Below are 51,548 nucleotides of genomic sequence, written 5' to 3'. Positions count from 1 at the left end.
GGCATGTGATGGATTTGATTTCTTGTTTTGATAGTTTGGGTTTTAAGTATTTCTTGTTTACAGAATTAATTTTGAATTTATTTCTTCCTTTATAATTGATTCTCATGCTGATGAGAAGTTACTCCTAGAAACACGTGTACAGCATATCGAAATTTACAATATATACTATTTGGTATTTTAATTGTATTTAAGCACCAACCCACATAGAATATAGTGATTCATTGTGTAGAAAAAACCATTAAACAAATATTGCTTTTTTCAGTCTAGATATGCTATATTTTTCATCATGATAATTATTTCTGTATTCAGATATGCACTCTTGAGAAAGTCATGCATTAATCTCCCAATAGAATCAACTAAATTAAACAAAATCAAGAACAATAACTCTTGCAAAATATCAATTTCATGACAATATATATATATGTTTTTTGTATCTCAAAAGCACAACAGCTGAACTGTTTCTTAAGTACATTTAATGCTTATATAATTTAAAACAATTATGTCTATGTTTAAATTTTTTATGTTAAATTAACTGACAGTATCATTAGTAGCACCAAACGAAAAAAAAGTTGAGTTACGTCTCATTTATGATGTTTTAACTAACTGCATTTGTTCAGTTCTGTCGATGGATATCATACTTTGTATAACGTCATTTTGTCATTAGAACTTTGCTGCAGTATTGCATCACCATCTCTAAAATGATAGAAAAAGCAATTAAAATTGTGAAAGTTGCTTTATGATTGAATAAAAACATTTTATTATACAAAAACTCACATTTGACAAAACGAGGATGAGATCTACCTTGCAAAATAAACGTTACGCACATAAGTACGAACATTATTCAATGATTTTCAGTACAGTTATATTCCTATGTTTACCTTGACAAGTATGAATTGTTGTTAAGAAATTAAAATAAATCATACAGATAACAGTTTCAGATCTTGGTCATTAATGAACAACGATAATGCAGAATGTCCTAGACCCCAGAAGGTCGAAACAAGTGCATATACAGAAATTGGAGGAAATGTGGAGCAGCTGAATATAACACCTAGTCAAATATATGGTGATGACAGCGTAAATGACGACCAGTCTCTGGAAAATGGTATTCCTGATGGTCATACTCAGCCAATGTCAGATCCGGTGAACGCACAACCAACACTCCAGCGAAAGATTTCTGGACTTTCAGAAACAGGTAGTCTGGTAGCTGAGGCAGGACCTAATGATGCAAACATTGAGATGCAATACATATTGATGTCGTCAGGGTCGTCATCAAGTAGTTTCAGCAGGTCAATTAGTGGAACAGAGAGATATTGTAAGTAATATATATTAAAAATTTCATCGTATAAAACTCGTAGGGATGTTTAGAGAACAGATGATTGGTAATAAAAAATAAGCCTAATCAAGAACTGTCTTTTGACAGGCAACTCAACAAATACAGAATATTTAAACTTAAATAGTTTTCCTTTTCTCTTTCGTCTACCCCGGACTTAGCGTTTTATGAGCAACTCGGCGGGTGTTTCTAGAAAACCTACCGGTGCACCTGTTCCATGCTCCCAGTTTTTAGTGGAATCCGAGTTGCTTATTTGTTTTTGTTATTTTGTATGTTTAATTTTAATTACTTTATGTTCTTTGTTGGTTGTTGTATGTCTGTTTTCCATATCTGGTTTTGTCTCTAGATTGCATTTGTTTGATTACCGCTATTACCTTGATTCCCTTGATTACACTTTAATAAATAAGGCTATGGAGAAATATTAATGAAAAGTGCATGTATATGAAAACTATCAAACTATTTGCTCCAAATTTCCATTGCAACGAATATCGAATATTATTTGTAATACTTAATACCAGTTTTCTGTAAGGACCGACGTCAGCTCGCCATGCACCATTATATTCCCAAAATTGCCTCTTTATTCTGAATGCTGCTTACCGCTGATGAACAAAAGTGACATTTTTTCCAATGATAAATTGTTGGTAGTCATAGCAACAGCCTCACTAATTTGCATTTTTGAAAGTTTTGTCAAAACAATTCATCAATTTGAAATATACCGTTGTACATGAAATTGGAACGGGGTCTTAATCTCAAATGGCGAACAATTAAATAGTATATATTATTGTATCTTTTAACCGCCCAATATTTTGTCTTGTTAGTGTTTTATACGATCCAATTGACAAATAACTTTTTTTAAGAGGCAAAGTTTGACAATGATATAAAAAAATGCAGGAATTTTTATTTGATAAACTGAGCGACTCTATTTTCTTAAAGCATCTCAATAAAAAAATGTTTTATAAAAAGGAAACTGTCGATTGCAGGTGCCTCATGTCGAATGCTAATGCAAACAATGAAATGTGATGCTACAAAACAGTTTTGGAGAGATATAGCCGAAGAAGGGCCTGACTGCGGCAAACAATGTCATTTTAAGGTTTGTGTGTTTTAATCACTTCTTTACACATGTGAATGAAAAAAATGATCGGCGATCGATCGAATAGAACCCTTAAGGTCAAAGTAAATGCAAAAATTTGTTTTTCTGTACCTGCACAATATATCACTTTAAGGAGAAAGACCTACGGTAAGGGACATAACTCTTGAAATCAGTTATATATTTGTATTATATTCAATTTCACAAAAGCCAATCAAACTTTCATAGGCTATTAACTGGCTATTTAAAACTCACCATCTCCCAAAACGCTTGTAGGCCGCCCTGGCACACTGGCACAACAATTTCATAGTCAGTGGTGGTTAGTTCTAAACTAATAACAATTATTAACATAATTTTTAGTTCTTTGGCAAATTCATGGAGAGACTGAAAGACAAGTTTACTGAAGAAGAGGGCTTAAAGAGTAAAGAAACTATCAATTTCCTGAAAAGGTTGTTCTGTGTTGACCTCAAAGGTAGATACATTGTATAAAGAAATATCAAGCACTTAAAAAAATGTGAGGTACATACTGATAATGATGTCCTTCCGTCTGTTCTTATGTCTATCCGTCACACTCTTGTATCTTCAACACTTCTGAACTGTTGTATTGATGTTCATGGAACTTTCAAAAAGGAATAATTTCTACTTATTTGGGTTTTAATTTGAATGAAATCAGGGTTGCCTTAAGGGTAGCATGGTCATTTCCATTAGGTCAGGTGGATAGTGGAGAAACCATTTCTGATCTGCAATTTCCCTATGGACATTTAAGAATAATTTAAAAAAAAATTCTTTTGGACCTAGATAAGTGACTCAGTACTCATTTTGTATCGACTACTCCATTTTAACGCCTTGACGGATTGTATGGCAGTTTCAGAAAAAAATATCAGTTATGATGTGTGCATATGATTTTTATTTTTACTTCGATTAATATGGAGTGTCATTAACTTTACAAGTACTCTGCCGTTTCCTCAAATTCTGTATCGACAGCTTCTCTTATTAAAAGAATACGACGATGTACATGCTAAAGCTTTTTCCAAATCTTTCAAAACCGGGTGTTATTGGATATATATTACATTGCATTACTTTCAAGGACGCATTATTAGAATCAATAATAATTATTCACATTTTCTTGGAAATTACACAGCATTTTATTGTTATTACGGCACATTTGTTTTAACAAAACAAAGAAAAAACCGCAAATAATATTTTGTTTGACAGAAAGTGATATTTTGACGTTTTATATTACTTTTAAAGTCCATCAAACAACCTTCCGTAAAAAATAGAAACCATTATAACAGAAATCTATATTAAGTAGAGTCTTCAAAACAATTTATACAGTTTATTGACAACAAATTACGTTCCATATCGAGTATGAGCGAAACATGGTAGTGATATCCACTTATACAACTGATAAAAGAACACACATCCCTTTATTGCTTCAAACTTGATTCATAGATGAAACAGCTGGGGTACAGCTAGCAAAAGGGAAAAGACTGACAGAATTATTTGGGCCTATTAAAGAAGAAGATAACAAATGCGTTTTTGTTAATCAGGTGAGTATTAAGTTTATTCTGGACATCCGGAGTCTTCAGGGAGAGGCTAGTGGATATTCTTTGATATCGGGAATAAATTGTTTTGTCCTTGGTCAGTTGGTATCCCGAGACATCAGGGGTAGATTAAGTAGTGCCCAATTTATATCAGAGAGTGGTAAAGTGGATATTAAGGATGGATAAAGGTGGCATCTAAGGGGATTAGGGATAGATTATGTTGGTGTCCAAGAACGTCAAGAAGGGGTTAAGTTGATATTGCAGAACTTTAGAGATGTATGAAGTGGGTATCCTGTGACGTCATTGATAGGTAAAGCGGGTGTCCTATCACGTAAGCGATATGCAAAACGCGACGTCAGGTAAAAGTCAGTGAGTGTCTCAGGACATTAGGGAAAGGCTAGGTGCTCTCCAGGTACACCATGGACAGGTTTGATGGTAGTTTTGCAGACAAATGTTATGTCAATTGATATATAGTATTTGTAAATTAAATGTCTCAATCTAAATTTTTCATCTTTCTTTATATTTATCGTGGTGTTACAAATTTATGATGTTTTGAAAGAAAAAAAAATCATTTAAAAAATGTTTTTCTTCATTATTTTAGCTCCACCAACTAATCAAAAGGTCTTGTAAAAAAAGAAATAGCCACAGAAATATAAAAACCAGGTGTGCTTAGTTTTTTATTACTTTAATTATTTAATTAATAATTTAACTGGAGAAGAAAATTGACGAATTTATTTTGAAAGTTGCAGTTTATCTGATGTACATTAAATAAACAATCTCGAACCTGTGAAATAAGAATAGACTGTCAAGAACAGAACATTGGGGAAAGTGATGGTGGTTTGCTTTAGTTTCAATCCTTGTTTGAATGAGCATCTGCACAATAAATAATAATAATATTCAAAAAAAAAAAAAAAAAAAAAAAAAAAAAAAAAAATACTGCTTTTTTTCTTTTTAACATTGCTAATTCAACTAAATCATAACTTATTCTATACATTATTAAATCTTCAAGCTCATTTATGATTTAAAAATAAAATCCACTTGATGACAAATTGTTTCAGTTAAATTTGAAGTTCTTCATATTAAATTAAGACTTGAAGACTTTTACACAGAACTGTTAATTATTCAATTAATTTTAGGTATAAATATATTTAAACCTTTAATCATGCTTTTGTTTTTTTAATTATTTTTAAATTTTCATCCCAATTTGTTTTGTGTGTGTCAACATGTAATTAAACATTACATGAAAGAACCAATGAAAAATTAGGTCAAATAGTAACCAAGGGAACTAAGATTCTAGGTGGAAATCAAAAGAATGTAGTCCAGGGACAAAGATCAGACATAGAAAGCGGACACACACGGCAAAATTCCGGTGATCGATTTTGTTATCCAAATTTTGACATATGCTTTCGGAGAATGACAGCCTATCGTGCCTATGCTTAACTTTATTCATTTTGTACTTGACTTGATTATGGGTCGGATTAGTGTAATTTTGTTGCTAGCCTAATTTTGATTAATTAATATGGTTTTGATGGTAAAGAAGCATATTTTAACATGTTTGATTCACAGACTCGCATTTTCCCGAGGATTTAAGCTTCATGCATATATCAAGACAGCGTGTATGCAATAATTAGCTTTGAAAATGCTGGAATGCTTGTCATTTTGTTGTATTCTAATTACTTTGAACAGCTGGTTTGTTGGAGAAATGTCTCGTGATGACACTGAACAGTTTTTGTTGGCTGACAATTGCAGAAACAATACTTACCTTATTAGGTAGGTGTAAATGTTAAAAATAGTAAAAAATCAGAACCCATGTTCTACTTACATGATTAAATACTATTATACATATAAACTGAGGTTAAGTAAGACAAGATATCACACAAAATACTAAAGCACTTGCAATATGAACCCCCACAAAACGGGAGTTACATAAGGTGCCCCGGAAGGGTTAGCACGCCCTTTAACAGTGGCATATATAATCTACATACAATTAAAATGACACATCTGTCATGGCGGTGTTACAATGAGGTCCCATTAAAAAACTAATCAAAGGCAAATATCTGATACAAATCCAGATCAATACATACATAGATAAAGGTAAACGCATCTTTGTAGAACTTTGAGCCTTTTGAATGGTAGTGAACACTGATGTACCAATTAATTTGAATAAATATTTGCTGTGATAGAACAAAAACTCTTCGCTTACCTTACCAGTGCACATGGTCCATACTCCCGTTTTAATGGAGTCCATGTTGATTATATACCTTTTTTCTTGTTCTTTGTTGTGTTCTTTTTAATCTGCCATGTCTAGTCTTTGTATTTGGATTATATATTTTCGGTTAACATTTGGATTTTAGTTCATTTATTTCTCTTTCTGGTTTCTTATACATTTAGAATAAGTGGAACCGATGGAGGAGATGGAGATTTTGTTCTCTCTGTAAAACACAATGGTCATTGTCATCACATTAAGATACAGGTAAATATTGACATCATAATCATTTTCATTGTTGAAGGATTGCTTTTTTATTTTTTTAACAGATTATTCGAAATAACCAACAGTGTGGAGTTTTACGCTCCATGAACCGTGAAGCTTTTAAATCATTGTAGAAGTTTAAATTCTTATTCATTTTTTTTAAATGTTGATCCTTATTAAAATACCTGCTTATATTATTCAGTTAAATTTCAGATACCTCTTAGAGCTTTCGAGTTATTAGAGGCTAAAATAGTTACACCCCGAGAAAATTAAATTTTATTTTTGGTCCGATTTTGATTATTCGAATTGATTTCTTATATCTCATAACCTCCCCAGCATTCCATAAATCAAATTTCAAATATCTCTTACGGTTCTTCAGTTATTAGGCGCCAAAGGGACCAATTCCCAAGATATCGACTTTTTTCACTTTTGGTCGGATTTCGAAATATAAAATTAAGTTTCAAATTTTGTGCTTTATTGTTTTCAAACCAGTTGTGCCCATACTAAACAGTAAATCCCTCTGCTTGAGTGCGTCAAAAACATTATTGTGTCCACACTAGCCCAAGTCAACATAGTTCGACATTCTGCGATCGTATCATGCTGTCCTCGGCGAAGCTTTTAATTATTCATTAGTGTAGGTTACAAAAATGTCTAATCCCCCCTTTCTGTGGTTGTAGGAATCAATATTGTTTTTGTTGACTTAGATGTCCAAACAAACTAAACATAATGACTTACATAAACAGCCTAAAATGTTGAGACCATGCAACGTAAATTTTACTCCGGAATTTATAACCAAATGATAAAATTTTACTTTGATAGTGATTTTTGCAGGGTAATCCAGAGAAAGCACTTGCTGAAACACCTTACTACGCCCATCTTACGTTTGCCGGGCAGGAGTTTGCCTCCTTACCGGACGTTGTCGATTATATTGTCAGCAAGCGTGATATTGATCTTGATATTGAAGATGAAGAATTAGAAGAATGTAAATTCGTCACGTGTTTACGTGTATTTCCTAACTCGCCACTTAACCATGTTATGTCTGGATATGAGAAGACAAAAGGAAAACGATAGGACTGTAGCTTGAAGCATTTTTGAAGAAATTTCAGCCTTTGTAAGAATCAGGCAAAATATTCTATAACTTGCATGGCACAAACCGATATGAAAATATAACATCACTTAAGGGAGTAGTTTTCATTTCGAATGACCAATATTTCGTCTTTGAATTACTTGATATATTTAAAAAGTTTTCATTTAAATTTGAGCAAATTGGGGTTAAGGTTAAAGTTCCATTACCTTTCAAAGAGATGGGTTGATATCATATCATGTTAAAACAGATATTTTCATCGATGTGTCAGTCTGTTCGAAGGTGGAAGGAGGGGGAGTGTCATTTTTGTCAAGTAAGACGTTCAAAACAGCCCCCTCGTAGATGCTCCAATATGCAAACATTGTACCTGCTTACATTTACATTTTCTATGGTTCATTGTTCCCTAATCGTTTTTTTGCACTTATTCTCAATCTTGTTTGGTGTTTGTATCAATGATTACAGAACGAATCCTAATCATTTTTCAATACATTTGTGTAATACAAAAGAGAAAAAAATATACGTTGTCAGTGAACCATTTCTTTTATTTTAGAAGAGTTAGATTTTGATCTTTGATTTTTTAAGTGCATTGAAGAAGACAGAATATAATTGTATCAAAGTCACTATTTGTCACGTGTGATTGGTTTAAACGTCAAAGAGCAAATGTACTAAATGTGGAATTGTTTAAAACCATTAAATGAAGTAGGATTAATTCAAACGTACTTTTTTGTCGTTGTAAAAATTACAATTTTCTATACCGAAGAGTAATCAAGGAAACCAAGATTCTATTGGAAATCAAAAGAATGTAATCAAGGGATAAAGATCAGACAAGGAAAATGGACACACAACAAAGAAACATAAAAAAAAACAAAATAATACATACAAAGTAGCACAAGTAAATGAGCAACCACTAAAAACTGGGAGCACAGACCAGGTGCACCGGTAGGGTAAGCGTCCTAAAAACATTCAAGTCCAGGGTAGACAAAAGAAGAAAGGAAAAACTTGGACATGTTGAACAAGAGTAATCAAGGGAACCAAGCTTATAGCGGTAATCAAAAGAATGTAATCCAGGGGACAACGACCAGACATGGAAAACGACATACACAACAAAGATCATAAAGTAACTAAAATCATGCACACAAAGTAACAAAAGCAAATGAGCAACTCGGACTCCACTAAAAACTGGGAGCATGGACCAGGTGCACAGGTAGGGTAAGCGTCCTCTGCTTTTCTAGAAACACCCGCCGACTTGTTCATAAAAGTTATGTCCGGGGTAGATAAGAGAGGAAAGGAAAACTATGACACGTTAAACAAATCAGTTTTCATAGCGAAGATGGATACATCGTAGCGATCCACGAATTCATGATAATGACCATAAAACTTCTGTGGTGTTGACTTCAATCTTGAAGCAAAATAACCCTGTCCCAGAAGCATATTTGTTTGAATCTAGCGCGATACAAAAAGTCTGCGTAGTTTTGGTCAGCTCTGGCATAATGTACGAGTTGAGATACGAACACTCCATATGCAGGTGCTGAAGGGATGTTGCCACAGATGAAAGGAAAGTTGACAATTTTGAATGAAAACTCATCACGTTTGTCGTAAAGTTTGGTCAATAGTTTTCCTTTACCATCGATTTCTAAGTGTAGGTCAAGATATGAGACTTATTCTTTATCCCAAGTTCTTTGGAGTAGATGCGATGTATCAAATACCCAAAATTAGGATTGTTTAACGATAATACGTCATCTATATAGCGGAAACTGAGATTAAAGGATCTGGCTAAACGATTTTCCTTCTTTTGGAACAGATCAGCTATAAAGTCAGCCTAATAAGAGTGAAGGAATAGGTCAGCAAGTAGTGGAGCACAATATGTTCCTATTTGAATGCAAACCGTAGGTTAAAAACATGTCCACAACAATGGAGAAATCTGTTGTCGAAATTTGAAATAACAAAATACTAATGCCGGTCATTTCAGTATATTTACGATGTCTCTTTTTAACATTTTTTTTTACATATTACTGTAAGTAATACATATATGAAAAGTAAAAGGATGAATAACAGTCAATAGTCATCCGCGATGCTGTCAATATTGCGCATTTTCTTGTCATTTTTGCCAACATTCCTACAAGACAGATCTCATCTATAATTTACCCAACAAGAAAAACAATATGAATACTTCTGTCGTAAGTGATGTTTTATAAATGAAAGTTCAAGATTTGGTCAGATTTTTCATCTCTGCGCTTCAGTCATCTCGACATACCAAAAAGTCGCTACGATCAGTACAAATGTAGTTCGTGAGAAAAATGTTACGAAAAGTTTGGTATCAGACGGAATGACGGATAGAGCTAAAATATATACCCACCTTTTTCTTAGAAGCAAGGGATAATAAATTTTTAATGGATCTTCCAAAGTACAAGGAGATAATAAACTTATTATCCTTATACCTGAAAACTCTCAAACTCTTCATTTTCTACACTATTCACTGTTGTCTGTTTGGATATTTTGAAAAGACACGATAGACATGCAGCTAGAAGAAAAAAAGAAATTTCATATTCATGTTGTTTATGACTCTATGAATGTTTATCATATTCATGTTGTTTATGACTCTATGAATGTTTATCATATTCATGTTGTTTTTGACTCTATTTATGTTTATACGATTGGGTTTAATAGATTATTAAAAGAAAACATTTATTCAATACACAAATGCCCATATTAGCATTATATTGTTTCAAAAATTGCAGCACTTGGTTGGTACATTTTTTCGCATCAGTTGTTTTTTTTTCTACAACATTACATTTACATTATATTCCGATTTCCTAATACATCAAAATGGCTCATCAACTTACTTGGTGTTCGCATATAGGTGACGTTTTTTTTTTAATTTGTTTTGCCTCTAATGTGCATGTACAATATAATTGTATTTGTTGCATTTAATTTCACTGATTTAAATGAGATTTTGATCAGAAATAGGATCCAGAAAATCACAGTGGGGGGGAGGGGGGGGGAGGGGAGGCACCAGAGTTGCAAAGCTTTGCATACCTCAAGGTGGTGGTTTTACAGCAAAGGGCAAAAAACACTATTTTCACACCTCAACCCCTTGCATCCACCTGTGCACAATTGCTTTTAAATTGTAATTCAATGATTGACTTTGAGAAATTTCAGATCAAATATTGAAATTAGATAACTTACTGACTGAAATTTAAACATGTTGGTCAACCAAAATTGTTGTTAAAGATGTGAAGATTGTAACATGTTTGTGTATTGGAATTAATTAAAATATAAACTCATAATGTATATACTTACGTTTCCCAGTAGGCAATATCAGTCCATATCCTTGGTGTATTCTCTGTACATCATTAAACGTCAGTAAATAATTTGGTTTGTATACATGAACACCCCCCCCAAAAAAAAACAAAACAAAAAAAAAAAAAAAACAAAAAAAAACAAAAAAAACAAAAATAAAAAAAAAAAAGATCTATTACATGCCATTGTATTAGCACTTACCAACCTCGGGATTTGACATGTTTTTCTTCTCTTTAAGTTTTTTAAGTTGTAATGGGAATAACAAATACAAAGTTCAAGTTGTTTTGACAGTAATAATCCAGAAGGTCATGATTGGTTGATTGTGATTTGATCAAAGCATTGAATGAAAAAATCACTAAAATTATCATGATATGGACAATTCATCAATATCATTAAAGGATATATCTGCAAGATGTATCTGATTTCTCTTTCACAATAACACACATACAGGGGAGATAAATCTTATACAAATTGAGGCTGCCAGTAGAACATCTATCAATTTTCCGAAGTCTATATTTTTTTCATTTAAAGTTCATAATTAAACCACCATATCTGTATCATATGTAATTTTACGGGTGCATTTCCTTGCATATATTATTTGAATTTGCAATGAAATCTAGTGTATTACAGAGAAAATAGAGGTAATTGGTTATCATGAAAATACTGAAATCATGTCATTTTTTTCTTGATATTATCTATTCAATATATAAGATCTTTATTATGTAGAAGTCTTATCAAAATCTAGGATTATGGCTTTCCATGATATTTGTATGCTTACAGAGAATGGCTCTTAAGTTAAAGAAATATGGCGCTACAATACTATATCCTGCTAAAACATCAAGTAACAAAATATATTAGCCACATGTTCACGGTTGTGCCTAGGTCAGATGGGAAAGTAGGGTTTTAGTGAAATCAAGAATAACCAAATATTGCCATGGTAATAAAACAATGACTGATTTGACAAAACAATATTGTTATCCTGAAATACGATGCTATCTGATTAATTACATTGAATGAATTGTATAGTGCTTAAAGTGGTTTAGGTAATATCAGACAAATTCACCATTAGCCCAGATCGAAAACCAGTATAACCAGAAGAAAAGAGGAAGATTGTGCGTTTTTCGAATGATCACTTTGCGGATCTATTTATCCAACTTCCGTTTTCTTTAGCTTGTTTGCTGTATTCGTCTTTAATTTCAAAGGTTGGGCATATATAAATGCGTTACATTAACAAATAAAACACATTTTTATAGGTTTGTTTACTACTCCGAACAACGGAAGTCTGTAGTAAATGTGCAAATATTTATTCCTAAAAAATATAATTTTTATTTGCTTAGATACGTTTGTGAAATTGATTGACACTATAATAATCAGTCCTGAATAAACTATAAATAATAACATAATACCTTTTAAAAGGGTATTGCATGTGTGGAATGACTGAAGCACATTACAAAATGCATTTGATAAATCTAAATAAGTATAAAATTAATAGAATAATACATAAATTTTATACAAAGAGATATAGTATTTATCCAATAAGATATACCTAATTCTTCAGATGAATATTAAATAAACCGACAGAAATGTAGTACAACTGTAAAATATGACATAATATAATAAAATATTGCCCTCACCAATGTCCGATACATTATTTAGCAATTTCATATTCTGATATGGCAGAATTTAGTGGTGATTTGGTAAACACACGGAAGCAGTTCACTGATGTACAACAACCAGTTTCGCCGTTGTTGTCGGTAACATCAATTTCTATGGTTCGACCCTTCGTGTATTTGAAAAGTTGTACAAGAGACGGGAAACTTTTGGATCCGAAATGTAATCTGGCATCGTAGGGTTTAGTAGCTAGTGCTTCTTTTGGGTTACCCTGCAATAAGCATGATTCTAAAGATAAATGATTTTATTTTGGAAGTGAAGCCCCTTATAATTGGTGGATATTTTGTTGTTTATAGAATGTAATTTTACAATGTTTACACTTAGTTTCTTCTAAAATAATGAGTAATGATTGTTTTTGTATATTGTTTGTCGTGTCGATGTGACTGTTGATTTACCGCTTATGACGCAATAGCATGCATATTAAATCACAACAGGTGTACTCACGCCGAAGTGGAAGATGGAGTTTTAGCGCGATGTTAAACCTAGATTTAACCAACCATTTCGTTTGAAATGCCTGTTTCAAGTCAGGACCATTGCGGTACCACATGCTTCGGTAGTGTAATACCTATTTTGCCAGATTTGTTTTGGACTTGACATGATTACAGTTCAGAATAGTGTTCGGTAATTTTGTTGTTACCCTTATAAAATTTGGACGTCAAAACTCTGGTTTACTGTTTTACTCATTAAAATATTAAATTATAAGAAATTAATATAATAATGAAACACTAATAAATCAGCCGTCCTTTCATCTCAGCTGACACATTTCAAGCGCTACGACGTTTTATATATATATACATGAATTTATCCGCATTTGATTTCTTATGAAAAATGAGTATGACTGGCTGACAGGATTTTAAAACAAAGTTTGCTCATGCCTGTAGCAAATTAAGACAATTGCAATGGTTTCAAACTTTTCGGTTTTAACTTTGATACTGCCATTTATTGCCAAGAGCTTATCAGTTAAGTGATATTTTTATAACCCTTCATTATGTCATGATAATTTGTAACATCAAGAATTTTATATATACGATAATACGATGAAATCAAATGATGAAACATTAAAGGTGCACATTACAAACCTCTATTTTTAGATGATGGCAGTGGCTATTGTGTCTGACTGACAGAACGAAATCTCCTTTACCTCCATCCGACTCACTAATTCTGGAAAATATCAAGTTCTGACGTAAGGCTAAAAAGGTTTCTGCAGCGCTGAATCACGAAATTTATGGCAGGGGTTAAATGGGACTTCTAGAATAAAGGAGTCTAGGCTTTAATTTGCTCAGATTTTCACAAATGTTACACGAAACTAACAAATTTGTCAATTCGCAGGTGTTAATTAGAAAAATAAGAACAAACTTGCATGACCCCAAACATATACAACACTAGAAATTTTGCATTAACATGACGTTTTCAAAAAACAATAAATATATATTGTTTGAAGAGGGCAACTACATTCTGCTTAATTTTTAAAGGCATGTATTCCTATCCAAAACGAAATAAGAAGCAAAAACTTGTTGAATTGATGAAACATCTTTTTATTTAGTTTTGACGAAAAACACTTTGTTTTTGTAGTTCGAATAATTTGTTAAACATATCAATGTGGAAATCGACATTTTTTTCGTAATTGCATTAATTTATTGTTTTGTAGAGCCTTAAAAAAATATATTTATTTTTACAATTTTCACTTAAAATTATGAGCGTTCAATATACCCACCTCACAAGGAAAGTATTGACCCGACAATCATCGGCTAACAACCATTGTTCCGCCTCATCACGTGACATTTCACCAACAAACCAACTGCAAATAAAATGTAGGAGTCATTTTACCAAACAGTCATTTAAACATTGTCTTGACAGTGTTTGGTTGAGTAAATGTTGATGATACTGACTTAATTATATTTCGCTGAGTACATCCAAACATTCTGTCTTGTTTTTACCTCATATTTTTTCGACTAAAAAGCCGTCAGTAGCAACCGATTTCGTTTTGATACGACGAATCAAAGGGTAAACTTAAAAAAAAATATGGGGTGATAGTCTGCATGTTGTGTAAAAACCCTTGAATTTTTACAAAAAAGAGTAAATGCAAGGTAGGGCAAGACCCAGTCATGCGCGGATCCAAGGACTGGCGTACCGGACGTATGCCACCCTCTAAATCGGTAAGAAAAAATTTTTCACCACAAGTTTCACCCCATAATATTTTATTGCCTTGCTTTGTACGGCATTAAATTCAATTAACGCCCCCCAACTTAGATCCTGGATCCGCCCCTGACCCTCTTCATGAATTATCAGGATAGCGGCTGAAGTAGTTGCAGCAATAGCCGCTACACCTTTGCCATAAGGGTTGTCACTTTCCATTATGAATAAATGTAAAACATTTGTTGTCCCTTGTTTATTATCGAACCTTGTATAAACTCAGTTAAACTTTATAAACACACGGTTGTTTTGTTCTGTAGTACGAAAAAAATGAATTCTGCAAAAAAATGAAGATTAAAACCTTAAACGAACATTGCAACCGAATAAATCATTATCCCTGCCACTTATATTTTATATATCATATTTTACATTATTTGCCGATTTGTGCTTATTTCGTCATCTTCCAGACAAAGCAGTTTATATTAAATTGGAGTTGAAGACTATGTTTAAAATTTCAATGTACATTCATATCTTATCTAATATTCTCATGGAAAGATATTTTTAATACATTTTTATATTTTAATCCATTAAAAAACTTTTATTAATCGTTGAAAAAATGGATGATACAAAATGACCTTCTTCATTATATTCTGATCATAACTACACGTCACAATAATTACTTTCCTTGTGTTTTCTATGATAGCTGTTTGATAAACGTGTTATGATAAAATCTTGTGTTCAGTATAGCAAAAATGAACTCGTTCATATTATAATGATAAGCCATATCGGACTCGCAATAAACGATACAAGTTTACGGTACCGCAATGACTGCCGCAATATTATCTGCGTATTACACAAATACATTACATTTCCTTTTTAATACTGACCTTACTTTAATCATCTTTTCACTCTCTGTAATGGAAGATTTTATCACCTGATGTAACTGAAATAATGAATAAAAAATACAGCCATTTAATGGTATAAACTTTCTACTTACACCATTCACCCCATCACCAATGCCCTTTTGAAAATTTCCTATCCCAATATTACACCCATTGTATTTTTTTTATTTATCAGACATCTAAATTGTCGAATTAATTAATTTATTTTTAAATTCTTCAACAATTAAACTTTTATTTTGAATTCAATTTGATATTTTTTACATCAATAAATACTTCCAAAACTGATTTCCCCTTCGTCCCAGTAAATATCCCTACCCCATCCACTATACCAATCCCCATCACAATTCCCCAGATACCCCATTCCTTATTCACAATGGTTTTCCCTGTACAAGTACTGTATCGAATTAAAGAAATAGCTCACATACATTTGACGAACTAAGATCAAACAATCTATGAAAAGTAAGATATGGACGAAAAATGCTTATTCGTCTATTATAAATTGCGCTCAAAAATAAAAACAAATAATCATATTTTTTTAATTCATTTGTTTGAATGTTTAAAAAATGTTTAGAAAAGCAGAGGACGCTTACCCTACCGGTGCACCAGTTTTTAGTGGAGTCCGAGTTGCTCATTTACTTTTGTTACTGTGTATGCATGATTTTAGTTACTTTATGTTCTTTGTTGTGTATGTCTGTTTTCCATATCTGGTCTTCGGTCCTGGATTACATTCTTTTGATTACCGCTATAACCTTGGTTCCCTTGATTACTCTTTAAAAGACTGATTTATCAACAAGTACTAATAAAGTAACTGAATACTTGACAATTACAATAACAGTAATCCGATTGTTTTATTGAATTGTGCTTCAATTAATAACGATGATATAAATTTAAAAAAAAGATTACATAAAACGAGAGTAAGATAATAAGGATAATGATGATAAAAATGATTATAAAGAAGATGAAAATTTGTTAACAATAATATTCATTATTCTGTTAAAGGTACGTATGAAATTAATTACATTAGAATTATATTGGTTATTCTGAAACACCGCTAATTTTGTTTCTACTGTAATATCAAAACAAATACCTGATCGATTAATACACAATGATTTTCTTCCGTTCTGATTGGGCCAAATAATCTTGTCAGCCTTGTAAAGTTTGTTAACTTAATTCCAGCAGTTTCATCTGAGAGAAAAAGAATATTTCTGATGTTATTCAAATACTGCCGATCATATTGTTATACAAAAACGTCAATAGAGGCATTACTCAAATGCGTCAAAATCACAATGCATGACCTACTCGTGCACACATGAAGTAGAGACAATTTACATACACAATTAAGCAAACCGAATACAAAAAGATGGCACATAAAAACTTAAAATGAGGTAAAAAAAAAACGTAACACCAAAAAATAAAGCATAAGCAATGTGAACTCCCGCAAAAAAAAAGGATGACATCAGGTGCTAGCATATACTGCTGCGCCAGTGGCACCCGCCATATTGAAAATGAGTTTAATATGTTTATAATCTTGAAAGGATTCACATTTATTTAAAATTTTTACTTCAGTTAACTGTAATTTATGAAATCAAGCGAGTCGTGCATTTCTGTCTTAGTTATTTGAATCGCGAAAATAAATGAACAAAATAACTCTTTAATGATATTAAAATTCATCTGTAAAAATTGGAGATGAAGTTTATTTAACCATAGAGAACCTTTTGTGTCGATGTCCAGCAGGCGTTTAAGCAAGTTGACGACAGTTTTCTTCCGTAACCCGTCTTCATTTGGAAAGTTGTCTCTCAATCTTTTCATGAACGTTTCAAAGAACTGTTAAAAGACAAAACAAAATTACGTACTTGTATTTATTTGCTGCACATTTCAAACTAAATTACATTTTGCAGAGACGTATTGATATTCAAGATTTATTTCACATGTTTAACAATAATCGTTACAAGATTATTGAAATAGAATACTCACCTGCTATACGCTGACAAATATTTTTTTCTTTCTTATTCGTTTAGAATTTAAGATGGGATAAACTAATTTCATATAATGATTCGATTTTGTGTCTGTTCAAAATTTTGATCTCTTTCGCCATTTTATTGTCCAATTTACTATCTAATGCAATAATCGAGTGAGTGTCATTTCTAAAAGGAAAAACCAACTCAATTCCTAAACATCATCATGTATGTGCCTAAATATCTCTATTTTTTTTACATGTACCTTAAAATGACATTTTTCATTTTCAATTGGTCCTTCCTCATTCATCTCTATCCAAAACTGCTTAGTGTCATCGCATTCAATGTCCTTCATTACACGGCAACAAGAACTACCTAAGCGATGAAAGAGGATCTGAATATAATACTCATGAATATTGCTAAGATATTGACGTACTTAATATTTTCACTTTATAATTAAAATGTATACTTTTAGTATAGGATCGTTTTACCCCATAAGATTTTTATCAAAATCCTTGTCAAAATTATCTTTGACAAAGTTTTTAGAATATGTAAACCTTCATCTAAAACTTTGACCAAAAATTTAGACTGACAGTATTCTACCTTCAAACTGATTTAGACGGACTTTGATTGAAATTGACTTATCAAAAGGAATTTTTTTAAATGTTATAAAAATAAATAGCAGTTGCTTAATTAATTTCCTGTTAATAGATATTATCTAGTTAACTGTTTCGTGTGAACAGGCAGAGTTAACAAAGTTTTCTTTTACGTAAACTTTCATAAAAAATTGGCCAAAAGCTTGTAACGTGTAAATGGGCCTTAAAGTCATTTTTAATATACCAAAATTGTTTACACAGAATACTTAATCATAAAAAAACAAGGACGAAATCTTGAGGAAAGAAAATCGATTTGTTTTGTTAATTTAACTGCTTTCTGATCGTTAACGACTTGTTTTCAATTTCTATACTGAAACAAACGTTTTTTTCATATCTAACATTGAATTTTATTATATATTTGTTTTAATTTCTTATTTCGTTAATGTCCTTATTGATTTTGTATTTCCGTCCTTAGAATGCCCTTTAAAATAATTAATACTACATCATAAAACAGTCGATGATACGGAAATAATATAAACAAAATCTTCGGAATTCAAGAGAAAATATCGCAGAGAGCTCAATCCAACGAGCGTTTATGAAACTTTTTCATTGGAAAGTGTCGATTATCTTAACTGTAGCCAATGTACAAAATTATTACACATTAGAAACAGCGTTTAATTGACTCAGTTGACGATAAAATATAATAATAGCCTATACTTGCATAATTGTTCTGTTCCACATATCAACCAGCTTGAACTCCTACTCAGATCTGCCATAACAAAGTTCTCACTTGACTGAGGTGACATGAACAACTCTAAGGAGGTATTTTTGGACTCCATTTCACCTAATAAGATACCACTTTATGCATGAATTCAAAGTTCCCTGTGAAATATTAAATTGGTGTTAGATTTGGCCTTAGCCTGTGTTTGATCGGCTATGGTTTTCTTTTGTTCACAAAACGTATTTCTGTTGTAAATAATAATCGATTTGTTTGTCATTTTCTTTCGTCATTAACATGTTCACTCAGTTCACCATTTCCTTAACATGGACATGACCCCCTATTCCGGTAATTTCTGATTTTTCAGTCTTCGTTCGTCAATTAGTTCTGTATTAATAAATGAACAAACCAAAATTATTTAGTTGATGACGAAGTGAATGTGAAGACATCACTGTGTACCTATGGACCTGTTGACGTACACTAAGACAACAAACTGCTAACCATCTTAACAGTGACCTGGACTGTTCCACATATCAACTGTTAATCGAAAAAGTATATGTGGTTTCTACTGCTTGAAATCTGACAACACTGTCACAACAGGTAGGTAAGATCAATTTTGATCAGCTTGCATGTTCTCGCAGTATTATAGTTTTCATATTTTGTCATGTCTTTCCTACAAATACATGCTAGTTGTATGTAGGTTTACATGAAATATCTTTACACTTCAAAGTTCGTTCTTCAATTATCCTTTTATTTGCTTTGTAAGGTTGTATTTTTTGCCTAGTACACAATGCATTGTGCTGGTTGTAAAGTGTTACTCTGTATAAGTGGTTCAAGACTGCCAAGTACATGTAGTTTTGGTACATTGTTAATAACACCAACAAAAAAAATCACACATTATTATGACAATAACCTGCATCCTAATTCCAAGCTATTTTATAAAGACATTTTTTTCCCTATTTATCATACGTGTATCCACAATCTTTACCAGTTTTGGGTTTTGGGACAACACACCCGAAAGTCGTTTGGACTTTTATTAGTTATGCACATTATACAGTTGATTTTGTTCTCCAAATTTAATGTATAGGACCTAACATTGAACATGATATTGCTGTATTTTAAAATCATTATGGCTAATCGTAAGATAATAATCACGTAATAAGGCAACATGCTATTTAATGTTGCATAGAATTATTTCAACCATCAGCAACTACGGCTTCTAGATGACTTGTACTTCGTATTTGTGAAAGATAACTACACCACCTTTGTTGCTTGATATATTACTGCTCTAGTATTTTAAAGAGTACATGTCATTGGTTTTGACCGACTTGTCCCCTGAATGTGCCTTGTGTTCCTCCAATTTATCTCTTTTCATGGGGGTATTGAACCAGTTCGGTCCTGTTTAGGTTGGCATGTTTATGTTTTTTTTATAATTTTCAAAACTTAAAATTATTCTTTAGGAATAGAAAAGTTGAATGAGTTGTAAATCGATGTCAGAATATATTAAATAATTTGATTCACGAAAAGTTACCTGTTTAACATGTAATAATGATAAAACCCACTATGATAGGCTTATTTATTCATAAATATTTCCTGTTACATGCTCAAAAACGTAACCCTAAGGCGTGCCATGCATATGATTTTTAATAACATATGTTATACCCCTTCTCACATAATATATATATGGGAAATATAACCATTAGCTAATATTTTGTTTCAGGAAAATGTTTAGGAGTTGAACATTTTCAATATGGCAAATTACAAAAAACAAAAGGAAGAAACATATACCCATCATTACAAATATGTATATATGTGTCAATTATCTTCATGGAGTTTGACTTAACAAAAATGAATGACTTTGAATCACCCAGGACACTGAATGACCTTATGCAAACATGTAAATGATATTATACAGTACTTGAATATGAAGTTGATCTGCACTCTGTACAATAAAGTAATATGTCCAAAAATTGGAGAATTTCAATTTTCAATGTTTAGAATTTTCTTCATCACTGTTTTTGAAACATAAAGTAAGTATTTACAAAACAATGAAAATATATTTGTACTATATATATTTCCCATCATTACAAACAAAGGCAACAATAAATCTGTGGATAGATTAGAGTGCAGCTCTTGTGAATGGTATGAGTTTCCCATTTACACAATATCACCCTGAAAGTCCGGGATAAATTTCTCTTTGTATTCTTTTTCATGATTATACAATGCTTTTTGAAATATTTTTGACTGGTCATAAGTCATTCAAATTATTATGGACCATTGAACTGCATATCAATAATAATAATAAAAAAAAAGAAAAGAAAAAACAAAAAAACAATAAAAAAAAAACAAAAACAAAATAAAACGAAACAAACAAATAAACGAACAAAAATAAAACAAAAGAAAACAAATAAAAATGATATAGATATTAAATAACAAAAAAGAGATATAAATAATAATAATAATAAAAAAAAAAAAAACCAAACAAAACAAAACCAAACCAAAAAGAAATCAAGACAAAAATATTCACCAACAAAAAACCAAAACAAAACAATAAGAAAAGATTAGAAAAAAGTAAACCAATTGATATCAGACTTAAATAATAAGACATACATGCATGAAAAAAAAATCCTCGTTAATCGATATATACCTTTTGCAATACACATTCCAAGGCCTATTTCTTATCCACATTTCAATATAAAAATATAGGAAGTAGATATAGTTAAAGTACGATATGTTACTTAAATAAACCATCAACTTACCTATTTAGATCTTAAAAGATATTATGAAAATGAGAGCATGAATAGGATGTCAATTTGATGGGAAATACCGAAGTGTCGAGATCTTATTTCCTCAATATGAACTACAAAGCACGTGAATAAACTTTAAATCGACTTTAAACAAGGTATATTTTACTGACCTTCCTAACAACAGATAAGGGTCAATTCAATGAACAATCGAATCATCCGATTTTCTCCATCTCATTGTGTTTTCAAAAGGGGACAAAATAAAGATAACTGAGGTACTATTCGAGAAACTTTATATGCTACACTTCATGTATTTCAAACCACATAAACTTAGGTAACCGAGTATTCTCAATATTAAAAAAAACTGTCAAAATTTTATCTTAATACTGATGTAGACAAGGTTTTCCTGTTAAACAGAAAGAAAAACAAATTGAAAAAAGTTCATTGGATTTTCCAATTTCAAAATCTGTTGATTATTACTAGCCAAAAAGGTAGAATAGAACTTTTTTGTTTTTTATTTAATTCTATGGACAATGTTTTTTGACAACAGAAACATATTGCAAAAACATATTCCATACTTAGCATATATTTCGTTGTAGATATATTTTGTGAAGGTTATGTTCCTTTTTTATTAGTTTGCAAATTTGACATTATATTTTCAACACTTTACAGTCATAAGTATGCATCACTAGGACTTTTTATCTACCGCAATGTCATTCTATAAATATAGTTTGTATCACAGTGAAAAAAATGTGGGCTGCAATCCTTTTGATATTTATTTGTAAATGTGAAAATATTTTTCATTGAGAAAGAAATGATGTTAGCATTTCGCCTTCTCATACCCAGACATAACAGAGTTCAGCGGCGACTTTGGAAATACCCGTAGACACGTGACAGATTTACATTCTTCTAATTCATTTTCATAATCCAAGTCAATTGTTCGCATGTTCACAATATATTCCACCACATCTGGCAAGGAAGCAAATTCATTTCCGTTAAAATTAAGATGAGCGTGATAAGGTGTTTCGGCTACTGCTTGTTGTGGGTTACCCTGAAAAAGGCAGATTAGACAATACTTTGAATAGCACAAAGATTTATTTAACTGAAGTTAGTGCCTTTTCCCTGCCCTATTATTGACAAAACAAAGCAAAACGAAACAAAAAAGAAACAATTCAAAAGTATACAAAAACAATAAAAAAGGGACAAAACAATACAATTAAAAAAAAACAAACCAAAAAAAAAGCTCCCAAACCTACGAAAACAACAACCCCTCCCCCCAAAAACTCCAATAAAGACCAATCCTTGACAAAAACTTGTCGACACACACAGTGAATAAACGAAATAAAAAGTTCTGGCAAAAACCCTTACAATATATGGGAACTGTAGTATCAAATTATATACACAAAATAAATTCAACGTGTCATAGTTTTTCTTTCCTCTTTCGTCTACTCCGGACTTTTTATGAGCAACTCCGCGGGTGTTTCTAGAATTGTAGAGGGCGCTTACCCTACCGGTGCAGATGGTCAGCGCTGCAAGTTTTTAGTGGATTCCGAGTTGCTCATTTAGTTGTGTTGCTTTGTACGTATTATTTTAAGTTTTTTATTGTGTGTTGTATTTGTCTGATTTCCATTTCTGGGATTTGCCCGTTGATATCATTTTTTTTTATTTCCGCTAAAATCTTGGTTCCCTTGATTGCTCTCTCAATCATCGTCGATAAAACAATACCGGAAATCAAAATAATTAACAAAATATTAGATATTTATAAATTACCAGTCGATAAAAGACTCACTAAAAAGAAGACTAAATAACTGGTTATGTTAACGTAATTTTTACGCTGTTGCCAACGTATTTTGCGAGTTCTGTCGTATAAATATTTCCGCACGTACAAACTAAATTTGCTTGGTGTTCGGAATCATTTTCACTTATATTATTATTTTTCGCACATTTTATACACCGAAAAATGTCAACCACAAAAACATCGTTAAATCAATATGTTTATAGTACCCGTATCTTTAGGTGATGGCAGTGACCATTGTGTCTCACAGAAAGAGCAAAATCTCCCTCTCCACCATCGGTTCCACTGATTCTAGAAAACAAGTCCGTGAGTATGTTAAATGTAATCGAAGGAATAAACTTTGTTTATGAAGAGCATCACTAAATGAACGAAACCAGTAAATCTACAATTTCAATGAGTTGTCGAGTTCATTCATAAATAATATTGTGTTTTTCAAACTACTCTTCCTAAATCAGGTTTATTTTAGTAAAATCATAAATACCACTCATATTAGTACTTCAAATTCAAGTATTTTGCACAGATGTTTATTAAAAATTATTATTCCACGCACGTTTTAAATAACAACCGTTCAAAGCAAATGATTAAAAGGGTTAACAAATAAATTCTACGTAACAACAGATCCTGGATTTACCGGCATTATATCAACTGATCTATTTCAAAATAGTCTTATCCTTTTTATGAATTTGTAAATTTAAAGTGCTTAGTTCAAAAACCTTATCTAACATGACGAAACCTACCTCGTCTTTATATTTGTCTGACTATCTCTTTTCTTAGATGACCTTTTGATCAATTGATAAAGCTAAAATAGAATGCATCTTATATTTTTTTTTTGTATTTTGTTTTGTTTTGTAGCGGGCGTGTTTGTAATATAGTGATTATGTAACAAAAAGCGTTATCCTTGTACATAAACTGATACACAAAAAGTATTGATTCATTCACTGCAGCGCAAATGTGAATATTTTTTTTAATCAAGGAAGACACCAATTATATTGAATTAAAGAATTTATAAGTAATTAAAAAAGTAAAAAATGCGCACTTTCAGTTATACGAAGCTCCTTTTTGCCCTAAATTATTCAATGATGAAAGTACGATATGTTATACATCAACCAGGATTAATCTATTCTTTATATCTAAGCTAATTTTAGAATTGCAGAAAAGAGAAATTTTCACATCACTCGACAGATATTCTCATTTATTATATAGCAATATATTTTCTCAAAAGAAAACAAGGTTAAGTTAACGTGCAATTATTTTCTTCATAGCACTAATTGCATTGTAGCTTCAAAACCCTGATATCATTAACTAATTAAACACAAATGAAATACGTTTGAAGTATCTGTTGCACAAGTAAAGGATTATTGCATGAATATTAGGAAATATTCTCCCTCGTACAATATAAACTACTCCTATATACAATTTATATTGTGCAATATAAAAGTTTACTGAGGACAATATTTGAAAAGAAATCATGCTATTTCCGTATATCATATATTTAGATTAAAATATAACTTTTGTATATGAATTATTAGTGTTTGATTAACCCTATATCGTCTACCCTATATCACATACACTATATCACACCTCTAGACCTATATCACACACCCTATCACACCCCTTAACCTATGTCGCATACCTCAAATCGCACCTCTTCTCAGACCATACTTGAAGTATGGTTAAAATATATGATATAATGAACATGACATGTTAAAATATGCATCACATGCTGTATCAACCTATAGCATCCCGTAGGTCGGTGGCCCTTTGGGTGATATAGGAGTCTCAGGTTGATACAGCATGCGATACAGAATTTGACATGTGATATTCAGTATAAAACATAATTATATAAACAAAAATTAAAAAATCCTACGGTACAAACCTGCTTGATAAGAACACATGAATTGTTTTCTGCTTTAATAGGCCCAAAAAACTGTGTCAGTCTTATTACATTTGTCAGCTTAACTCCTGCAGTAACATCTATAAATAATAATTTCGGAAATTTAAAAAAAAAATAAAAATCACTCGAGTTATAAAGTCATTTCAAACAAAGCATACTCAAGAAATCGACGCATAAAAAGCAAAAAAGTTAACTATACTATTCTTTTTGTGCACCTGGTCCATGCTCCCAGTTTTTAGTGGAGTCCGAGTTGCTCATTTGCTTTTGTTACTTTGTATGTATGATTTTAGTTAATTTATGTTCTTTGTTGTGTATGTCTATTTTCCATATCTGGTCTTCGGCCCTGGATTACATTATTTTGATTACCGCTATAACCTTAATTCCCTTGATTACTCTTTGGGGAGTGTTGTGGCAGTAAGTGTCTTATTAGTGTCATCATTTTCTACGTCTATTCCTGGTAATAAACATTTTCTACGTCTATTCCTGGTAATAAACATTTTCTACGTCTATTCCTGGTAATAAACATTGGATTAAATGTGTTTTGCAGATAACGGCCAACATATTTGGGTTTTGTCTGTTGGTACTACAACATAATTGTCAAGTTTAGTAGTTTAGTTCTGCCACACCAGGGTCTATGAAAACAGATGTAGCATTGACATTTATTGCCCATTTTAAAATTCATACGTTTCAACATTAAAGACCCCACAGTATTTGTTCACTGATAGTGAATCAATGTTTTCCTCTTCTCGTTTTAGCCATTTTTCATAGTCCTGCATAGCATCCATAATAATTTTAAAGTTAGAATTCTAATTGATGGAGCCTCGTTCACGGTACTTGGGTACTTTAGTAAGGTCCTTACGGAGAAATTCGTTTTCTGTGATTTTTTAATCTCCCGTAATGACGTGAACAGAAGGAACATATTTGAAAGGAGTGTTTCTGGAAAAAAAGTTTAGCAGTTTAGATTGAAGTCTTCAATCTCGAGGTTCTGCAACAGCATTTTATAATTGAACATTTTGGATGCAAAAGTTGATGTAAAGGAACATGAAATGATCGGTATTGATTTGGCTGTGAAAACCGGGGGATTTTTGTTCGCGGCAGATATATATTTTCTTTTCGATTATTTGCAGCATTTTACATTGATAAATACATATCGATAATGCTTGTCACAGCGTACTTACCCTGAGAAAAAAAATAACAGGTAAGTTGGTCGCAGAGGAATACGTTACATCACAGTGAAGTACACTGTACATTGTAATATATGTCAGCCGGTCAGGTCTGTAATTCAAATGAAATCAAATTGAAAACAAATCATATGAGTAAAGAACAATTAAAAATTTTGGTAAAATTTGTTATGATAAACGGTTTTTAGCTCACCTTGCCTAAAAGGCGATGTGAGCTTTTGTGATCACTTGGCGCCAGTTGGTGTAAATTTTCAGAAAAAAATGTTGACCTTTCTTGGAGTTACAGCGCTTGAAAATGTCAATTTATGACGTTTTCTTGATAATAAATATAAATTGATGAAACATTCATTATTTCAATGTTTGGTGTTGGTGCAAATTTCAGAAAAATCTCTTGACAGTTTTTGGGAATTATGACCACAGAAAGTTTCAAATTGACCATTTCACATGTTTTTGCCTGTTGTTAACAAAACAGAAGCAGATTTGATACGTGTTATTTATGTAAATTTAATACATATATGTAAAATTATGTAAAGATCTATGATTGGTGCAAATTTTGGAAAAAGATCTTGATAGCATTGTTCAGTCTGAGATATAAGTAAGCCAAAATGTCCGAAATGTCTTTAAGTCGAATTGTTTGGTGTCGATAAGCTGATTATGACATTTTTATAAACATTTGGGTGCCATGTTTTAACCATCCGTACCTTGAAAAACGCTGAGAATCGATTTGTATTTACTCATCGAAGCAGGCAAATGTTTCCTAGACTTGTGTGATGTTAATTGAATTTACGAGTATGAAGCAGTCATGATGCTGTTTTAAGCTCCCGGTTTTACATGCACAAACGGGATATTGATGGTTTTTCTGGCCAAAAGTATGCTGAATCAAGCTGATAATACAAACATTTACGATCCCCTCAGGAGCGTATTACTCACATACATTGTCGAAAACTTCGTGTAACCTGCCTTACAAACATCCATTCATAGACAAAAAATCAGTTGATGTGAATTGAACCGTATCACAACGCTTTTTCATGAATCCGGCAAAATAAGCCATTTAAATATTCTTTTAATGGTGAAATTGACTTCTTTGCTACTTTTATATATAAGTATAACAAGAAGAATGTTGATTAATTACCAATAGCCAGAATATTAGATCTCACTAACCACTTCCGGGTCAAATGGTCACCCCCCCTATGTAGTACCAAAAACACACTGAACCTAGACATATGCATTGTAAGTGCATTATTTGTGTGTATTATGATTAAAAGTAGTCAAAATAAAGCTGAGATTGTGTACTTATATATGTAATATACAATACTACAAAAGTGTATGAATATTGTTTACATGTATGATTAATTTGCCTCCATGCTGTCAGTTAGCAGAACAGGTAAAAATGTGGATTTTCAGTATTATTTATTCAAGTAAATTTTGTGAACAATTTCTACAATCATCGTACCATTAGCATAATGATTTTGGAAGCCTCATTTTTCAAGCTTTGCAACGGTATGCAACTTTAAGATGTCATTTGTCCTGGGAATTCACAGTGAAACTTTGAAAATTACTTTTTTAACATGTAAAGTAATGGAATCGTTAGAAGTGGTTAGTGAGACCTGGGGCAATTTGTTTTTAATACCGGCTTTCTCATGGGGTATCCCAGGCTTATTCTAACGGGCTCGTACTAAAACCAGTATAAAAAATCAATTGCCTTATATTCGGCATAGCTTTTGTAGACCTAGATGACCACGTGTTCGAAAATTGGAGCGATTGGGACAATGTGACAATGTTTTATCGTCTTTAAAGTTTTAAATTAAAATGCATCAATAGTATATAGTAGCGTTGTTTGATATTTTCATTATCAAATTCGAAAATAACTTATAAATTATAAGGACCAGTCTTTAACAGAAGATCAATCCAATATTGATAGAAATGTGTCTCAAAAAACTAATATAAACAAATATATTTGAAATGACTGCCTTTCCCGATGACAAAATATTGATAGAAATGTGTCTAAAAAAAGATTAAAAAACGTATATTTGAAACCACGTGTCTCATCCGATTACAAACGGTTATAGTTTAATTTTTTATCCTTTTACAACTAAACGAATCAAAGTACAGATAATCAATTGAATCAATTTGTTATACAATATCGTGGTTAAATCAAATAATTTACCTAATATCGGGGAATTTACTACAGAGAAAGGATATGAAACAACTTGGGAATTTGTCCTAACTTCTTTTTAGATGTTAAAAAAAAATGTTCTAGTAAGCATATCAATACTAGGTAGACATACGTAGACGACTTAAATCTTTTGCAAGATGGTTTTTACAATGATATATCTAGGAATATTCCCATATAATGATCGATGCATTGAGTATAAGTTGAGTGTCATTTCAATTTTCTGGCTTGGACGCTTATCTTACCCGTACACATGATTCATGCTCTAGTTTTTAGTGGAGTCCGAGTTGTTCATTTACTTTTGTTACTTCATATGTGTTATTTTGGTTATTTTATGTCCTTTGTTGCCTTGTGTCTGTTTTCCATATCTGGTCTTTGTCCCTGGACAACATTCTTTGATTCCGCTAGAATCTTGGTTCCCATGAATACTCTTTTAAATATCTTACAGTTTTTTAGACATATTTTATCAGGGTATAGCTTCATTTACGAAGGAAACAAACAAGTGTCGATAATTGATAAAATCATACCCTTTACACAATTTTGAATATTCATGATCAAATAAGTTCAAATTAATAAGCATGTGAATTTTTATTGCTAAATACAATTGATTCTTCTTCTTCTTTTAAAGTCATCTCGTGTATTTTTTTTTTACATTACCGAAGCGATGGTCGCGTTAATGCATGCTCGCCTCGAGTGTGGAGGTAATGAATTCCTGTCCCCGACCGAGTCTGACCAAGTTATTAACTCACCTGGTCGTAGGCCAGCTATTGCCATCACTTGGCATAAGTCGTCGGCGTTAAAAATTTTTCAAAACTCTTCTCCTCTGACATTACATGACCAATTAAAACCAAACTTAGTATGAATGTTTCTTGGTGTGTCTGCCCTGCATAGATCTGTTGTGGGAATTATTGACCTGTCAAAAAACATGGCCACTGTTACTAAAAATAGAACATAGGGTCAGTCGGTAGTTTTTCGCATATATCTCCAAAACCGTTAGGTTTAGCCAAATTCTTTCAACTACGGAAATAATCCTTATCATAAGGCCTACAAAAGTCTTCAGGGATCAGTCAGACGACTACTTGTAAGAATTATTGCTCTTGAAAAGGCGAAAATGATGTTTTTTTACTACAGTTTTCAGCCAATATCCTGAAATCTATTATAAAGAAGAACTAAACTTTTAATTGATAAAATGATCCTTATGATAAGTCCTACCATAGTCTTCTTGTATCAAAATTGTTGGACAACTCCTCGTTAAATGTATTGCCCTTAAAAGGCAAACAATTAAGCAAGTGAGAGATTCAGGCTTCTGTGAGCCTCTTGTAAGTAGTCACTATCTATCTAATAAGCAAGCAGCAAATAAAAGATAGAGTGAAGAGACAAAAAGTTGGAATCAGAATATTGTGTCGGAATAGGTGATATTTCTACCTTTCAGTGGTGGTAACAATTCAGAGTTAGTACATAACAGGTTCTGTTCGATTAATCAACAAAACTACAATCAATCAATCAATCAATCAATCAATCAATCAACCAATCAATCAATCAATCAATCAATCAATCAATCACTTTTCTTAGAATGTGAATTCCGTTTACATGAAGTTAAAAAAGATAACAAACGTGGCTAGTAGTTCTTCGAAAAAAGGTATAGCCGATGAAAGACGTTTAAAAGTTTTATCGTTTTGATGTCTCCATAGATGGTCTCCTTCCTTTCATACAAAAACCTCTTGGACTTCATCACATTAGAACCAAAGTTTATTCTATACCTCTCACTCTAATACACTCCCTTTACAAAACAAGTCTTGACACTCCTGTTTCTGACCCCACCTCATCATTATACAGACTTGTTGCCATCATTTTGGATATTGGTTTCCACAGACTGTTTAAACCAGTTTGTGTGAAAAATCAAGATGAAGAAAAACGATCATTTTCCCATTACCGTTTGTCAACAAATGTATAGATGCAATTAATTTGGCTAACATCCTCCATCATAAAAACGTTACCAACAAAATCCCCCCATATTTCAAAGACAAATCCATACCAATTATTTCATATTCCTATACTTCACCCATTGCATCCAAAATTTTCAATTATAAAAGGCTATTGCAGAACCTCGAGATTGAGGACTTCAAGGCTAAACCACCTGACTGTTCTTTCAACAAACGGTCGGCATTCTAATGGGAACAAATTGTGCTCCTTTACTTGCTGACCTATTTCTTCACTCTTATGAGGCTGACTTTATAACTGATTTGATCAGAGAAAAAGAATATCGTTTGGCTAGATCCTTCAATATCAGTTTCCGCTATATAGATGACGTATTATCCTAAACAATCCTAATTTCGGGGATTTGATACATCGCATCTACCCAAAAGAACTTGAGATAAAGGATACTACAGACACTGTGAAGTCAGCCTCATATCTTGACCTACACTTAGAAATCGATGGTAAAGGAAAACTATTGACCAAACTTTACGACAAACGTGATGACTTTTCATTCAGATATGTCAACTTCCCTTTCATCTGTGGCAACATTCCTTCGGCTCCTGCGTATGGAGTGTTCATATCACAACTCATACGTTATGCCGGAGCATGCCGAAAAACGCAGACTTTTTGTATCGCGCTAGAACTCTAACAAATAGGCGTCGGGAAAAAGAGTTGTGTTGTTACAAGATTGAAGTCATCACTACAGAAGTTTTATGGTCGTCATCATGAACTCGTGGATCGTTATGATGTATCCATCAGCACCATGAAAACTGATTAAATCAACGGGTCATAGTTTACATTTCCTCGTTTGCCTACCCCGGACTGGAATTTTTATGAGCAACTCGGCGGATGTTTCTAGAAAAGCAGAGGACGCTTACCCTACCGGTGCACCTGGTCCATGCTCCCAGTTTTTAATGGAGTTACTCTTGTTACTTTGTATGTATGATTTTAGTTACGTTATGTTCTTTGTTGTGCATGGCTGTTTTCCATGTCTGGTCTTTGTCCCTGGATTGCATTCTTTTGATTACCGCTTTAACCTTGGTTCCCTTGATTACTCTTCCACTCGTTTTTTTATGATATCGCCAGTTCTAAAAGACAGAAAATATATATTTACGTAAAAGTGACAATAATGTTGCACGATGGTGTGACCCAATTAAAATTTCAAAATCACACTCAGATATAGCAATGAGAGTTACATACATACATGCATGTTGTTTATTGATAGTAATGACGATTTGACTGGACAAAACTATTAGTAACCTTTAACATTCAGGAGCCTTTTGCAATGTCCATGACATTGATTAATATTATTAACAAACAAATAATACAATTTTGTCTGATGAAATTGTTACAATATCACAATAAAAAGTTATCTTATAACATGCATTCCAAGTGAAAAATAAAAATAAAACGCACTCGTTATTTGGAGGATCGACAGAAAACATTGCATATAGGCAACTTAAGACTTAACGTTAAATAAAGATTAACATGATTATTACACAAAATACTATATTCCCTTACTATTATGAAAGTCCCCGTATAGGAATTAAGTCACCCCTAAAACACATTGGTCTGACCCAACCAGTCGCCATTCTCTCTTCTAGATGTATTTTGCAGAGAGGCATTAACAAACAGTTTTCAGAGTCAGTCCTTGTAAGAATCAGGCAGTGGGTGAAACATGGTATGAAAAAACCTACCATTTTGAAAGTTTGATTTGACTATATGCACCATCAAAATCAAGGGACAAAATTTTCCGTATCAAGTTGGTAAATTAAGTTATAATTTCATTGAAATGCACTGAAAATGAACATTTCAATGGCAGACAACTTTGTCAAAAAATTCATTTTTCTAACATTCTGTTGATACAAATCTGAGCAAATCCAGCGATGCAGAGATCAAACAATAGCCTTTTCAAATAGAGAAAGCATGCTTGAGTGAAATTATATTGTCAGGTTGGTGGGGTTTTGACATGCACGATTCTGATTTTTCTTTATTTTGCCTGATTCTTACAAATACTTAAATGTAAGTCTTTGATATTACCCGACCGGGGACCGAATCCACGATCTCCCACAATCGAGGCAAGCATGCAAGCACGAGTCTACGATATGGTAAGAGAGATAACACAAAATGGACTATTGTAACACATTTTATTTAATAAAGAAAACATTGAAGTACTGTAAACACTATCTGTAAAACACCTAATAATTCAATGCCAAGGAATATAATTTGATTAACAAAGACATCCTTGGTACAAATACTACTTCTGAATATATAATCAAATAAGTGATGTATATGCACCGTTATATTAAAATGGCAAGACCAGACGAAACCTGTATGATTTTTGAAACAATGAGCTGTTGTTATTTCTCCTTTCCACGAACCACCTTGTTCTACTACAATTAAAGCGCTTATTTAAGAACGGCATTTTTTCAATATTGTTCAATGCAAGCAGGAAGAAATAGCAAATAGCAAAATTTACCAATGATGAAGATGAAAGAGGAAAATATAATTTTTTTTCAATGAAAGACCAGAGAAAAAAAGCAAAATGAAATATAAAGTGACAGATAAACAAATAATATAAAAAAATTATGAACCATACAAATAATAAAATAATTTGACTGTTCTGTGTACGAAAATACACTTTACATGAGATCTGAATTAGAACAAAAATCGTACAGTTACGAGTAACATTGGAGAAAACACTAAAAGCGCAAAAAAAAAAAGAAAAATACTTTTTAGGTTTACAGCCCTTTTCGTTTAAAAAAAAGCACAAACATTACCGTTTACATGGATGTTAACATTAAAAAGCACCTTTATCTAATTTGAGGTAAAGAAAAATGAAAAATAAAACATGCCCTTTTTCCCTGAATTATTTTCACAAAAATGACCAGAGAGTCAAGAATAAAATTAAATCAAAATTATGCAGTGGTAAGAGTGAAACAAAAGCAAGGAATTTCTTACTATGTAAGAATAGAAGTTTAATTGTTATCAGTATGTCAGTATGATGAAATGGTCCTAAATCTGAACAGAAACATATAAACACAACAAACTGCAAAGCACCAACCATTTAAAGCAAAACATTTTTGAACCAAAAAACCCTGTAAAACTGTTTCTACAAAAAAGAAAAGGGCGCTAATGATATTAAGTACCTGGCAGTCCAGTTAAGAAAAGTATAACAACACCCCGACACATGTTCGTATATATTAAATTAATATGAACGTATAAAAAATGATACGGAGATGGCGAAAATGCTTGGCGAAGCACCACTTTCGGATTATAGTCAACCATGCCACAAAGAAAACTTTAATTACAAACTGTCGACTTAGTAATAATTTATAAAATATGATGTATAAATCAATGGATTCAAAAGTCACTTTATACAATACATATGCAAGATGAAAATAAACTTATTTTCTCCAAAATTTTCGTGGTTCGCCGGTTTAAGATAGTAGATGAATTTGTTACATGGGGTTGTGGGTACAAAAAGGAAAATATGAGCCGAGAATTTAAGATTCATACTAATAAAATAATACGAATAATAAGGAAAATGATAAACATCTAAATGAGTATGGAATTCGCTAGGTAAGGGTAAACATTAAAGAATACATGTAATACAACACAATTGCCCTTTTCTACCAAGCTAGTATTTTCAATGAGTATATTCCGAATAAAACAAATAAATTTTATTTCTATACTGACTCAAATAATACTGATTAATTGATGAGATTCAAAATTTGTAAAAACATATCAACGAAATAACCAAACTTCCGGTATACATGTTTTATTTCCCTTTAATGTAATTGTTTTCCTATAGCAGACGATATGGTTTGCCCGGAAGCAAATTGCTTCAATCATTTTGGTTATCTTTATCTTAACGTGCATGCTTTTTAAAAACGAGTGTTTTAAAAATCCGTATTTAATACGATAAAAATGTATAGAAAATTCGTGTAAAATAACTGAACTGCTTTTAGAAAACAACACTTTGAAATGGGATATAGGCTATACACAATGGAACAAAAATATTACAATAACAATTATGCATGCATATTTAAAATAACTGTCATTTAGTCTTTTCATAACCAGACATAACAACATTTAGAGGTGACTTCAGAAAAACTCTTAGACACGTGACACGTTTACAGTTTTGAGATGCCTCGCTTGCGTCATCAACCTCGATATCAATTATTTGTTTTCGCGAAACGTAATCAACACAATCTACCAAAGATGCAAATTCCTTTCCAGCAAATTTCAAATGAGCATTGTATGGAACATCTTTTAAAGCTTCATCGGGATTTCCCTGTAAATGTTAAACAATATTTCGTGTTAAAGGGTATACATAATTATGTATCTTAAAAATACATTTTTCACTTGAAAGTGTATCAGCTACATTGCAATTTCTTTAGGAACAATAGCATATAAAATAATACAGGACAAAATGAAACAAAATATTTTTTATTTCCAAAGTAAACAGGTACCAGGAAAAACACTTACCTTTATTTTGAGATGGTGACAGTGATCCTCATGCCTGACAGACAGAACAAAATCTCCCTCATCACCATCTGTACCACTGATTCTGGAATAAAGTTAAAAAAAACTATAGCAGGAATTCGAACCTCAATGGATCGTGGTCCCACTGACGCATTTTTATTGGAAGACGTTTTAATTGTTCCTTATGCACACATAACATAGTCTTAATTTGAAAACAATCTGTATAATCCGAGTTATTGTTCAAACAAACAAAATCAAACAAGAATAAATAAATCAAAGCGAAACGAATAGTAATAATAATGATAACAAAAAAAAAATAAAAACAAACAAACAAACAAACAAACCAAAAAAAAACAACAACAACAACAAAAAAAAAACAACAACAAAAAAAAGTAAGAAAAAAAAAGACCCCTTCCCCCAAAAAAATGCCCCAAATAAAACAATCATCCAAAAAAAAAAAAAAAAAAAAAAACAACAATCCCAGAAAAAAAGAACCTAAGAACAAAATACAGCTTTTGGTTTCGGTACTTTTTGCGTACTGTTAAAGATGTTGAAGCACGAATAAATGTGGTACGAAATAACATATAGCTGATCTAAAGATTAAAATTTATCTTGACATCAATCATCAGATGGCTAGTTACAAAACAAAATTAAAACATTTGGATATAGGTCAAAAGAAAAAAAGAACAAAACAGTTAACATTATGTTTCGGTAATACACCAAAGCACAATTCGTGGAAAATACATATAAATTTAGATAAGGATCAAAATAATTTTGAGTCTTTTTCTATATACAAGATCATTTTCGCAGTGGACTGAAAAAAACATTAAAAGTAGTACCTGCATAATAGATATTTAAAATGATATAACGCAAAGCACTTTTTGAAATAGAAAAAAACTGAAATCGGCGAATAAATGTTCACTTGACGGAAGAAAATTTATAACATAATTCTTTACCTCAATATTTTCTTATTGAGTGAACATATCTTTATCTTCGTCCCGAGATATGGTCGAGTTTCTTTAATTTTTCTCTTTCAAGAAAACACTAGATTCCTAACTTACTTTCTATGAGCATGATATTGTGGTTATGTCTTGTTCTTTGTTGTGTGGGGTAATTTTTCTTGTCTAGTTGTTATCCTTGGATTATGTTGTTTTTGATTACCTTTCGAATTCTAGTTCGATGGTTGTCCTATTCAATTAATTTTATATTACATATTATCTTACGTATTTCTCAAACATATAACCCGGTCAGAGAAACAAAACAGCCACGCATAGAAACAAAACACCAAAAAAAACCCCAAAAAACAAACAAACAAAAAAAAAAAAAAACAAAAAAAATAACAAAACAAAACAAACAAACAAACAACAAAAACAACAAAACAAAACAAAACACCAACAAAAACAAGTAAAATCATCTACCAACCTAACTAGATAAGTTTTATCTTTACAATCTTGAGCCAATAACATTGAATCGGCATCATCACGTGACATTTCCCCTACAAACCAACTGTAATATAAAGATAGTTCCACAATGATATTTATAATAACCCATCTTGGTATGTTAGAAAACATATCTTGTGTAACGTTTCATGTACATAAATCAGGGTAATGCATTTTACTAACCTGATGAAAGTGGAGAATAGTTATTAAAACAGTCGAACAGATATACACGAAAATATACCCATATCGTAGTAGCCTTAACCATATTCGGTCTTCCAGTATATTAAAAGACAAAGACTATTCGCAGTATAAGAGCCATCATGGGGTATCACGGATAGATTCTTTAACCCGGATCCAAACAGCTGTGCATTAGTGTGATTAATGATAAGACTTCTGAAGTTGTAGTCGCTTTTAACCTATTGCTCATCTGCACATCTTTTTTCATTCGGATTTATTTGATCAACCACACTTACCTTGATTTTATCCTCTTGTCTTTTTCTCTGTTCTTTGAGGACTTCCTGATTAACTGGTGAAGCTAAAAAAATACACCCCAATATAACTATATAACTAAAATGCACTTCAGATGAACTTAGTTAGAATGAACATTTATGATACATTCCAATAGTGAAAAACAGTTAGGAAGAAGTATCTACACTGAAGAAACAAGAGTGAGTGTAAATCCGTGGACGTAACAACTTGGGGTACATTCAAACAGACACTAAACGAAAAAAAAAAGAAAAAAAAAAAAAAAAAAAAAAAAAAAAAAAAAAAACAACAACAACAGAAAAGAAGTCAAAAACACACACATAAAGAGATATCCCAACAAATATCCCGAAAAGCAGAATCCCACTAAAATCAGAGAATTCATTGTTCTAGCTATTCATGGTAAATAAAGTCAGTTGAAAGAGGAAGAACGAAGATGGCCTTCACCGTGCTCATATTGGAAATAAACACTTCATTTCACTTCAAGTTAATCTGGACATAGAGACGTTTTTTGAATGGGGAATTTAATTTTGGACAATATTTCCATATCTGCAAAGCCTTTGTGGAATCAGCTAAATTCTGTATATACACCTGGTGAAATGGTCGCAGTTCTGGGAAAATCCATGCGCTGGAGCAGCTGGAATATCACAGCATAGGAAAGGATACAATGGGGGATTTTTAAACGAAATCTTCGTGTTTGTGATAGAGCTCAATGTCAAGACAAGAGAAAGACCTCAGTATGTCTGTATTTTCTTAACTTTCAAGCCCTGGATAGATAAAAAAAAAGAAAAGTCACAATATCTAGAATTATTTAGTGATAAAACTTCTATATAGTGGAAGCTGAAATCAAAGGAAAATGCAAAAATCTATTGCAAAGTTCTGCGTATCACATCCATAAAAACTTAATGACATGAGTTATCTACAAGAAATGTAGCCCAAGATCTTGACCCTGATATCTGACCTGAGAATTCAGTAATTATTCGTCATTTTTATTGCTGACGAAATTCTTACGGTAGCAGGTATTTTAACAAGCGGTATATGAAGAAAAATAGAATGAATTTTAAACCCCTACCATGTATAACAAAATTACCGAATTGATTAGTATATTTAATAGTCAAAAAAGGAAAGTCCATATATGACTTAATATCAAGGTAAAAACCGTAAAGTTGGAAAGAACTGAGACGCTCCGGACTTGATGCAGGCATGTCCGATGGACAACATACTAATCGTCTAAGATGTTATTCTTGACCAGGCCCTACATTGAACAATGATGTAGAAAAAAAAATACAAACGATGGTTGTTTAACATTTATAGAGCATTTTCTGTTCTTGGCGTTCGGCACTTAACATATTCTTATTAACCCTCTTGTAATGAGAATACACTTCGATGGGATTAAGACTACATCTTGTTCAAATCTAAACAAACCTGATTGACTAAAACACATTTCTTGTCTTTACTTTTGATAGGTCCAAACAACTCTGTTACTCTTTTCAGATCTGCTAGTTTTACACCGGCGATCGGATCTATAAAACATTCAATTACGTAAGAAGAAAAGTATTTCAAATTGCGCGTCTAATTAAGGTACTTAGTGTTACTTAAGCTGCTGCTTTTCTGCTTTCATTCTTTTGTAACTTCGCTAAAATAAGGGTATCAACAAAATTAGCGAACACTTATCCGATCCATAATCACTCATGTTTAATATAAGTCTTCCGAAATATTCACATTGTAACTCATTTAAAATTAAAAGCATGTTTGCTATTCTTTGTCATTCTTATCTTCATCTGCTTAACCAAGAACAAAAATGATTTGAAATGAAAACACGTCATCCCTGGTATTCTTTTACTGAGAATATGCGTAACATTCCTAAAATGTTCGGAAATAAATAAGTCTCTATCAGTTAAATAATAATAATAATAATAGAAATTAAAAATAACTCTCAATTGGAAAAATAGAGTGAAGCCAATACTACCTAGGGGGAAAAAACTGTCCGTAGTCATCATGAATACCATATTTAAAAAACGGCCGAAAAGTGTTGGATAAAGTAACAATGCCGAATTCCCCTCATTTCTACTGCATTTTTAATGCATTCTTTAGTATAACAGTTTACCTTTTGGATCAATATTCAGCAGGTGTTTTAGAAGGTTTACTGTCAGCTTACTTTTTAAACCATCTTCTTCTGGAAACATGTCTCGTAGTTTTTCGACAATTTTTTCGAAAAACTGAAAAAAAAACAACCAAACAGAAATGTATCAACAAACAACCTAATTACCTAATCATATCACGAGGAAAGCACTTTGTCATAACATTGATCAATGCATGGTAAAAAAATATTAACTGTTACGAAGATGTGAAAGAGACAAAAATGGGTCAAAGTTGTGAAATAACATTTTAACTAACACAAAGTCAAACAGCATATAAAACTAAAACAAAGCTGAAAAGCAAACTTGCTTGACTTTTTATTAAACCATATTGCTCCTAGAGTATTTATCTATGCTCTATAAAATAAAATGTTATTAGATTTCATTCTATAAACTAGGACTGTTCCTTTCAGTGTTTCCTCTCGTACCGGAAGCGGTGTTGAAAAAAAAACAACAAAATAAAACAAAAAACAAAAAAAACAAAAAAACAAAAAAAAACCAAAAACAAAAAAAAACAAAAAAATGCAAACAAACAAAACGAAACATAAAACAAAATAAAGAAAAATGACACCTGTCTCCAAACCAAAATTGAATATCACGGTAAATACCTTTTCGTGACATCGATGTTGTGGATTCGGACCCTCTTCGTCGACTTCTAACCAGAATTGTTTTGATTCATTACATTTCATTTTCTGCATCAAGAGGCGACATGAAGAACCTTTATTAAAATGAATATAATAACCTTATCTACAAGTTCAAACATTTCCTTAATTCAGACTGCCTGAAAGCTTCTGGAAACAAAATACTGTTCGGACATTAAAAGTTTAGTCATTTTAAATGTAATACGGCAATCGAAAAATAAAGAGCATACATAGATCTTTTTTAAGTTGATAAGTTCCGAGACCAGATACTAAACCAATTTAAGTTCCGTGAACCAACCGTTATCATGTTTGAATCGACATGACATTCTGTGTCACCTATTTTAAAAAAAAAATATTTATAAAAATCATTCCTTAAATACTTACATTTTGAATTCAATGAACTACTTAATCGTCCTGATAAGTTTAGTTCTAAAAAGCTACTCCCACTAGACACAGAACGTAAATATTCACTTGGGCTGCCAAAAGTATATCGATGACCGGACCATCTTTGTGGATCCGATTGTCTTGGTGAATGAATATCAACGGGATTAGATGTAGGCTGAGTATGCCCAGTATGGTACGGTGCCGTGGGATATGTTTCATCATGCTCATCATGCTCACCAGGCGGTGTTCTTCTATAAACACACGTGGCGTCTGTTTCCTCTGCTGGCTGTCCAGGTGGATTTGTGTCCTGTCCACATGGGTTACCGCTCTCGGCTATCTGGGCATTTTCTTTAGATAAGCTTGCACTTTCCTTTTCACTCATTTATTGACAAAGTGTACTAGAAAAAGAAGGAGAGACTCGTGTTTTAGACTTGTGATTTGTATATCATATTTTAACACATTAGACTGATTTGACAATAATTGAAAAAGGATTTGAGGATTCAATCGGATTGAATTTTTTTCGAAGCCTATTAAATCGCCTTATGCACTTAATCAATAGCTTTATACTTTCAAGAATTGTCATTCTCTAAAGATAGTAAAAATTACCAAACAAAAAATCATCTCATATACAAACAACCACATAACAAAATAACCAACAAAAACTGTAAATGAACACTGAAAGAAAAAAAAAACCAACGCATACAAGTACAACTTTACATCGATAGGAAGATTGATTATATTTTATTTACCTAGTATTTACACAATTGTATCCCAATTTGACTAAACGTTGTTATATAGACAGCAGTGATCTTCCGAAGTTTTCCTGCAAAAAATTTCGATAATTCACACTGTAAAATAATTCGATGATTTTACCCTCCGACATTCTCCCGCCAAAACGTCACAACATAAATATCAATTTGCCGTTCACAAAATTTAAAATTCATGTTGAAAATAGCTATCAATAATGGAGAAAATGTATATAGTTAATAGAGTAATTAATTGGATATAGTGAAGAACCAAAATATAATTACATGTCAAATACATCAAGATTTAATTTGTGTCCTGTCGTGAACAAGTTCCGCACAAACGTTAAATCGAGTCGTTCTTCGGCACTCGTTTATCGTATTTTAGTTATATATATCCACTCTTTCCAATTAATTATTCAATAATTATTTATCATTAAGTGTTTTGTTTGACGTGAGTATTGGGAGCTACTTAGCCTATCATGGAAAATGCAACGCTTATATATTTTAAAAAACACCTCCTTCCTCAAAAGTAGAAAAAAAAACCTAATTATAAATCGTTTCTGTACTAAGACACGCCACCTGGGGGAAAAATGTCACTTGACCATATACATTATAGTATGATGATAAAGATACTCTCTAATGGTTTCTTTAAAATATCTTTACATGCCTATCAAATAAGACTTTCATAGTAGCCTTTTAAAATATGCGTGGTGTAACTGCGGTTTATAATAAAAAAGAATTGAGATTAGTTTTATGATCAAACACGTTTTACGAGACCCTTTTAAAACAGTTTATATTGCCGAAGATGCAAAATTGGTTGAGGGGTTCTAAAAAAAGAAAGAAAGAAAAGAAGAAAAAAATTAATGCCCTTATAATAATATGATAATATACCGTTCAATTAAATTGTATAGACCAACAGAAGGATGAAATGAGAGCAAATCGCACTGAAAAGGTATATACAGAAATTAGACGTAGTCTACTTATTGTTATCACCATGTGGCACCGATGATTTTTGTACTAACCAACATACGGGAATCGATAAGATTTAACCATCAACAGTTTTTGAATTCCATCAATATTATGTCATAATTAGTTTTACGCAAAACTTAATAGCAATGTTTTATAAGTAAAAGTTTGTTATATGTTTTAAGGTATTATTGCAATGTCATATAATGAAAGCTTTGAAAATCATATTAAAAAAAATATTTGTTTAATAGTGAACTTTTTATCCTTTGATAATTCATCTTACGCTTAATATACTTAAAAAGGTTGTTTCTATTTTGCCATAAAAATGTTTGATTTTACCTCTTGCCAATCATGCCTTTTTATCAGATACGGGAAAAAGCAGGTATCAGCACTTTATATTAATATACATGAAATGAAACACTGAGAATGAAACACCGCTGAGAATTAAAGACAGAGAAATATCCAGACACCCAAAAGTAAAATTTCAATATTCCTAACGAGATTTCGACAAATTATTGGTGTCTTGGATTTCCTAGTCTTGCATTTTCTAACGGGGTTTATTTTTTTTTCTTTCTTTTAGAATTATTTGTATAATTATTACGCCAATTTAAAATGTTCTGCTTGCCGAAATTCCTTTGATATTTTTGGAGTGTCATTAAACGTGGTTTTATTGTTACAACGTTGTATATTTTATCTCACCCATGGATGTGTTAAGGATATCTCACATGGATAGCGATAGGAATATGCTTGTCTCTATTGTGAGAAAAGTTTTCCTTATGCAAAAAATGGTAAGTCAAACAATGAAATTTCAGATATGCAGACGATGAAAAAATTACTTTATTGAACTTTTTGGTTGAAAGACCACTCCTGTAAAATTGACTTTCACAAGGCAAAACTGGAAACAATAGAAGTCAGATTTCAATTAAATTCTATGATAAGCGTCCAAAAATTGCACAAGTGTCAAGAACTGTATAAATTCCTTTGTAGTAGCAGCATCCAGCTGCTCCAGCAAAAGAATTTCTTCTTAGTGTAAGTTTTGCTCAGGGGCAAAAAGCATTGATTGCTAACTCTTCCTTATCACCCGACTTTGACATTTATTTATTTCTGTTTCTATCAAATCTCATCAGGGCGAACCATTTACTTAATGGAATGAAATCAGAGCATTAATGAAATTCCAAATTGGAAAAAAATACTACCCGCTTTCTACTGTGTTATGATATATGATAATTAAACCAAATTAAACCACTTGTTTTATACGATTCCACATTATGATTTACAAGGGGAATTATAACAAACATTACATTTTTCAAAACAGAAAAAAAATGATATAAAAGAGATTCAACCATACTAAAAAAATATTTTGCTTGACTTCATATTAATTTAATCATTAACGCTTAAATGGTTTTTAGTGAACATTATTATTTTGATGTTCATTTTGATCAAACTAAACTTGATATGCGGGTAGTTTAAAAACGAAGGCAAATTTCGAAAACATTACATTTCATTGTACTTTTAAAGTTTGAATTGTACAGTACAAAATGTAGTACTTGAATAACCCGTTGTATAATTTTACATACCAACCCTTATATGTATTCAACCATTCATTAATAAACAAATGATACGCTGATTTTCAAAAGAAAGGAAGGCAGGAATTTGTCAAAGAAAACATAAATAAAAACATACAGAAATAAAATGTCGAGTAACACATTATCAGATCTACAACAATGCAATCAAAATAGAACGGTTTTTAACAATATTTTGAATGTATAAATAAAAATACATGTATTGGTTTTAAAAATACTTATACTAAATATTTCTATGTACAGATCAAAAACAATATATACATGATAACTGCATAATAATTATATTCATATTAGAGCCTTGAACTAAATTGTATGTAGAAAACTCTCGACAATGAACGATTGATTAACATTTACAATGTTGTATTTATGTCTACTTACTGTAAAACTAAGTATCCTCGTATAAATAAACCACAAATGTTTAGTTCAAGGTCAAACACTAATAAAATAAAAGCATATGTAAACAGGAAATTGATGAAAAATAATCCGTAGTTGCAAGTTGGTCTCCATTTTTAAGATTCATTACAATGTTACTCCATTGTTTCAACGCGTGCTCATCATAAATCAGTTTTATTTTCGACAACAATACATACATTTCAGATTGGATTTAAGTGCGGATCTTCTTTTCCAAAACGTTTAACCTCTTATGTAGTGAATTATTATTTCCACAAGTTACGTAATGTTCTAGAGATGCAAATTAGCAAACTTCCTTTTCTGTTGGAATTTCCTGATCTATAAATTGTTACTAAAATAGAATATTTCCACGAAGAGGGATATTTATGAACACTGTACTTCCAAATATGTGAGTGGTTTTTATAGTCCACAAAGCGTATTTTAGTTTACATTTACAATAACCTCGATGATTTCAATACGCATTGAGGATTTAAACACAGTGTAATGTCACCCGACCTTTGAAAGAATGAATCATTTTGTAATACTTAACCACATTGTGATTCTTCTTTATATTTTAGAAGTAAATAATTGAAATTGACCTTAATATTGCACGATGAAACCATATTGCAATAATTAGACAAACCCTTAGATTTTATATCCTTGTGTTGATGTGACATGATATTACCATAGAAAATAACAGTGTATACATTAAAGAGTATTCAAGGGAAATAAAAAGAATGTTAACCAGGGAAAAAGACCAGTCATTGAAAACAGTCATACACAAAAAAGAACATATTATAACACCAGCCGAGTTGCTCAAAAAAAGTCATTCCAATTTTCCAGTATTTGTCATCGAGCAAATACGAAAATGATCAGCTGGAACATAAAGCTCTTCTATCAAAGCGTTAAAGAATTTGTACTCATTGACAAGGAAAGCGTTTTTGAAAAGAGACATACCTATGTATAAATAAATAAATGAAGACCAGAGCTTGCCGAAACTTCGCAACCTAATTCTGTACCTAGATTTCTTAAAACATGTTATGTTTCTACAAATTTAAAGTCAACACTAAAGAAAGTTTTATGGGTGTAATCATGACCGCTGTCGTGAATAGTTGCCTATGCATACCCAAGAACACTGAAAATTAGGACCACTGCAGTTATTTCGTCCATGCATAAATGTCTTGTTTTTTGTAATTATTAATCACATCGCTCCCCTGAAAGTGCGTTTTAATTTCCAAAGTTACTGTAAAAATTGACATGCCATATCTGCGGAAAATGATTCATTTTATCCTCTACCGGAAATGGATGTGTTTGATATTGATTTTATTTCTTATCATAGCTTCCTACATATTCTTTTTTGTTTGTGTCTGTTTATTCATGTCTAGTCTTTGTCCCTGGATTATATTTGTTTTATTTCCGCTAGAATCTTGATTCCCTTGATTACTCTTTTAATATGTTAAAGACTTTGCTCTTGTCACAATGCCATGTTTTTGCACTTTCAAAATGCTCTTTATGTTGAATTTTAGTTATACTTGATTAAATATATGGTTGATATCCACACGCAGGTCGACTAAGATAAATGTCAATGTTTTCGACTGCATAATTTTGTAAGTATTCGGAAATGTCGTGCTGTCGTGTTATCGTGTATCATTCAGAGAGATATAAATTTTATTTTTTTTTAAACCTTCAATTTTGGCCCTATATCAATTTTTATCGGATGATTTATTTTATTTGATATCAAAATTAAAGATCAAAATCTTATACTTAAAAAAATAATTGATAATATCGTAATAATTGATAATTTCGTATATTTATGGTGATTTCAACTTCGTGAACGTAATCTGATTTTGTCAATTTCGGGTACTTGTCCACTATTTCCAAGGTATCTACTTCGCTTACCACATGATACTAAGTGTGAAGTTAATTATTACCTCCTAATGTCAATAGTGTCTGGAAAGTGTCATGAAACTGTACTGTAGTTGCTAGATTCCTACAATGTACCGTATTATACTCACCTACAATATGGCGGATGCGACTGTCGGCGCCGGACATGCTTACCCTTCCGGAGCATTTTATGTCGCTCCTGTTTTTTTTGGTCGAAGTTTATAATGCAAGAACTTGAGTTTATGTGACGTCTTTCTCCCCTTATCTTCAGTTTGTATGTGTAATAGTTTTTATTAGAATAAAATAAAGAAATAAAGAAATAAAAATAGTCAAAAATGCATTTTCTTTTATAATGTTATATATTCAAAACTTAGTGGTCACTACCTGAAGAAGAATGACATTTTGGCCGAAAGTCCAAACTGAATTAGGAATTGCAGGTTAAAAATATTTCGTTTTTGAATCATTTTTGGCACATTACATTTCTTTCCAATTCTTGTAATTTATACCCTTAAACTTCGTGATGCAAATAAAAATGTCTTTAAATTATTTTCACAGTTAAAGTGTTTAACAAAGATAATATTTTATTTTCTTACATAATTTCCTTTCCCTACGTATTTTATCGCTAATATTTTATTAATGGAAATGTGTTTTGAGTCTTTAGAGATATGCACAAAAAAAAATAACACTTTGGAAAGCGTCAATTACATTCTGAAACTAAACTATTCTATATTTTCCTATATTATAGGATAAAACAATCAGAACAAGAACACATGACATAATCCACATATCAATATCACAAAATCCTCTAAATATTACGATATAAATATATCACGTTTTAATCAAAAGAAAATGTTTTAAACTTAACTGGATTGAAGAGTGTACGGTAGATAAAGAAAACTGTTACATACCTATCCCAAGATTTCTCAACATTTTACCGAATCCTGTCGATATAACATGTAGCTGTAAAATAATACTGGAAAAACCGAAACATCATGAATATCATACATAGTACATTTTATTTTTATCTAACGAGTCATATAACAATGCAGCACTTGATATAGTGACTGAATACTGAATGAACAACATGTAATATGATTATAGTTTTTATTCTTTTTATTTATTAAAAAACTTAAATTGAACAAATAGTAATTGACACTTATTGTACAAATATGATTTGGCGATAAAGCAACTGTTTACTTAAGTTCAGTTCAGTTCGTTTAATTTAACTATAATTGAAAAAATCACGCATACACACTTTTTGAAGTCATTCTGTATCATTCAGGAGAGGGGAAGACCAACCCCTCTAGTTAACAATATTACTCTCTGTGACTATATTTTATGACAATGTTTCACGTTCTATCTGCATGGTTGTCATTTTAAAAATATGTAATAAATACGCCCATTTTTTTCATAAAGATCATTCTCAATTTAAATGGCAGTGATTGAAAAATATGAAACATAAGACACCATGTTATACGAGATTTCTGAATTCGTATTTAAATTAACTTTTAATGCATATTATTGATATCGTCTATTTTGTTAATGATGTAGTCGTTTTAGAAGACAAATATAGTCACATTTGTAATGCATATTCATAATCATATACCATTGGCCTCAAAGTTCCTTGTATTTTTAATTTGCTGAATTTATTACAAATTTTGATTTTTCAGTAAAGCCGTTATTATACTTTTTTTATTCAATATGCCATTGTATGTCTTAACATGACAGCCAAAACAGTTGACTGTGGCTTTTCAAAAAGAACTCATGGTATTTAAGAGTAATCAAGGGAACCAAGGTTATAGCTGTAATCAAAAGAATATAATCCAGGGACAAAGACCAGACATGTAAAATAGACATACACAACAAAGAACATACAGTAACTAAAATCATGCATAAAAAATAACAAAAGTAAATGAGCAACTCGGACTCCGCTAAAAACTGGGAGCATGGACCAGGTGCACCGGTAGGGTAAGCGTCCTCTGCTTTTCTAGAAACAACCGCCGAGTTGCTCACAAAAAGTCAAGTCCGGGGTAGACAAACGAGGAAAGGAAAACTATGACCCGTTGAATAAATCAGTTTTCATGGTGTTGATGTTCATGATGACGACCATAAAACTTCTGTAGTGATGACTTCAATCTTGTAGCAACATAACCCTGTTCCAGAAGGCTATTTGTTAGAGTTCTAGCGCGATACAAAAATTCTGTGTAGTTTCGGCAAGCCTTGGCATAACGAATGAGTTGTGATATGAACACTCCATACGCAGGAGCCGAAGGGATGTTGCCACAGATGAAAGGTAGATATTACCTATTACACAGAGCATTTTTTTCTGTCATCTTGAAAAATCATACGGACATATATATTTTCAACTATCTACTGGTGTTTAAATGATGTATAAATAATTTGTTTAAAAATATATTTTAAAGATTTTTTTAACATTACCATTTCTTTGGTGAAATTACAAACATAAACTGAAAAAAGCCTTTTTCGAAGGAAGATAATCGACGGGAAAAATCTTTCAAAAGGAAAATAATTGGCGGTAAAATGTTGTATATAAATGTAATAGGAGTTTTAATTTACTAAATATTACAAGAAGAAGAGTTCGGTGACCCCCAATTTTCGTTTTGAAATCTGAAAGAATGTCAGTTAATTGTTCATATAAATTTATGAGAAATCTTATCTAACAGTTTTCAATCTCATGGGAAATAGTGAAAATTTCCTTCAAAATCGATATAAAATGTAAAAAAAAATGCCTTTGTTAAGTCTCAAATATCTCGGAATTAAGGACGGTGACCTATATTTTAGCATAAAATTCTGAAGAATGTTCATTCCATGTCATCTTCGAGAAAAACTAGGAAAATCTATCTACAAGAAATATTAGGTATGATCTACCTTGAGAAAAAAATACATGAATTTTTATTCATTTGTTTGGTGGTGGTTGGTTACATTTTCCTGGTTTCTTGGAATAACCTCGTGTCCTTTTGTTCTCATGTTAGGTTGGGTCGTGTCCTCACATATAATCATACTTTGCTTAGCGAAATAATCTTTTATTCTAGTCTAAATTAATGAAAAACAAATTACACGCATTATCTTTAGATATTATGAAAACAGCTCATTTAATCAAAGATTATCTAATGGGATAAGGTCATTTAAAACTAATTTTGGCCCAAACGTGCATTTTATTTTCGACGTCAAAAACATGGAGGCTACAAATATAGTGCGCTTTCGTTTTGCCTTTTCTTTTTTTTTTGTTTCTTGGCAAAATGACTATCATTTTTTATCAAAAGTACAGGGGAATTATCAAGCTATGACACAAAGAACTTGTTTTTGAGGAAAAACAGTATTTTCATGAACAATAATGCTTCAGAAAAGGGGTCTTTTTTATGAACTAAAAATAAAAGTGAATGTAGAAAAAGTCTATTTTTAGTTCGAACTGTCCCGGTGTACCAAAGTTCGTGCTTTTTTTTATGGTACGATTTTGATTTATTTTGTTCTATTGATCCTTATTAAAATACCTGCTTATATTATTCAGTTAAATTTTAGATACCACTTTTTTAAATTTTTGATCTTTCATTTGCAATCTGTACATTTGTTAGTCTAAAACATCAAGTACCGGTACCTTATCACGGCCTCGTTAACATTAGTATCCCACTCAAATTATCCTAATAAATATAGTTGTTAGTTTTTGTTAGTATATTTTATTCACCAAATAACCAATATAAATCGTAATATACGTCTTTCAATCAATATATCGCATGCTAATATTTCAAAAAACAATATTTGACAAATATATGTTTTGTCAATAGCAAAAGTGCAGATATACAAAAAAGGTTTTTGATTTATAGTATGAAAAGGATACCGGTATTGATGTACTAACCCCTTCCCTAAAAGAAACTTGATAAAATCAAGTATAAATTTGTCTGATGGTGTGTCATGTTAGCAACACAATATGAATAATGGTATGTGTTTGATTAGATATATATAAACAAAACAAAACAAAACAAAAACAATGTTTCTATCATTTGACAATCAAATCATATATGTGTTATGAAATCAAATTTGTTCCACTCTTCATTGAACTTTGTAATTTGTTTGATTTTGACAGCAATACATTTTTCTAGAATATATAATTCGTTCAATACCTTTTTACTTAGTACAGATACTAAGTACTTTTTTTAAATATCTCATATTATAAATATACTGTTTCAGGCTTAGAAAAAATAAATTTGTGGATTCTCCTTTATAAATCTTTTTCACATCACCAAAAAGAAAAAATCTTCTTATTTAACAATAGGCTTATACATAAAATATACAAGCTGGCCTGTCTAAAATTTTAATCTTGCATACAAATTTATTTGTTGCTATAATTCTGTGGTTAATTCTAAACTATAACCTCTGTAATAAATTATCTCCTGCATCCTTTGTCTTTTTTTTTTTATAATAGTTTGTATAAATGATGGAATAAAGGGGCATTGAAGTTTACTTTCCCCAGATGAATATGATCTTGCTACTCTAGATAGTGCTGATATAACACTGTTATACTTCATAATGTTTAGGGAAATATTAAATCTATTATGTAATTCTTGGGTGGAGAGAAAACTTCCATCCTCATTCACTATATCATTAACAAAAATATTTCCCTATAATAATAATAAAAACAAAACATCTCATTTATTTTCCTAACAATATCTAATGTAGGATTAGGCAATGTCAAAAACAAATAGTTCAGAAAAGGAAGTGTTTTGACTACAGATATTTTCCTTATAACCGTCAAGTTTCTTTTGGACCAAGCTGTGGCAAGGTTTTTTATTTGAAACAGTCTATCTTCATAGTTTATGGCTATTATTCTATTTAGATTTACGTCAAAATTAATACCCAGAAGTAAAAAAAGTATTTGATCCCCATGATAAGTTTCTGTCGTGACATAATAATTCTTCACTATACTTCTTGCTTACAATCCATACCATTTGCGCTTTAGAAAAATAATAATTTTTAGCCCAGATAGTTTAGCATACCAATCTAGTTCTCCAAAAGCTTTACTAAGAGAGTCTTCTCTTTCATTTAAAATAAGGGAAGTGTCATCAGAAAATTGTGATAGCTTATGCTCTACGTGTGTTACTTCTATATACCTTGAATCCTACTATTTCCCCTTATTTAAATAGCTAAAATTTCTGCGCAGAAAATAACAAAAGAAGGGGATAGTGGAATTCCTTGTCTACAACCACGGCAAATCTTAAGGAAAAAAAAAAAAAAAAACAACTAATAATAGAATCTCAAAAATTAAAAAAATGCAAAACACTTAAAAGAAAGTCACAAGATATTGAATCAAATGCCTTCTCAAAGTCAATAGCAAAAAGACAGGAATATTTGTATCTTCTGTATATTACAATATATCATATATCAATCTAATATTATCTCCAATATATCTCCCACTAATAAAGCCTGTCGGATTCAAATTGATCAGTTTATCTAAAACTTGTTTGATTATATTTGCAATAACTCTAGACCTATTTTATATACTGTATTTAATAAAGAAATAGGGCGCCAATTTTTTTTCAGAAAATGTCTTGGTTTATTATCTTTCGGAAGGCAAGTGATTATTTCTTGTTTTTGGGTGACTGATAATTCTCCAGTATGTAAGCCATAATTTAAAGAATCCACAATAAAAAGTCTTACATCTTTCCAAAAAAAAAATTGGTAAAACAAGATGGCCGCTGAACTGTTAGCACCATAAAAGTTCAGCTCTAAGTTTTTGCAAAATTAATCTGGATGTAGTGATTGAAATAGTATGAATTTTATATGAGAAGATAGACACTGAAATTGAGATTATTTTGATGTACTTTTTGTGGATTTTC

At 31.6% G+C, this 51,548-nt stretch overlaps 4 protein-coding genes and 2 long non-coding RNA genes across 15 annotated transcripts; 1 reads left to right on the top strand and 5 right to left on the bottom strand.

The window, feature by feature from the left end:
• Positions 1-420: 420 nt before the first annotated feature.
• LOC148613806 (uncharacterized) lies at positions 421-6,594 on the bottom strand. Of its 2 annotated transcripts, XR_015923464.1 has the most exons (6): positions 6,223-6,594; positions 2,945-3,036; positions 2,673-2,748; positions 1,846-1,929; positions 1,049-1,216; positions 421-693 (listed from the first exon to the last, which is right to left on the bottom strand). It is a non-coding gene; the product is annotated as an uncharacterized LOC148613806 (long non-coding RNA). The 2 variants fall into 2 exon arrangements; XR_015923463.1 differs by lacking the exon at positions 421-693 and having other exon boundaries at positions 1,079-1,216; positions 6,165-6,594.
• On the top strand, positions 952-9,163 carry LOC148613805 (uncharacterized). 2 transcript variants are annotated; one of them, XM_088587415.1, is made up of 8 exons: positions 952-1,312; positions 2,311-2,420; positions 2,778-2,889; positions 3,870-3,967; positions 4,563-4,624; positions 5,648-5,731; positions 6,353-6,434; positions 7,263-9,163. In XM_088587415.1, exons 1-8 carry the CDS (start codon positions 952-954, stop codon positions 7,500-7,502), a joined length of 1,149 nt encoding a protein of 382 aa, XP_088443541.1. In that variant the 3' UTR covers positions 7,503-9,163. The 2 variants fall into 2 exon arrangements, with proteins under 2 accessions (XP_088443541.1, XP_088443542.1); XM_088587416.1 differs by lacking the exons at positions 2,311-2,420; positions 2,778-2,889.
• Positions 9,164-9,736: 573 nt separating this feature from the next.
• LOC148613804 (uncharacterized) lies at positions 9,737-21,917 on the bottom strand. 2 transcript variants are annotated; one of them, XM_088587417.1, is made up of 9 exons: positions 21,438-21,917; positions 18,790-18,916; positions 17,742-17,847; positions 17,234-17,345; positions 16,609-16,706; positions 15,507-15,562; positions 14,201-14,284; positions 13,566-13,647; positions 9,737-12,697 (listed from the first exon to the last, which is right to left on the bottom strand). In XM_088587417.1, the coding sequence occupies exons 1-9, from the start codon at positions 21,451-21,453 to the stop codon at positions 12,464-12,466; spliced, it is 915 nt and encodes a 304-aa protein (XP_088443543.1). In that variant the 5' UTR covers positions 21,454-21,917; the 3' UTR covers positions 9,737-12,463. The 2 variants fall into 2 exon arrangements, with proteins under 2 accessions (XP_088443543.1, XP_088443544.1); XM_088587418.1 differs by having other exon boundaries at positions 21,550-21,917.
• A 235-nt stretch (positions 21,918-22,152) lies between these two features.
• LOC148613803 (uncharacterized) lies at positions 22,153-23,966 on the bottom strand. Its single transcript, XM_088586493.1, has 3 exons — positions 23,938-23,966; positions 23,539-23,620; positions 22,153-22,585 (listed from the first exon to the last, which is right to left on the bottom strand). Exons 1-3 carry the CDS (start codon positions 23,964-23,966, stop codon positions 22,355-22,357), a joined length of 342 nt encoding a protein of 113 aa, XP_088442619.1. The 3' UTR covers positions 22,153-22,354.
• Positions 23,967-25,205: 1,239 nt separating this feature from the next.
• LOC148613802 (uncharacterized) lies at positions 25,206-31,096 on the bottom strand. Its single transcript, XR_015923465.1, has 3 exons — positions 29,327-31,096; positions 26,402-26,498; positions 25,206-25,303 (listed from the first exon to the last, which is right to left on the bottom strand). It is a non-coding gene; the product is annotated as an uncharacterized LOC148613802 (long non-coding RNA).
• A 1,588-nt stretch (positions 31,097-32,684) lies between these two features.
• Positions 32,685-46,681, bottom strand: LOC148613801 (uncharacterized). 7 transcript variants are annotated; one of them, XM_088587408.1, is made up of 11 exons: positions 46,605-46,680; positions 43,801-43,858; positions 40,877-40,950; positions 40,128-40,525; positions 39,711-39,820; positions 39,072-39,183; positions 38,390-38,487; positions 36,955-37,016; positions 36,465-36,548; positions 35,046-35,127; positions 32,685-34,851 (listed from the first exon to the last, which is right to left on the bottom strand). In XM_088587408.1, exons 4-11 carry the CDS (start codon positions 40,507-40,509, stop codon positions 34,615-34,617), a joined length of 1,167 nt encoding a protein of 388 aa, XP_088443534.1. In that variant the 5' UTR covers positions 40,510-40,525; positions 40,877-40,950; positions 43,801-43,858; positions 46,605-46,680; the 3' UTR covers positions 32,685-34,614. The 7 variants fall into 7 exon arrangements, with proteins under 7 accessions (XP_088443534.1, XP_088443535.1, XP_088443533.1 ...); XM_088587409.1 differs by lacking the exon at positions 43,801-43,858 and having other exon boundaries at positions 46,605-46,681; XM_088587407.1 differs by lacking the exon at positions 46,605-46,680 and having other exon boundaries at positions 43,801-45,721.
• Between the last annotated feature and the right edge of the window lie 4,867 nt (positions 46,682-51,548).

Source organism: Perna viridis, chromosome 6 (assembly GCF_037379345.1).
Source record: "Perna viridis isolate PV_CMFRI_1.1 ecotype Kerala chromosome 6, ASM3737934v1, whole genome shotgun sequence".
Taxonomy (NCBI): Eukaryota; Metazoa; Mollusca; class Bivalvia; order Mytilida; family Mytilidae; genus Perna; species Perna viridis.
Note: the sequence above shows the minus strand (reverse complement) of the source record. Positions and strands in the feature narration are given on the sequence as shown.

What these genes read in the sequence shown, in the direction of transcription:
- LOC148613804 (XM_088587417.1), bottom strand. An exon ending in ATTGTGTATTAATCGATCAG is followed by an intron (nt 15,563 to 16,608) that starts GTATTTGTTTTG and finishes TCATTATTTCAG; the next exon opens with TTACATCAGGTGATAAAATC. An exon ending in GCCATCATCTAAAAATAGAG is followed by an intron (nt 12,698 to 13,565) that starts GTTTGTAATGTG and finishes TGCTTATTGCAG; the next exon opens with GGTAACCCAAAAGAAGCACT.
- LOC148613805 (XM_088587415.1), top strand. Translation starts at nt 952, where the DNA reads ATGAACAACGATAATGCAGAATGTCCTAGACCCCAGAAGGTCGAAACA. An exon ending in GCAAACAATGTCATTTTAAG is followed by an intron (nt 2,421 to 2,777) that starts GTTTGTGTGTTT and finishes CATAATTTTTAG; the next exon opens with TTCTTTGGCAAATTCATGGA. An exon ending in CACAGAAATATAAAAACCAG is followed by an intron (nt 4,625 to 5,647) that starts GTGTGCTTAGTT and finishes TACTTTGAACAG; the next exon opens with CTGGTTTGTTGGAGAAATGT.
- LOC148613801 (XM_088587409.1), bottom strand. Translation starts at nt 40,509, where the DNA reads ATGAGTGAAAAGGAAAGTGCAAGCTTATCTAAAGAAAATGCCCAGATA. An exon ending in AATGTGTTTTAGTCAATCAG is followed by an intron (nt 37,017 to 38,389) that starts GTTTGTTTAGAT and finishes GTATTTTTTTAG; the next exon opens with CTTCACCAGTTAATCAGGAA. An exon ending in GACAAGAGGATAAAATCAAG is followed by an intron (nt 36,549 to 36,954) that starts GTAAGTGTGGTT and finishes TTTATATTACAG; the next exon opens with TTGGTTTGTAGGGGAAATGT.
- LOC148613803 (XM_088586493.1), bottom strand. Translation starts at nt 23,966, where the DNA reads ATGCCGGTAAATCCAGGATCTGTTGTTAC. An exon ending in AATCCAGGATCTGTTGTTAC is followed by an intron (nt 23,621 to 23,937) that starts GTAGAATTTATT and finishes CTTGTTTTCTAG; the next exon opens with AATCAGTGGAACCGATGGTG. An exon ending in GCCATCACCTAAAGATACGG is followed by an intron (nt 22,586 to 23,538) that starts GTACTATAAACA and finishes TGCCTTTTTCAG; the next exon opens with GGTAACCCACAACAAGCAGT.